This window comes from Humulus lupulus, chromosome 1 (genome assembly GCF_963169125.1).
Source record: "Humulus lupulus chromosome 1, drHumLupu1.1, whole genome shotgun sequence".
NCBI lineage: Eukaryota > Viridiplantae > Streptophyta > Magnoliopsida > Rosales > Cannabaceae > Humulus > Humulus lupulus.
In genome coordinates, this window is record NC_084793.1 from 251322612 (window position 1) to 251394700 (window position 72089).

The 72089-nt window shown below is 38.0% G+C and overlaps 1 protein-coding gene and 2 long non-coding RNA genes across 3 annotated transcripts; all 3 read right to left on the reverse strand.

Annotated features, from left to right (window-relative positions):
- Positions 1-29497: 29497 nt before the first annotated feature.
- LOC133831406 (uncharacterized) lies at positions 29498-30606 on the reverse strand. Its single transcript, XR_009892498.1, has 3 exons — positions 30531-30606; positions 30361-30436; positions 29498-29574 (listed from the first exon to the last, which is right to left on the reverse strand). It is a non-coding gene; the product is annotated as an uncharacterized LOC133831406 (long non-coding RNA).
- Positions 30607-32646: 2040 nt separating this feature from the next.
- Positions 32647-36476, reverse strand: LOC133832297 (phosphatidate cytidylyltransferase 1-like). Its single transcript, XM_062262663.1, has 8 exons — positions 36404-36476; positions 35445-35563; positions 35058-35190; positions 34613-34866; positions 34336-34487; positions 33936-34080; positions 33362-33518; positions 32647-32724 (listed from the first exon to the last, which is right to left on the reverse strand). Exons 3-8 carry the CDS (start codon positions 35127-35129, stop codon positions 32647-32649), a joined length of 858 nt encoding a protein of 285 aa, XP_062118647.1. The 5' UTR covers positions 35130-35190; positions 35445-35563; positions 36404-36476.
- A 3163-nt stretch (positions 36477-39639) lies between these two features.
- On the reverse strand, positions 39640-42039 carry LOC133805506 (uncharacterized). The gene is made up of 3 exons (XR_009878978.1): positions 41039-42039; positions 40377-40710; positions 39640-40285 (listed from the first exon to the last, which is right to left on the reverse strand). It is a non-coding gene; the product is annotated as an uncharacterized LOC133805506 (long non-coding RNA).
- Positions 42040-72089: the final 30050 nt, after the last annotated feature.

Genomic DNA, 72089 nt, shown 5'->3' on the forward strand with positions numbered 1-72089 from the left:
TTTTCCCACATTTTTCAAACACAAAAATTGGGCCATCATTATACTTATATTAATAGCCAAAATGAAAAAAAAAATAACTTAATAATGAAGCTTGATATGTTAATAATTGGATGGGCCTAACATGTTACTCTAAAAGCATGTATTATTAAATTATGCAAATACGCCACAATAATATACTATTTTGCAAAAATACCATAATTCATTAACATAGAATTCATGAGACAAAATTCAATATAATTAATTAAACAATTTACAAAATATTAAATTAACAAAAATAGAATTTATCAAACAAAATTCAATTTCAAATAATTAATTTAAACTAGGCTAGTAAGTTGTTAGGAATGAAAATACATTATATTTTAACCAAATTTAAAATATCAAATATCTTTTACCCAAATTTGAAATATCTAGAATTATCTCATAACTAATTTCAAATATTTTAAATAATAAATATCTTGAATAATCAGATAACTAATTTTTATATTTCATTTACAACAAATTAAAAAAATCTTAAAATATCCTGATTATCACATAACCAATTCAAAATATTTTAAAAAGCTAAAATATCTAAAATAATCTGATAATCAATTTTAAATATTTTAAACTAAACTGCACAAAATATCCAATTTTGAAAAATAAAAAAATAAAAAATTTCAAAAAAGTGCCGACACAGGTTCCGGTACCGATGTCGTACGGATCTGTATGGACGTCCGTACGGCTAGGTTCCGGCAGCAGCTTCATGCGTTCCCAGCACGGACACTGCCCAATTAGTCTAAAAAAATTTGAGAAAAAATCTGTGCAATTTTTTTAATCCCAAAACAATCCAAAAACTACCAAATTATTGCTGAATTTACATAACAAAGCATAACACATGCACCAATAACATGTACCATCCAATTAACACCATAACATATCAATCAATTTCATACATGTTCATTCATGAAAATAAACTACCCAGTTGTGGCTCCGAGGCCAATTGTAGGAAATACATATTGTGGGATCTTTACTTATTTTCATACAATTTACATATTATCAAACAAACATGCAAATTCCTAGAACATACCCGTATGAAATTGATACAAATACAAAGTAAAGTAAAACATACATTACGCAGCGTAACTGGATCATCTCCTTCCTTCAATTTCTCTAACCCTTGATTCCTTTCTGTAGCAGAGTATTATCAAGAGATTGAAGTAGGTCAACAACACAGTCTTCCTCAGTAAGCATTTGATCAACCTGGAACTAGTGTGGGTTGGTTCTCAACACATGAGATAGAGAAGAAGAAGAAAGTGAGTGGCCAAGAAAGGATTAGACTGTCTAGGTTTTCACTTACCCAATGAATCATGTGAGACTGTCTTATGAAAGATATCATATTCCATATATAGGCAACTTAATGGAGATTATTTAAATTAATATTAATTAAAATAATAAACAAAAAGATAAAAGCCTTTGGCTCCCACAAATGGACTTGGGCCCATTCTCTTTGTTTTGAATTTAAATCTCAATTAGGCCTAAATTCGAAACCTTTTATTTATTTATTTATTAAATTAATATTCAAATTAACTAATTATAATTTGAAACTTGAATTAATATTATTTATTTATATTGACACCAATTTATCAATACTAACAAATTTACCTAAAGGTTCTCTTTATCCTTTAAATCTCATATCTCTGTAAATTTTCTGAAATTGACCTAGTCAACTTTAAAAATCCTAATTGATAATTAAATCAATTAATTGACACATTCTAGATGATTTACTAAAAGGTGATGCGGGGACCATGGATCCATGAAATCAAGCTCCAACGAGTTACCGTGAATTTATTTACGAATAATTTCACTACCTTATTAATTCCTTGTGACTCCACTATAGACTCGGAATTAAACTCTTGAATTCATAGAACATATTTTCCATACCATAAATATGTTATCCATTGTTATAACCATTGCAGTCAGTCAATCCTTTATCGATGACTTACTAACGAGCTGGGTGCAAATTACCGTTTTACCCTTCATTAGTATTTTATCCTTAACTCCCACTAAGTTCCTTATAAATGATATTTCCATGAACTTAATCAAAGAAATAAGATCTCAATCATTTAACCTTTTGAACAAAGCAATTAAGGAAATCATCTTTACACTTCTCATATAGAAGTTATAGATTTCATATCTATGAATAATACGCCCACTCAATTACACTACTAAATCTCCAAGATGTAAGTATGAGCTAGACTGTAGGGTAAGCTGGTAATGAACAAGTAACAAGATTTAAATAATATAATTAGCAGAATATTATCACTCAGAATTATGATCGACTTAACCTATGGTCCATGTTGTGACATTGATTATATTCGATAACAACGATACTTATCAATCAAAAATCAATATCGATCCTAGTGTGATGTAACCAAATACATCCGATCTTATCTACTCGGTCAATGCCTTGGACAAGAAATCTCACCCCGAATGTGTAAGTAGATCATATCATAGATTACCAAATCAGTGAAAATCCAATGTACTGACTTAATCTTAAGACTCGTTCTTTTGATCATATAATTACAGCTATAATCCACTGTGACCTTGTCACTATAATAGTAACTATCCATTTGTTCAGGATTTTTTAAATGTTTGTATTATTTCAATATACATGTATTAAAACAAGCAAGCAACACGATTATCAAACTAAATGACTTCTACTACTTTTATTGACAATATAAATTTGTGTTACATGTCCGACATAGTTTTACAAGGGCATAAAACACAACAAGATCTGGCAAATGGACGCCAAGACAGCTTTTCTTAACGGGAAGCTTGACAAAGTCATTTATATGGATTAGCCAGAAGGATTTAAAGTAGTTGTAAAATAAGGAAAAGTTTGCAAGTTGAATAGGTCCATTTATGGACTTAAGCAAGCTTCTCATTCCTGGAACCTTAGGTTTGATGAGATAATCAAAACCTATAGCTTTGAACAAATATTAATGAGCCTTGTGTTGTAACGCCTTGGGTAGCCAAGACCGTTATACTATGTGTTTATAAAGGTGCAAGACCTGTCAATCAAGTCATTTAGTTGAAAAAAAGTGTCACTAAAACCATTATTGAACTAGGGTTAAAAGATTTTGGTCATAAAAGATACATCACCTTTAAATAAACATTTCATACATGGGATCTCAAAAGAAATAGTGTTGAAAGGACAGTTTACAAAATTTCAGTGTTATATACAACCACAAGCCACTCTACTGGCAGAATAAAACATTTAAGGCTCTCCCGTCCCTGTCCATTCCTCTGCCGTGGAAACCGAGCAGCTGACTATTTACATTCCATCTCTATGTACATTCCATCTCTAGAGCTCTCCGAATCAAGGTTGATCCAGCTTACCCTCGCCTTTACCTGCACCACGTAGCACCCGTGAGCCAAGGCCTAGCAAGAAAACCATAATATCATAGCATGAACAATAGTAATCACCAAATTATTCATTAAGCATAATCATACACTCAGCAGTCCATGGCATTCACATAATCAGTAAATCCACAATCTAATAATCAGATATTCAGCATGTCAAATTTATCAAATTAACATCAATAACCAAGTCATACAATAACCAGGGTTGATGCTTTTAGGTCGCACCCTCTGTTTACCCCCACTGACTCCGGTCCACTTAAACCGAGCTGAGTAAATATTAAGTTGTCCTCAGCTACCAGTGGCTGAGCCGCGTCCTGTGCGCCAATATTAATTCCGGCACTATTATGCCATTTATTTCATATTTACATGGCACAATACCATCAAACAATAATGCATACAAGTATAGGGAACCCTTAGTCCCATCATAGTCACACAACCAGGTGCAATTTTCTTACCTTTAATTCCAAGCGTTCTGATTATGAGAAACGACCATTGAGCACGATCCCTTTCCCGAGCCCTAGCGTACACCTAGTCACAACAAAGATAAGGGATTCCATCAATAATAATTAAATAAAGGTTCTGGGCCAAGTTTTAGCCTTCGAAAGATTGAATTCCACCAAACACAGTAGTGAAATCGATTCCGAGCACCCTAGGTTAAGTCCCCGCACCTAAAACCTCCTCAAAGTCAAAAATACCCTTAAGAGTCGTGACCCTATGTCCCCCATGTTGTAGCCCACCTCCTACTAGAGGCCCAGCCTCCCCAAACAGCACACATGGGTCGCGGCCCTACACTCCCCATGTCGCGGCCCGCCCTTCATTTCAGCTCCCATCTATTCAAGAGGGTCGCGGCACACCAAGAACAACGCCGTAGCTCGACCCCTTCGAACCCAGAAAATTACCATTTCTAGCTACTAAACCTCAATCAAGTCAACCCAAAATCATCCCAATGAGATAATTTAGTTATCACAATAGTTCTAACATGTTCCCAGCAGTAAAACCCAACAGAAAACTAAACTCAAAACTCCAATTCAATCTTCAATATCAAGAACCCAAGAACACTTAAAACCCAACCAAAAACTACAGCGTTAAATAGCGAAAATCATAATTCAATGCTTACCTCAACTTCTGTCTGAACCACCAAATTGCTACTGACTTAGTCCCCAAGATTCCAGCTCAAATCCTTGAGTTTCTAACCCAAATTCCCTTGGTTTCCATAAGATAGCTTGAGAGAGAGTTTGAGAAAGAGATGAGTGAGCTGAGAGAAAGGGAAGGGTTGGTTTAGGAGTTTCTATTTATTTTCTTAGTTTTGTCTTATCTAACTTAAGTTACTTAAGTTAATCCCAAGGCTCGGGGTACCAAAAACGTCCCCAATGGAAAAATAGTAAATTTCCCCAATATTCCCTCCTAAACTCCCTAACTTCAAATATATCTCCAATTATTTATTTTCACAACCCGATAACTCAAATAAATATCTAATACCCAAAATACCCCGAGTCAAGTATTGGGTCCCGTTGTGACTTTCCTACTAACAGGCTCCCTAGGACCGCCTCAAGCCGCATGCTTTAAATATATCCACATAATAATGTGGTCTTCACAATTATAACATATAATCATATTTATGCCCTCACCGGGCTAAAATTATAAATATGCCCCTTTAAGCTAAACAGTGCCTACATGCATACTAATACCCGTAAACATGCATTTCATATATCCACATAATCATATAAGCATGCTTATCACAGAATCATGCATTAAATAATTAAAATCACATATAAACCAACTATGCCCTCCAGGCACACTAATAAAGGCCCTTAAGCCTTATTAGTGATTTTTGGGTCATTGCATGTGTTAATCAACTAAGGGAAAATCAAATAATGGTATTTCTATTTCCGTATGTAGATGATATCTTACTCATTGGAAACAATGTTAAGAAGTTATCAAATGTGAAGAATTAGCTGAGAACTCAATTCTAGATGAGGGATTTAGGTGAAGAGAGTTATGTTGTAGGTATCCAGATCATTAGGGATAGAAAGAAAAAACTATTAGCTCTTTCTCAAGTAGCTTACATTGATAAAGTGCTTAAACATTTCTCAATGAGAAATTCCAAGAAAGGACGTCTACTGTCCCGCCATAGAATGTGTCTTTCAAAGAAGCAGTCTCCCATGACTCGTGAAGAGGAAGATGAAATGAGAAAAGTTCCTTATGCATCTGCAGTTAGAAGTCTGATGTATGCTATGTTGTGTACTAGACTAGATATCTGCTATGCAGTGGGAGTAATGAGCAAGTATCAGTCAAACCCAGGACCAGAACATTGGATAGCAGTTAAGCATATCTTGAAATATTTAAGACCGATAAGGGATTATATGTTAGACTACAAGGGTGGTGTTTTGAACCTTGTAGGCTACACCGATTCAAATTTCCAGACTGATGTCGATGACAAGAAGTCTACTTCTGGAATGGTTTTTACTCTTGGGAGTGGAGCTGTGATATGGAGAAGCGTAAAACAGTCTACACTCTCAGATTCCACCATTGAGGTTGAGTACATAGATGCATCTGAAGTAGCTAAGGAAATAGTCTGGCTAAAGAAGTTCTATTCAGACCTTGGTCTTATTCTAGTTATGGATAAACCGCTTGTGTTGTTTTGTGAAAACACAAGAGCGATAGCCAACTCGAAAGAACCTCGAAGTCACAAGAGGAGTAAGCATATAGAAAGGAAGTATAAAATAATTCGAGAATAAATGGCCAGGGAGATGTGAAGGTTATGAAGATTGTAACTGAAGACAATCTTACGGATCCGTTTACAATGACACTACCAGAAGCTACATTTGATAAGAATATCAAGGAAATGGGATTAGTAGAATTAAGGCATTAGTTTCAATTAGTGCAAGTGGGAGTTTGTTGGGGTTTTATGCCCTAATTAAAACTCAATTTCTTTGTATTCTCATTTTATTATCAATAAAAGAAAAGAAATCATTTTCGACATAGTCAACCACTTTGCTCGCATGTTTTATTTTCATGATTATTTGTTTAATATAAACCTCTATTAAATCTCGAGCATATAGTTGATCATATTTATAGTGACGTAATCACAGTGGAATATAAATATGATTATATGTTCAAAAATAAGTAAATCCTAAGATTAGTTAGTGCACAGGATTTACACTGACTTGCCAATCTACGATATGGTCTATTTACACATTGTAGTGTTATGTTCTTTCCAGAACATTAGCAAAGTAAATAAGATCGGATATATTTGTGTGATAGTCAGAATCTCATGATCCGCAGGGGGAAAGACTGAGTAAAAGTTGTGCAATCCCACATCGCCTGGGGAAGGTCAAGTGTGATGATTCTAAGACTGTGTAGGTATGGGACTACATAGTTGAAGATGACTTAAATGGATTGGTGGGTACTACCTATGCCAACAAGATGCATCTTCTTTACAGTAGCCCATCACTTGAGAACTCCAAAGTTAAGCGTGCTTGACTTGGAGTAGTCTCATGATGGGTGACCTCCTGGGAAGTTTTTCTAGGAAGCGTGCGAGTGAGGATAAAGCATGCTGGAAAGACTCATGTTGGTTTGTAGGGTCAGTCATCATTTCAGGAAGCAGCCATAGTGACGTGGGGCGTTACAAATTGTATAAGAGCCTTGACCCTGCTAGAAGTGTGACTGATGGGGACATTGGACCCCTAAGGGGGGGGGGGGGGGGGGGTGATTGTGATAGTCATAATCCCTTGATCCGTAGGGGGAAAGACTGGGTAAAAGTTGTGCGATCCCACATCTCTTGGGGAAGGTCAATTGTGATGATTCTAAGACTATGTAGGTATGGGACTACATAGTTGAAGATGGCTTAAATGGGTTGATGGGTACTACCTATGCCAACAAGATGCATCTTGTTTTCAGTAGTGTAATGACCCACTAATCTAGACTAATTGGACCATTATCGAAACTATACATAACAACTTACATTTTACGAAAATACCATAATTTATTGAGTAACTTGAAAATAAGAGTTATTTACAAAGAAACAGAATACTAAGAAGGATTTTGGGATCCCATTGTCTTTAAAACAAAATAAGATTTAAAATAAAAGACATTACATAATAATGCGGAAAATACATGTAAAACCATAAAAAACATAAAAGGAGACTACATCCTCGAATCGATAACGCTCGGCCCCTTGACTCCATTCATCATCGATACACATCCTCCCAAGCATCACGAATCTTACCGCCTCTAAGCTTATTTTCCTGCACATAAACAGAAAGGAGTGAGCCTAATGCCCAGCAAGGAAAAACCTAACACATAGTCATATACACAATTTCATAAGAAAACATAAAGACTTAACATAATACATATAACATACACTTATTATAATGGCCATTATTACTTGGGGTCCCATAGACTAAACAAGCATATGCCCATGGGGTTAATGGGGTCCTACTAGCTAAGTAGGTCATATGCCCATAACCCATTTGGGGTCTTGTTAGTCATATGGGTCATATGCCCAAGCCTACATACACATATACATATCATAACACTTTTAATAACATAAACATATAGATAACATAAGCACATAACATATTAATTCTAGCCTATTTTCCTTACCAAAGTTACCGGGATAAAATGGACTGAGTTAGGACTTTTGGAACACTCCTAAAACCATAAGAAAGAGTAATTCTAAAGAAAGGAGATGAAATGAAAGAGATGGAAAGACTAAACCATAGAAACATACTTACCGACTTATATGCTTAAAAGCTTGGATTCCCTAACCAAAATAAGAATAAGGTTAGGGGATTGAGTAGAAGGTTTTGAGAAAGGAAATAACATAAAAATACAGAAAAGAACTAGAGTCTTGGGTTTACCTCAAAGATTGCAAGACCAATCTAACATCCACCGAAATACTATAGCACTCACTTCCCAAAGTGTTTGATAAGCTTATGATGTTAAAGCTTATAGTTTTTCCCCAAACCAAGTGTTTACACTCTCACACTCACTTAACACTAGCAGCCTCTGAACTTAGAGCAAATGGTGAATAATGGCTGGGTACTAGGTCCTATTTATAGAGTTTGGGAATGAAAATATCTTGATTTTACTTGAATAAAAATAATGGCTTTTTAGGTGAGAATCATTTGAATAATCGTTCAGCAGAGGCTGAAGACTCGTTCAGAAGATGCTGGACTGTTGAAGGAGCTTGAATGGCTGAAGGGAAAAGAATTCAAATGTATTTGAATTCATGCTGGTGGAGGCGATATATCGCCCCCTATAGGCGATATATCGCCTGGACCTTTGTTCCCGAGGCGACCGTGCATCGATTCGTGTTTTCCGTATCTACGTGCTGCGACATATCGCCCCCTATAGCTGCGATATATCGGCATACGCTGAATATTTAAACACGAATTTACACATTTTTAGCTGAGTTTGAATGGAGTAAACAGCCTTGACTAAGCCCTCAACGTGCTCAAAGCTGCTGACTGACCCTATACATTCAAACTTTTACCCTTATTTAATTTAATCCTCAAAAATACTAAATCCTTAATTACCATTCAAAACATGTGCTTAAAATCCTATTGGTTGATGTCTAAACTTATAATATAATAATATATTCCTTAATATCAGACACATTAATCAAACCTTAGGTTATACTTAATATTCTTAAACTATAGGTTAAACTTAGAAAATCTATAAGTACTACTACGAGTGTCCAAATAACTCCCGGTCTGAACCAAAAATCCAAAGTAACAATGATAACACTAAACATACTATAATACTACTAAACAATTAGCTAAGTAAAGTTCTTGGACTCTACAATTCTCCCCTACTAAAAAGAATTTCGTCCTCGAAATTTACTTACCAAATAACTCCGGATACCGGCTCTGCATGTCCTCATCCAACTCCCACGTTGCCTCGCGTTCAGAACTATTGCTCCATAGGACTTTAACTATAGGAAAGCTCTTGGACCGTAACTGCTTCATCCCCCTATCTAGGATGCTAACCGGTCGTTCCTCGTAACTTAAGTCTTTCTGGAGTGCTATGGTATCGTACTTGAGGACGTGAGATGGGTCTGACACATACTTGCGTAACATCGAGATGTGGAAGACGTTGTGACTATCGGCTAGTGCTGGCGGTAGGGCTAGTCTATACGCAACTGGTCCCACTTTGTCCAATATCTCAAAAGGACCTAAGAATCGGGGACTGAGCTTGCCTTTCTTCCCGAACCGCTTGACACCCTTCATAGGAGATATCTTCAGGAAGACTTGATCTCCAACTTGGAACTCCACATCGCGTCTCTTGGTATCTGCATAGCTTTTCTGTCGGCTTTGAGCAGCAAGCATACGCTGTCTAATAAGCGTTACTGCTTCTTGAGCTTGCCTAACAGCTTCGGGCCCTAGAAGCTGCCTTTCTCCTACCTCGTCCCAGTGCAACGGTGATCGGCACCTTCTTCCATATAGCAACTCATAAGGTGCCATCTCGATCGTCGACTGGTAGCTATTGTTGTACGAGAACTCGATCAGCGGTAAGTACTTGTTCCACGATCCTCCGAAGTCAAGTACACATGCGCGTAGCATATCCTCTAAAATCTGAATCGTACGCTCTGACTGCCCATCTGTCTGAGGATGGAAAGCTGTACTAAGACTTAACTTAGTACCCATGGCTTGCTGTAAGCTTCTCCAAAATCTTGACGTAAACACTGATCCTCTATCTGATACTATCGTCTTGGGGATTCCATGCAATCGTACAATCTCTTGGATGTAGATGTCTGCATATTGGTCTGCCGTATAAGAAGTCTTAACAGGCAGAAAATGAGCCGGCTTGGTTAGTCTATCTATGACTATCCAAGCAGAATCATGCTGCTTATTTGTCTTTGGCAGACCCGTCACGAAGTCCATGGCTATATCGTCCCACTTCCACTCCGGTATGCTAAGCGGTTGCAATAATCCTGCAGGCCGCTGATGCTCCGCCTTCACTCGCTGGCATACCAGACACTTAGATACATATTCCGCTATGTCCTTCTTCATCCCTGGCCACCAATAGACTGCCTTGATGTCATGAGTCATCTTGGTAGACCCTGGATGAACCGAGTATGGGGTGTTGTGCGCTTCTTCTAGGATCGTCTTCTTAATACTTTGATCGTCTGGCACGCATACCCGATCCTTATATCTCAATAAACCTTGACTGGATATTGAGAAATCTGTAGTCTTGCCTTCTCTGACTGCATCCATGTGCGTTGCTAGTGAATCATCATGTCTCTGACCATTCCGTATGTCTTCTAGCATATTCGATTGGATAGACAAGTTAGCCAACTTGCCTACAACCACTTCTATTCCGGCACTGATAAGCTCCTGCTGTAGTGGCTTTTCTATTCCGGATAAGGCTGCTAAGTTCCCATAACTTTTTCGGCTAAGTGCATCGGCAACTACGTTTGCCTTCCCCGGGTGGTATAGGATTTCGCAGTCGTAATCCTTTACTAATTCCAACCACCGGCGCTGCCTCATGTTAAGCTCCTTCTGAGTAAAGAAGTATTTTAAACTTTTGTGGTCCGTATAAATCTCGCACCGTTCTCCGTAAAGATAATGGCGCCAGATTTTTAACGCAAAGACCACCGCTGCCAACTCCATATCGTGAGTTGGATAGCGTTGTTCATACTCCTTTAACTGACGTGACGCGTAGGCTATCACCTTGTCATTTTGCATCAGTACGCATCCCAATCCTAACTTTGATGCATCACAGTAGACAACGAACTTGTCGTTGGGTGTTGGGACACTAAGTACTGGTGTTGAGCAAAGCTTATCCTTAAGCAACTGGAAGCTTTCCTCACACTTATCATTCCAGTTAAACTTTTGTTGCTTCCGGGTCAGGTTGGTGAGTGGAGTGGCTATTTTAGAAAAGCCCTCTACAAACTTTCTATAGTAACCTGCTAGCCCTAAGAAGCTTCTTACTTCCGACGCGTTCTTTGGTCTAGGCCAATCTTTCACGGCCTCTACCTTCGATGGATCTACTGCAACTCCGTCTTTCGATATGATGTGCCCGAGGAACGCCACTTGTGAGAGCCAAAACTCGCATTTCTTGAACTTCGCGTAGAGTTGGTGCTCCTTCAATCGCGTCAAAATTATCCTCAAGTGTTCCTCGTGCTCCACTTCATCCTTGGAGTAAATTAAAATGTCGTCGATGAACACAACGACGAATTTATCCAAGTAGTCCTTGAAGACCCTATTCATTAAGTCCATAAACGCGGCTGGCGCGTTAGTAAGACCAAAAGACATAACCAAGAACTCGTAATGTCCATAACGAGTCCTAAAGGCTGTCTTAGGAATATCTTCCCCCTTTACCTTGAGCTGATGATACCCGGACCGTAAATCGATCTTAGAGAATACAGTCACGCCTCGGAGTTGATCAAACAAATCATCAATCCGAGGTAGCGGGTATTTGTTCTTAATCGTTACTTTATTCAGCTCATGGTAGTCTATGCACATGCGCATACTTCCGTCCTTCTTTTTCACGAATAGTACCGGAGCTCCCCATGGTGAATGGCTTGGCCTAATGAAACCCAAGTCTAGGAGTTCTTGTAGTTGCGTCTTTAACTCCTTGAGTTCTGTAGGTGCCATCCGGTATGGTGCCTTAGAGATAGGCTCGGTGCCCGGTACTAATTCTATCGTGAAGTCTATTTCTCTAGTTGGCGGCAATCCTGGCAAGTCATCGGGGAAAACTTCTGGAAATTCTTGTATGACTCGAACATCTCCAACTTTGAGTGATGTCTCCTTCTCCACATTCGTGATGTTGGCTAAGAATGCTTGACATCCTTTCTCCATCATTCTCTGAGCTTTGAGAGATGATAGTAACGGTGTGCGTAGTCCTGAAGCTTGTCCCATGAAGCACAGTTTCTGGCCGTCAGGAGTATCGAATGTCACCTTCTTGCGTCTGCAGTCGATCGTTGCGCCATGCCGTGCTAGCCAATCCATGCCTAGTATGACGTCGAAGTCTTTGATCACCAGCTCTATCAGGTCTCCTTCTAGTTCCTTGTCCTCAATCTTGATTGGTACGCCTCGTACAATTCGTGATGATAGAACTACTTTGCCCGAAGGCAACTCGGTTGCAAACCTAGTTCTAAATCTTTCACTAGGTTTGTCTAGTTTATCTATCATTCCTAACGAAATATACGAATGGGTGGCTCCCGAATCAAATAATACATGACATAATTTATTGAGGATGGAAACCTGACCTGTGACCACCTTGTTGCTAGCATCCGCCTCTCCTTGGGTTAAAGCAAAAACCCGAGCAGGAACCATCTTTTCGTCCTTCTTTCCTTCCGGCTTTTGCTGAGGACAGTCTCTTTTACGATGCCCTTCTTGACCACAGTTGAAACACTCCTTGGTGTTGGCACGGCATTCTCCGGGGTGCTTCTTCTGACATTTGGCACATGGCGGGTATTCCACGTAGCCCGACCTATTTCCCCCATTACTTGGTCGTGCCCTTTTATTGTTGTCGGCTTGCTTGTTGTCAGGATGCCTTCTCTTCTGTCCGTTACCGTTGTTGTTGGACTGACTGTTGCTGGACTGATTGTTGTTCCGACTGGCCTGAGGTTGGCTCTGCTGCCTAGGTTCCGGCTTGCTGGCTTCTTCTTTGCTCACGTTGGCTTGCAACCTTTCTACTTCAATTGCCGTCTCAAGAACGTCGGCATATGAAGTGTTTCCCGGGTTTGCTAGTTTAACCCCCATCTCGATCTTCGGGCGAAGTCCTCTAACAAACTTGTTCACCCTTAGATAGTCTGTTGGAACCAACTCTGCTGCGAACTTCGCTAAGCGATCGAACTGACGAGCATATTCCGCCACTGTTAAATTCCCTTGCTTCAGATTGGTGAACTCCTCAACTCTCGTAGCAAGCACTGCTGAATTGTAGTACTTCTTGTGGAAGAGCTCCACAAATCGGGTCCACGTCATGGTGGCAGCATCGTGGGATTGCTGGACCAAGTCCCACCATATCCTGGCATCTTTCTTGAGCAAAGATGAGACGCAGGATATGCGGTCTGCATTACTAAGGTTCATGTGGGCTAGGATCGGCTCCACATTCCTTAGCCATTCTTCTGCTTCAAAGGGGTCCGTAGTCCCTTCGAAGTTCGGAGCGTGCTGCTTGCGGAACCTTTCGTACACTGGCTCCATGTGCTGAACAGGATAAGGAGCGTAGTTCGTCATAGGCCATCCCCCATACGGACCAACTTGTTGGGGTGCTGGGGCCATTGGCTGTGGCTGCGGCTGCGGCTGTGGCGGAGGCTGAGGCTGAGATTGAGCCTGTTGGCGTTGTTGCTGCAGAAGTTCCTCGACTTGCTGTCGTAGTCTGGCAATCTCTGCAGTGTTGTCAGCTGGCTGTGCCGGTGCGTTGCGGCGAGCAGTAACACGTACTCTCCTTCGGCGAACGGTAGGGACCGCATTGGTCGCTGGAACATCGTTGGAAGCGTTCCCGTTGGTGCGAGCAGATCTTCGGAGAGACATCGTAGCAGAGTTCTAACAGTTAAAAGAAACATGTTAGAACTTTTTCCTAATAGGCTCTAAGGCAAAAACTTATTCTAAAACAAACATATCTCGGACCTATTTATTATGACTTTTTATGAAAAATTATATAGGTCTTTATTTATTATTAGAGTGGGTTTCTATACTTAGAAAAACAAGTCATATTTATTTTCTAAGTGTGTTTCTAATCATCCTATATGACTTAATTCTCAGGCTCGAAACTTATCTTTGTTCCAAAGTTAACCATATTGAGGGAGGGCTGGGATCAGTAAAATCGTTCCCACTACTAAGGCCCCCTAACTCTCAACAAGGAAACCAGGTTCATTGATTCGTATCCACCCTCACCGAACTCAGTCATTATTCATTTTATTTAGTATTTATTATGATTGTAAAAAAAATTTCAAACTCACATATGATATTCAAATAGCATGTTTATTCATTTGGAAAACAATTTCACTTATTACAATCATAACATAAAAGTAAATAAAACAAATAAAAACTACTAATCTAAAAATCGGGATCTTCTACATCCGATCCATCATCTAACATATCATCATCTATAGCCTCATAGTCATCATTATCATGAGCATCAAAATGCCCTCTAGGAAGGTTTGTGAGAATCCTATTCTTTTGCTCCTTGGTGAATTGAAATTCAAATTTTGCGGTGAACCTAACTAAGAGGAAATAGTATCTCATTGCTAATGGTGATTCATCCTCATCATTCATTTCTTCCCATATTTCTTCTAAGGCTGCTATTACAGGATGGAAATCTTTAAACAACCTAATCACTAATACATATTGTTCTGTTGATCTTAGCATTATTTGTTTAGCCTCTTGAAGGCCACCTATTGCTTGGTGAAACAAAAGCAACCTTCGTGTAATCCTTTCTAAGGCTCCTACGGTGTTTCTTGGCTCCCTTATTCTTTTTAAGGCCTTAATGGCTCGGATATCTTGGTAGGTTAAAGCTCCATTCATTTTTAACTGAAACATAAACACTAAAGTTGTTAGCTATACACATAGACAAAGTAACTTGTAACTTGTAACTTAAACACTTACTTGGCGGTCCGATTCGGAGCTTTGAGCATGTGTATCGAGGAGAACTTCATGCGAAGGAACCGTTTTCTCTGATACCAACTGTAATGACCCACTAATCTAGACTAATTGGACCATTATCGAAACTATACATAACAACTTACATTTTACGAAAATACCATAATTTATTGAGTAACTTGAAAATAAGAGTTATTTACAAAGAAACAGAATACTAAGAAGGATTTTGGGATCCCATTGTCTTTAAAACAAAATAAGATTTAAAATAAAAGACATTACATAATAATGCGGAAAATACATGTAAAACCATAAAAAAACATAAAAGGAGACTACATCCTCGAATCGATAACGCTCGGCCCCTTGACTCCATTCATCATCGATACACATCCTCCCAAGCATCACGAATCTTACCGCCTCTAAGCTTATTTTCCTGCACATAAACAGAAAGGAGTGAGCCTAATGCCCAGCAAGGAAAAACCTAACACATAGTCATATACACAATTTCATAAGAAAACATAAAGACTTAACATAATACATATAACATACACTTATTATAATGGCCATTATTACTTGGGGTCCCATAGACTAAACAAGCATATGCCCATGGGGTTAATGGGGTCCTACTAGCTAAGTAGGTCATATGCCCATAACCCATTTGGGGTCTTGTTAGTCATATGGGTCATATGCCCAAGCCTACATACACATATACATATCATAACACTTTTAATAACATAAACATATAGATAACATAAGCACATAACATATTAATTCTAGCCTATTTTCCTTACCAAAGTTACCGGGATAAAATGGACTGAGTTAGGACTTTTGGAACACTCCTAAAACCATAAGAAAGAGTAAGTCTAAAGAAAGGAGATGAAATGAAAGAGATGGAAAGACTAAACCATAGAAACATACTTACCGACTTATATGCTTAAAAGCTTGGATTCCCTAACCAAAATAAGAATAAGGTTAGGGGACTGAGTAGAAGGTTTTGAGAAAGGAAATAACATAAAAATACAGAAAAGAACTAGAGTCTTGGGTTTACCTCAAAGATTGCAAGACCAATCTAACATCCACCGAAATACTATAGCACTCACTTCCCAAAGTGTTTGATAAGCTTATGATGTTAAAGCTTATAGTTTTTCCCCAAACCAAGTGTTTACACTCTCACACTCACTTAACACTAGCAGCCTCTGAACTTAGAGCAAATGGTGAATAATGGCTGGGTACTAGGTCCTATTTATAGAGTTTGGGAATGAAAATATCTTGATTTTACTTGAATAAAAATAATGGCTTTTTAGGTGAGAATCATTTGAATAATCGTTCAGCAGAGGCTGAAGACTCGTTCAGAAGATGCTGGACTGTTGAAGGAGTTTGAATGGCTGAAGGGAAAAGAATTCAAATGTATTTGAATTCATGCTGGTGGAGGCGATATATCGCCCCCTATAGGCGATATATCGCCTGGACCTTTGTTCCCGAGGCGACCGTGCATCGATTCGTGTTTTCCGTATCTACGTGCTGCGACATATCGCCCCCTATAGCTGCGATATATCGGCATACGCTGAATATTTAAACACGAATTTACACATTTTTAGCTGAGTTTGAATGGAGTAAACAGCCTTGACTAAGCCCTCAACGTGCTCAAAGCTGCTGACTGACCCTATACATTCAAACTTTTACCCTTATTTAATTTAATCCTCAAAAATACTAAATCCTTAATTACCATTCAAAACATGTGCTTAAAATCCTATTGGTTGATGTCTAAACTTATAATATAATAATATATTCCTTAATATCAGACACATTAATCAAACCTTAGGTTATACTTAATATTCTTAAACTATAGGTTAAACTTAGAAAATCTATAAGTACTACTACGAGTGTCCAAATAACTCCCGGTCTGAACCAAAAATCCAAAGTAACAATGATAACACTAAACATACTATAATACTACTAAACAATTAGCTAAGTAAAGTTCTTGGACTCTACAAGTAGCCCATTACTTGAGAACTCCAAAGTTAAGCGTGATTAACCTGGAGTAGTCTCATGATAGGTGACCTCCTGGGAAGATTTCCTAGGAAGCGTGCGGTGAGGACAAAGCACGTTGGAAACACTCGTGTTGGTTTGTAGGTCCAGTCATCATTCCAGGAAGCAGCCATAATGACGTGGGGCGTTACAATTTGTTACATCGGACTGGATTGATATTGACTTTAGATAGAAAAGTACATGCACCATTATTATCTAATATAGTCATATCATAAAATTGACCATAGGTCAATTTAATCTCAATTATTAATGGTTAGTATTCTAACTGATTGTATTATTCAAATCCTTTGATTTATTCGTTACCAGCTTACCCTACGAACTAGCCCTGTATCAACCCAAAATCGCTAATAAGGCTTAAGGGCCTTGATTAGCATGCCGGGAGGGCATAATTGATTTATGTGTGATTTAAATGATTCAATGCATGATTATTTTATAAGCATGATTATATGGATATGTGAAATGCATGTTTATGAGTATTAGATATGCATGTGGACCTTGTTTAGCTTATAGGGGCATATTTTTAATTTTGGCCCGTTGAGGGCATAAATGTGATTATTTGTGGTGAATTGTTGAGACCACATTATTATGTGGATGTATTTGCAGCTTGTGGCTCGAGATGATCTTAGTGAGCGGTTTGGCGAAATAGTCACGACGGGGATTTATACCCGACTCAGGGGAGCCTGGGGGTATTTCTGGGAATTTGGGAAATATATTGGAGATTTTTAGACATTGGGGAAAAAATAATTGGTGATTAATTAGATGATTGGATTTAAGTTGTAAATATTAGGGACACTCGAGGAATTAGCGGGAATTGGGAACAAATGACCAAACTACCCTTAGATTGATTAAAAGACTTAGTTTTGATTGGGAGGGTAAAAGAGTCTTTTGGTTATTAGACGGATAACTAATATAATCTATTTTCCTTAGACTATAGTAGAAAGAAGTAGAAGCACTAAAGGAAAGAAAGAAAAATAGAGAACACTTAGCTCACCCTTTCCCCTTTCTCACGATTTCTTTCTCTCTCACTCTCCCTTGTGAATTTTGAAGCTAAGAACTTAATAGGAAGTCTAGGATAGTTTTTGGGGCTTTGATCCTTGGAGTAGCTAAGGAGTTTAGCTGAAATTAGCTTCCAAATTAAGGTAAGGTTTAAGGTTTTATCTGAGTTTGCTGAGCTTTGTTGAGAATGATTTCTGAGTTTAATTTTGGATGGAAGTTTAAGGATTTGAACATGGGAATTGGAGGAATCAAAGCTGGGAGGAACATTGAAGGCAACCTAGGGTTGGATTCATTAATCAGAGGTAACAATTTTTGACCTTGATTATCTGGTTTCTGGTTTTGATGGAGTTCTTGAGCTTCAGAGCTCAAGTTTGATTTTTGTGTTTGATGAAGTTGTTAGTCAAGGTTTCCTATTATGTGGGTGTTTTGGTTGAGATATAGTGAATTGTAGGTTCAATTTTGAGTTTAGTTGAGGTTTGGAGTGGATTTTTGGAGCTTTGGCTCTTGATAGTTCGATGGGAAAAACCCGGAATTTTGCATGTTCGGGTTGCAGCACTGTAGCGCTAGGTTGGGAGCGCTACAACGCTAGGCTATGTTCCTGGGGGGCTGGGTTTCTGACTATAGTGCTGTAGTACCCTCTTGTAGTGCTATAGCGCTACCCTGCCTCTAGAACTTGGTTTTTGGGTACTTTTTAGGTTTTTGCTTGGGGGCTCAGGGGACGGTTTCACCACCTCGTTTGGTGGAATTAGAGGTCCCGAGAGTGCAAGTTTGGTCCCAGGATTGTCCTTTAGAATTCAAACTTATCGAAGTACCATTTTATGGATTGTGACTAGGTGTACGCTAGGGCTTGGGACGGGATCATGCTTGAGGGTCATCTCTATTAACTAAAGCACTTGGAATTAAAGGTAGAAAACTGCACCCTTTTGTGTGGCTGTCATGGGACTAAGGGCTCCCTATATTTGAATACAATTGTTGTATGATTATGATATGCCATGAGAGCATGAAATAAACGTCCTAAGAGTGCCGGAACTAATATTTGTGCAGAGTATGCGGCTCGACCATTGGTAGCTGAGGATAGCTTAATAGTCACTAAGCTCGGCTTATGCGGGATGGAGTCAGTGGATTAAACACTGGGCTCAGCATAAGTGAGCCGGAGACAGTGGGTTAAATAGAGGGTGCAGCCTAAAGGCGTCGACCCTGAGTATTATATGATGAATATTGATATGTTATTATTATTGTCTATTTATTATAACTTGTTTGAATAATTGTTTGACCTCTCTGAGTAGATGACTGTTATGGCATGCTGAATATCTAGTTAACAGCTTTATGGATTATATGGTTGTTTGTATTGTTTATGCTCTGCATTATGGTTTTCTTGTTGGGCCTTGGCTCGCGGGTGCTACGTGGTGCAGGTAAAGGCAAGGGAAAGGTGGACCATTCCTGAGTTGGAGAGCTCTGAGGCAGAATGTACATAGTCAGTTGCTCGGCCGCCACGGCCGAGGGATGGTACAGGGACAGGAGAACCTAAAGTGCCTATTTTTCCATTAGAGTGGCTTTTGGTTGTACATGAACTTTGAAATTTTGTAAACTGTCCTTTAAACCTTGTTTTTGGGATCCCATGTATCAAACGTTTATTTAAATGAAATTTGTCTTTTATGACCAAAATTTTTTAACCCTAGTTCGATTATGGTTTTAGTATCACATTTTTAACTAAAAGAATTGATTAGCAAGTCTTGCACCTTTATAAATACACAGTGTAATGATCTTGGTTATCCAGGGCGTTACAAGCCCATACTTACATCTTGGGGACTTGACAGTATAATTGATTGGAAGTGTTAATTATAGATATGAGCATCTATAGCTTCTAGCAAGAAGTGAAATGATGATCACCTTATAGCTTGGCTCAACGAGTTAAATGATTGAGTACTCATTTTTGTGATTAAAGTTCACGAAATATCATTTACAAGGAACTTAGTGGTATTTAAGGATAAAATACAATGAGGGGTAAAATAGTAATTTGCACCTGACTCAATTGTAAATCATCTATAGAGGATTTAATGACAAATTATGGTTGTAACAATGGATAACATATTTACTTTAAGTGTAAAGCGTTCTATGAGTTCAAGAGTGCAATTCCAAGTTTTTAGTGGAGCCACGAGCAATTAATAAGGTAATGAAATTATTCGATAATAATTTTACGATAACTAAATGGAGCTTGAAGTCATGGGTCCTTACACATAGTGTTAGGATTGGTCAAAATTAAAAGCCTAATTTGTATTACACAAATTTGTGTAAAACCCTTATACGATTTCACATAATGGAGGTATGAAATTTGAATTTGAATTGTAGGCATTTAAAAACTATTTTTGGGGTCTAAAGTGGTACAGTGAGGTATCTAAGCATGCCCAAAAAGATTTGGAACATTTGGAGGTGTTTTGGGACACTCTTAAAGAGTTATACTAGGGCTTGATGCAGTATGTCACCACTTGGAATTTCAGGACCCAGATATCATAGCAGGTGATGTGTCACTTGTCTGGTCCGTACAAGGTCAATTTTTAAGCTCTACATGGTTATTTTAAAAAATTTAATCCTATTATTTTTACTTAATGACAATACCTATACTATAAATGATGGGAATTTATGGCTTAAAACTTTAAATCAATAATTAATAAATGGAATTAACTCAATAATTAAAAGCCTAGAGATTAATCAAGAATCATATTCAAAGTATGAAGGGAAATATTAAATATTTAAATATTAAAGAATAATCTATAAATTGACATAAAATGGAGAGTAAAACTACAACACCTAGATAGTTAGAATATACACAAAAAATACAAAATAATTATAACAAAAGAATTGACAAAGAGTAATGGGAAACTCAAAAACGAAAAACCAAATGCGCCTTTGTCGCAAAACAAAAATGTAGAACCAAAGGCTTATACACGATGAAGAGCACTATCCAAATTATTTATTCCAAGCCTTCCAAGAGTTGCTTGAAGTCTTTACAAAATTAAATGAGAATTGAGATTTAACAAAGACTTAAAACTCATGTCACTCTACCACAAGAGACATGTGTTACTGATTGCCCATGAGTGCCTGCACAACACATTGCCTCTCAGCAAGCAACGTGTCGCCTGTAGGCCTAGCCAGCTTGACAAAAAAATGACCTTAAACATCTACAAATGCTATCAAACTTTTTGGGCATGTTTAGAATCCTTATTGTATCACTTTAGATCTAAAATGATCGATTACAGATGCCTACAACAAAACTCATATTTTCGCTTCAACTTAAGTGAAAATTGTTAAGTGTTTTTCATCTCATTGTGTAAATAACTTAACTATTATATTTAACCAATCTCAACAATAAAAGGGGTCTTTTAGACTTTTGAGTTAGGATCAAACTTCTCAACCCCCTTTGTAACTTATACCTCTCTAACTTCTCTCTCAGCTCTCGGTTTTCTCCAAGATATTCATCAAGAAAGTGCTTGCCTTGAGAATTTCAAAGGCTTTATTCAATCTCAATTCCCTTTCCTCTTTGTAAAACCTCAAGCATCAATGTTGGGACAGATATAGAATTTGGACAATGATATTCCTCGTGTAGGAGTCTTTTCGTGTTTCTCCCTCAAGTTTGAAATTTCAATTGGTGCTCTTCTCAAGGGTTTAGTGTTCTGCGACATGTGCATGATTTGATTTTGTTTTTGTTTTTGGTTTGCATTTGGTTTTTCCTATCTTTTTTTGGGTTCTCTACATTAAATATATTTTTTACTCTAGAATCTATCTAATTAGGTGGTGTAAGTTCATTTTCCCCCAAAACATAGGAGTGAGGCTCCTCGGCATCTGTGCCAAGTCTTGTTCCCCTCATTTCTTTGGCTCTGTCTCCATCATCTGTCTAGGTAGAAACCCCAATTCTTTGTGTATTGGTGTACCAATAAAAGTTTCCTCAATTCCTAGTTTAGCATAATGAACCACTTGCATGGTCTATCATCCATATCCATATTCGTTTACAATTAAACAAAACTTTGACTTCCAAGAGGGAGAAGTAATTTTCTATCGATGATCCATATTACAGCCGTAGACCATACAATGGAACAATCCATTAGTCCTTAGCCATGGACCATAATGTAGCGACCCACCAACGAACGCACAATCACCTCCCTAACAGTAACATCATCCAACTCAAGAGCCATTGAAAAATCTTCAAATATTAAGTTTTGTACTTGACGCATCACCTCCTCCACTTCATCAGCTTGAGCTTGATACATTTTAGAGAGAGTATAGGGTTAAACCCTAGACCACACTAGAGCATGGGTGGTCTCATATGTGTGCCTTATTATGTTGTTCAATTCAACTTTCTAGGTTCATAATAGACACAAAACGTTCGAGGCATGACTCACATAAAATGGATAACTTTGAATAATGACCAACCTAGTCCTAGTGCGTTATAAGTCCAAGTCACGAGAAATGGATATAAGACATGTTTTCCATTCATCTCATATATATTAAGTATCTAGCTATAGGGTATGACCTTTTAGTCCGAATTGAGTGACAAATACAAATATTCCAAGCAAATAATACGTCAATATGTTTTCCAATAATGCAATGTTCATATATTCTCAAAAGTAATGTAATATTTGTTATGTCAGAGAGAAGAAGAGAAAGAAAAATAAAGCTTTTGTATTTCTCGAAACTAATCATAGAATTACATAGGAAGCGTTTAAATATAGGCTGAGATACAACTCATTACTGATAATTAGAGACAACTGAATTAAACTAATTAACTCATTAGTTATTAAACTCAAATACAATGTAACTAACTATAACAAAATGTGTAATGAAGGTTTAATAGGCCCCCTCAAGATGGAAAGATATGTTGATTACTCCCATCTTGGATATGAGTTCTCAGAAGGGAGCTAGAAAAAGGGATTTAGTGAGAACATCAGCTAAGCTATTTGATGAAGTAACATGTCTCATTTTGATGAGACCATCTTAAACTTTCTCACATATAATGTGGCAATCAATGGCTGCATGTTTGGTTCGTTCATGGAACACAAAGTTCTCTTAAATGTGTACAATTGCATTGTTGTGATAGAATATCACGGCTGGAGTAGTTTGAAGAATGCCAAAGTCCTTGAGAATAGTTGGACCAAAGTGATTTCGCAAGTAGCATTGACCATTGCTCGGTATTCTGCTTCAACTGATGATCTTGATACAGTAGGCTTTTTTGACTTGCAAGGAATGTACAATAGCCAGATATGGATCTTCTGGTTTCAAGAAATGTTCCCCAATCAGCATCAGCAAATGCTTTGATAGTAATTTCAGATTTGGAGGGCAAGAATAACCCTTGGCCGAGAGTTCCTTTAAGGTATCTCAATATTTTGTTGGCAACTTTCAAGATGAGGAAGTTGAGGTTGAGTGAGGTTGTAACACCCTAGTTTCCATGAGGTGTTAATGACTCATATAATAAATAAAGTTGAAATAAAACATCTTTCATTATAAAGGAATCAAACGTAAATGACAACGCAAATGTTTAAAAAGAAAAAAACTCCGGAGTTTCATAGTTACCGTTTAAATAAAACCAACATTTGACTCCATAACAAGACTTAAAACAACATTCGAACTCGTAATAAAGCAGGTCTTAAAACTGAACAGTATACATTAAATAAATTTTCAGGTAGGCCTGACCCCTAACGGTCGTGATATCCATGAGATGTACGTCATCCACCAAAACTCTCCAACTCATTGCCCTTCAATCCCTTCCTTGCCTTTACCTACAACACATAGTACCCGTGAGCCAATGCACAACAAGAAGAGTTGTGTAGGACACAACCCCCTTACACTCACACAAAAACATAAATAAATACTTCAAATAAAATACAACAATAAATAATTAAATCATAAACATTAACATTAAAAAACATGTAAAATCCAAAGTAAAAATAAACATAGTGCATTAAAGCAACTAATAACATAAGCATGCATTTTCCAACACATCATAAGCATGCAATTTATAACGTAGGCATTCATTTAAAAACATAAGCATGTCCAACAAAGTATCACACATACACGTACACACATAAGCAACACTGAATATAAACTACTTAAATCAGCAGCAATCCACACACTAACACGTTCCTTCAAGTATCCTTAGCGAGCCCCCAATCATACAACATCATATCCCATAATTAATAACATAACATTCTCAAAATAGATAACTTAACTTCCTAGGACCCAAATGACCTTAAAAATAGGTTTATGAAAGTCCCAAGACCTTACAATAGGATCCCCAAGACATTTGGACCAAAATTCCTCATTTTTGGAAACATATGCACCTCTTTGCAATAGGCGGGTCGACCGGTTCATAGGAGTTGGTCGACCAGTTTCTTCCAAAATTAAACCCCCTAAAAAATGCAGGTCGGTGGACCGGCTATTAGTAGCCAGTCGACCAGTTGAGAAAAATTAAACCTGCGACAAATCACAAATCGGCCGATCGATCCCTACCATCCAGTCGACTGGTTGAACCCAGACATGCCCAACTAACAAAAATTTGACCTTGAAACCCTACCAAATCAAACCTAACATGTTTCTAACATCATTAAATCAACTCTAAAAATGAAAACATTATAAAATCCCCATTTAACACAATTGATTAGCCTTTTTCACTTTCAAACCCTAGATCTACAATTAGACTTAAATAATAAGGTGTTAAAGACTTACCAAACAAGACCACAACCACAACCACAATCCTCATAATCCTTGTTTCTTAATGGTTACTCCTTGTCTGTCAACATTGATCAACGTTCTCCTTCAAATTCTTAAGCTTCCAAGATTTAGATCAAAGATGAGAGGTTCTTTGATATGTTAGCCTAAAGTATTCGTAAACTGCTCCGTCTGTCAATCGTACGAAGTATAAACGTAATTTCCTTTATTTATTTGATTTATTCTGATAATGAATTGTGTAAAAACCTAATTACATTACATTCTTCAACCTTTAATTTTTGAATGTGATTTCCTAATCCCATAATTGTCCTTTTACTTAAGCTAATTTTTTTTTCCTTAATTACACTTTCTACCATAAAAGCTCATATTTCTACTCTAACCCCCATATCTCAAGTATTATCACTTCTTGGCCCTTAACACTTGAAGAAGCATAATTTGTGGACTGACTAACAATTTCAAAAAAATAAATCATACATCATTATTCATGCATATTATAGTTCATATCATTAAACACATAAACACATATAAATTGCAAAAATACCCTGACCCAAGCCAAATTATCAAAATACCCCTTACTAATGAAAGTGAATATTATAGAGGTATTGGCTGAGTTTATTGATCGAGTGAGCTATGATTGGTCTTGTGCTTGTGAGATAAATCAGTTTTCCAATTTGGCTTCGATAGGAAGTCAGATTGGTGAGAAGATCCCCTTCTTCCATGCTTAGGTTGTTGTTAGGTTCCATAGGTGTAGGTGTAGATTTTGTTCCAAGATATCCTGTGTCGTCCAGAAGTTGAAGAGTGAAAGGCCTTTGTGAAACAGAAATGCCTTTGCCAGACCTACCAATTTCAAGGCCAAGAAAAAATATGAGATGACCAAGATCTTTTAGTTTGAATTGAGAATCTAACTTAAGTTTGAATTGAGTGATAACAATCTCACAATTACTAGCTATGACAATGTCATCAATGTAAATAAGTAAAGCAAAGAAAACACTTGATTTATTTTTTAGGAATAAAGAGTGATTCGAAGGAGATTGGTGAAAACCATCTTGGAGTAAAATGGTACTTATCTTGGATAAACATTGTTGAGATGCTTGCTTGAGGTCATACAAGCTTTTATTTAGTTTGCAAATTGCATTTGGTGGAAGAGGCCCTTATGGAGTATATTCTTTTGGCAGTTCCATGTATACATTTTCATGGAGGTCGCCATGTAAAAAATCATTGTTGATGTCCATCTGATGAAGGGTCCAGTTGTTGATAGCTGGAAGAGCTAACGGTTGCTTAAAAGTGTTAAATTTTGCAACAGGTGCATAACCTTTAGCAACCAATCTTGCTTTGCATCGTTCTATATCTCCATCAGGTTTATATTTTACCTTATATACCCATTTTCTATCAATAGTGTTGCAACCATTAGGTAATGAAATAATTGAACACATATTATTGGCCTCAAGAGCTTGGAGTTCTATTGTCATGGCTTGTTTCCATTCAACTATTTTATTATTACTGGAAAATGATGTGGGTTTTGCTATATTGTGAGCAGCAAGAATGGTAGCTCGAAAAGAATTAGATAACTTGTCATATGAAAGTGTATTTGCAAGGGGATGAGCTGTAGAATAATGAACTTTTTCTAAATCACAATGATAGTTAGTAAGATGAGATGGGGGATGAACAACTCTACCTTGTCTTGTTGTTTTGGGTCCTTTGTTACCGAGTGTAGAATCTATCTGTTGTTTTTTGAATGTATTGTCAATAGCTACTGGTATGTGTCAACTTTTGTTGAAGTTGGAGGAGCTGCAATATCATTAGATGTAGTACATGGAGATATGTTACATGAAAACAAAGAATCATTAACAGATTTGTGTAAATTTTGCAAAGGGAAAAGTTGTTCATGAAAAATAACATCTATGGAGTAAAGAACATGCTGGCTTTGGATATCAAGAAGGCAGTAAGCATTCATGTTCTCAGAATATCCTATAAAAATGCAAGCTTTTGATTGAGGAGAAAATTCATGCCTTTGACTTACAAGTTGAGGCATAAGCTAAACAACCAAAATTCCTTAAGCGACTATATTGTAGCTCATTGTTGTACAACATTTGATAAGATGTTTGGTCTTTAAGATTGTTGATGGTGTTCTATTTATTAGATACTCATCAATTTTTACCATATAAGCCCAATATTTTAGAGAAAGACTTTATTGAAACTCTAGAGCGTGAGCCACATTTAAGATGTGTTGGTGTTTCCTCTCAACAAAAAACTTTTGTTGCGTTGTTTCAACACATGAATTATAGTGTAAATCTCCTTTTGATGCAAAAAAAAGTCAAATTAAATTCTCTAGCATTGTCACTTGTAATAGCCTTAATATTTGATGCAAATTGAGTGTTGACATATGCAAAAAAGGTTGGAATCATAGTGCTTGCATCTGACTGCTTTTAACATATAAACCCAGGTATATCGAGTATGATCATTGATATCGCTTAATAACTCCTAAGCGGTCGCAGTAGTAATCGGACTATGTCGTATCCACATAGAGGTGAAATACAAGTAAAAAGAAAGATTAGTAAATCAGAAATAATAAACTTTGAAATAATATAACTTTGAAAAAGAATATAAACATTAAATAAACAAAATCAAGGAATTAGAATCAGAAAGAAAATATAGAAGACATAAGTTACATTGATGCAAATATATATATATTTTAATAAAATTGATTCATTATACACAACTATAATTCTACACCATTAATTATAGTTGGAAAATATATATAATAAAGCTCACCTTAAAATATGTTCTTTAATAAAATTATACTAACTTCTAATTTTAAAAACCTATCATATTATATACCTTAGAGTGACAAAATACCAATGGAAGAATGCAGTAAAAAGCATATAATATAACAAATATCCTAAATTAAATTAAAAGTATAAATTACATAAGAAGAGCATGACTAGACTTATGTAAAAGACACTAATAAGTTTAGAATAAAAATTAGAAGAAAATAAATTTAATTGTAACAAAGATATAGAAATGAAGAACAAAATAAAGAATCAATATATTAAAAATATAATGTAAGACATGAACTTCACTCTAGCCTTTCCACAAGAGAATTTAGCCTAAAATAGGCATTGTTTTCACTCAAAGTAATGTAAAAGAAATGAAAGAAAAATAAGAACAAAAATTCTTTTCTCTCTCGCTATACTCTCCACACTTAATTCCACAATCTGATACTTTTTTACTCCATTTGGTCCTCTATTTATAGTGAAAAAATAAACCAAAATATGTTAAAATCATGTACTAAAGTGTGGGAAAAATGGCTGCAAAATAGGTGCAAAGTGGGACAAGTGGGAGACAAGTGCAGCAGACGTTGGCCACGTGTCAAGCACCGATTAGCTCAGCTTGGAGTACGTCTGGCGCGTGGGAGACAGCACTCAGATCGTGGTAGCTGACTGGTCGGGTGCGTGGGAGACAGAGGCTAACGTGTGGGACAGGTGGCGGGCTCGGGTTGGACGGTACAACTAGAGGCGTATGGCTCGCGTCAGCCGTGTCAGGTCTGTCAGCGGCTTGGCTTCGGCGCGGCTAGGCTCAGCTTCGGCGGCGCGGCTGGAGGCTAGAAGGACACGTGGGCTGAGCTAAAACTTGGGTTTGGGCTCCATTTTGGGCCTAATCTTGTCAAAAATACCACTTTATCATCATTCTTTTCAATTATATTTCCTTCTTTCTTCTTTCTTTTTCTTTTTCTTTGTGTCAAAATACATTTTTTTTCCTAAAAATTAAATACAAATTAAATTAAAATTAATATTTTCAAATATAAAATATATAACAATAAATCCATGAAAATATTAATTAAAACTTAATTAATTTTAAACTTTACACTATAAGAAAAAACAGTATTTATAACACTTAAAAACTGTTAACCGGGATTATTGATAGCACTTCTGAAAATGCTAACATAGCCCATGTTATTAAAAGTCTAGTCTTTTCTATAACAGTTTTTGAATGTTATGTTCGGTGTTATCTTAAACTATTCAATAACACATTTTTAGGTGCTATAATATTCAAATAATAACATTTAGATAGAGTTTTTGGTTATAAATTTGAAGTTTAATCTTGTACTTTTTTCATAACACTTTTCAACTGTTACATTTGATTGTTTTGATAACATTTTTAGTTTGTTATATTATATAAACCATAACGATTTTTTACGCTTATAATATGTTTTTAAATCATAACATATAGTAATAAAATTTTAAATTTTATTTTGATAAGTATACTTATATGGTTTTTTTTTTAATTAAAAGATTTTCATTATTGTATTTTGATAAAAAAAAATTCAAAATTAATCATAAAATGTAATTCTCAATAGATTGATAAACCATAAGTATTACATTAAACAATAACTAATTCAAACCATGAATGTGTCTACTTCATGAGATCTTAGTTCTAACTTAAGTTTGAAAGCATAACATAATAAAGTTTTATAATCTTGAACAATTTTTACTTCAAAAATGAAAAATAGAAACATTACAAGATACACAAAAGTAAACCATGCGTGAAACTTGCTCCATCCTTCAATTCATCATCCTTTGTGCACTTGTCTTTGTTGTGAGTCCATTTGTTTAGCTACAACAAAATTTAAATAAGTAATGCTTCAACTTAAAGTTATAGTAAACTAAAAGAGTACATAAAAAAAGTTAATTATCTAATTATAACTTTATCTGCTGGCCATGCAATTATACTATAAGCAAAATCTGCTCTATAAAAAGATAATATTAGGGCCTTCTCACCTTAAAGAATGCAACCGTCCAACAACAACAGACTTCTCATGCCAAAAAAATGGTGTGGGTTTAACATGCTTCTTGAGGATAGACTGCATAAACATAATACCAAAAATCAGCTTGACCCAAATTATATATTTGTGTTTGTGTGTGTGTGTATTATATACATGCGTTTATAATCAAAACAAGAGAAACTGGGAGCATCAAATAAAGTAAGTTTTCTCATTGAAAAGTTTCCATCAACACTTTGTCTCAAATTAAAAGGTAGGTGTAAAAATCGGGTCATTTAAAAGTTAAAAGGTGCCATTGGTGCTCAAAACCAAATGTTTGTTTTCCAATCCAATCACACAATTTAATTGGAAAAGCTGAGATGCCAGGCATCATTAATGCCACACAAACAATTACTCTAGAGTCCAGACTAAAACTAACAAACAAGGTTAATAAACTGATTCATAAACACAAAAATAAATCATTGGTAATGAAAGTTACTACCACCAATTTTTTTTTTTTAACTAGGCTCTCCACCTAAAAAATTTGAACAAGAAACCATAGCAATTGCTATGTAGGTGCCCAGGAAAAATTTGAACAACAGATCTTGTTGGAGTAAATTACATGCCTCACCATTTGAGCTACCCCTCTTGAGTTACTACCACCAAATTAACTAGTTCAGATTAACATATTTTCAAAGGTTTCCTTACCAAAATTTATTTTCATTAGTTCCAATGAGAATTGTGTTGGAAGCACATGCTATAGAAGAAAGTTGTATATCCTGATCTAGTAAAATTCAGAACTCTTTTCAAGTCCCGCATAGAATTATGTTGCATTAAACTTCCAAGATTTAGAATATTAACTGCTATAAAAAATACAAACCATTGTACCTTATTTGGATAATGAACTCCACTTGGTGGTCTAGGAATGTGTACATGGAAGGCTGGACACTTGTAGAACACTGACCTAAATAAACAGAAACAAAGATTTATCAAATATGATAGCAAAGATTCTCATTTGTATACGTCCAGACGTGATGAGGAAGTAACATGCAACTTACAAGACTTTATTATCAGCAATCATATCCATGCCACTAATTGGTGAATCTATTTGTGCAGGCTGCACTGGTCTATTAGAAACAAAAATGTAACCATTCATCCCACCACTGCAAGATTACGAATATACAGCAAGGTTAGCACTAAAATTGTGAAAAGCTCGCACGAAAGAACGAATTCAAAATTGCTTGTCATCTTGTAAAAATGACTTCTGATTTAGAGAAAATATTTTTCATGTTCACAGAATATACTGGATGTCTATGTGGAAACCTCTACATTTTCACCAAATCTTGAAAATAAAAAAGGAACAACGGACAAAATACCTGGATTCTGGATCAATGTCTTGTTTGACTTGAGTATTGATCAAGTTCGGATGATCAATATTACTTCTATAGAAAGAAACTTATAGGAGAAATTCCTCAAATTTAACAATAAAAATCCAAAGATGTGAAAAAAAGGGCATGGCATAAAGCAAAACAAGAATTATTATAACAATGCATTAAGACATGTCTGGCTAATTGATATGAACGATCAACTTCCATATGTAGACAATGAGCACATGAAAATCAAATGAAAAAGATCCCAAACTAAAAAAAAAATTGTAAGAGCACCTACATGTAAATATACACAAAGCAATATCCTGATGTTAACACAAAATAAGTATTAGACTCTACTTACCGGTCGCTGGTAGTATTCTGCCTCCCTCAAAAGCTCGGCAAATTGAGAGTCTTTTAATGTAGGAACAACACCATCCCTTAACCAATTAAGTATGTGTCGGAAATGTTTTCCATCCCTATCAACAAATACAAATCCCTGCAAATAATAAATAAGTATAAGGACTGATGTGTTTCAAAATTAATTTGTAAGAACTAAATCTTCACCTATAACAAAGCATAAACTCTTTCATTGCTTTATCACTTCTTCTTTCTCTTATTTATCTTTAAATTTGGAAAAAAAAAAGTGAAAGAGAAAGACTAGATTATTATTAAGTATCATCAATAAAGATTACAGAGACTATAACCAGAAGCATCAAAGACAAACACAGATAGGCCCATAACAAAAGCAGAGACAAACCACATCAAAGCCTCACATTCAGTCGAAATATCCGGCTTAAAGTCAAACTAAGACAGAAGTTTATTCCGTCCCATAGATTTTCGAAGAAGCTTTCCTTATGTTGAAAATTCCTGTCATTTCTTTCCAGCCAAACCGCGCAATAACCATATCTTCACACCACAATTCCAAAATTTATTCTGCTTTTTATTGTATGCAATACTAAAATAATTCTAGAACCATAAAATCATATAATATTTTCTTGGAATAAACCATTCCATTCAAAATTCAGACAGAAACTTTAACCTCTTTAATATAGACTAAAATTTTAAATTGTCAACTTATGGGACACAGTCTATGTAGATATATGCATCTACACGCATAGCACAGACAGATGTATGAACATTTACAGATGATATAAAAGTACACATTTCTGTATGTATATGCTAATAGATAATCCCTCTCTAGCGCACACACAATCATATATCTACAAATATAAAATGAAATCTGAAGGAATAATATGTAAACTAAATACCATTTCAGGATCCTGACACACAGTATGCCAACCACTGAACATTGTAGCAAGCATTGAATAAGGCTCTCGTTGAGTCAAAGTATCAATAGTAGTGTAAAATTTCTTCCCCCCTGCAACCAATAATAAATTACATTCAGTCTACCATGCATAGATATGCACTCAATATATTAAGATCTATCTTTCAAAAATATATATATTAATTTTTTTTCTTTTTAAATAAAAGGTCAATTTGCATTCTATTTCAAGTAATAAATTGCAAATGACATTTTTATTTTGTTTTATCCATTTATGTGCAGAAAGAAAAGTTTTATGTATAATTCAGTGCTTCCAAACAAAGTAATATGACTGGCTTACTACTGATTAAGTATCTGAAACAAGTCAGAAGGCAAAAATAATAAATCCTATCTCTGGTATTGATTCATGAGCCAAACAGAAACCAATTTCCACATATCTACAAATTTTAACCGGAGTAAATAATCGGACTTTCCAAAATAAAAGTCACACAATTAAATATCATACACAAGTTTTACATCCACTTACTCAAGAATTATGTGGAGGTGACTCTTAGTCTTTAAGGATCCAAGATATTTCACAATATTTTTGTGGTTCAAATTCTGCAAAAGAGAATAAGGTTTATCAGTCTCTGACCATTCACCTTCTTCCAAGGATGCTAGTTGTAGGATTCAACTCAAGTGAAAGAACATAACAATGAAGTGATAGCTATCCATGGTGTTTAACTAAAATGGAAGTCCTCAGTTTATATCTCAAAAGTTTCATTGCTAAGCTGCAGGTTTTGGCATGCATCAACCAATCTTTCTTATTTGTGAGTTCAAAACTGCATAATTAATACACGCTACTTGAGTCATACAAGCAAGATAACAGGACTAGTGTATATATGGATACACGACTGTTATGTATTAGAGGACTTAGGAATTTAAGTACATAAAGAACAATTGAGTATAGTATTAGGTTAACAAAGTTCAGGTAAAACAGAATGTGATATGGCTGTGTGATAACAGTAGAAATTAGGGCCAGCAGATACTTATATCGAGCCCATTACCAACCAAACTATAGTGTGGATCTACACATAGACAATCCTTAACAAATAAGATGGTGACCGAGGCTGGACCACAACCATCACTTTATAACTGAGTATGAAACTAAATTTAACTTTGTAATGCTTCAGTTCCTAAATCTCAGGAATATGCACAAGAATGCTAAATGTGCATCGCATAGGAAAAATAAGCTTACCAAAAATGCAGATATGACAGTTGTAACAGAAGCATCAATGAATCCTTCCCAAGTTTTTTTTGGAGATAATTTGATCAATGGGGTTCTTCCAAAAAAGAACCCAAAGAAATATGCAGCAATGTCGTTGATAACTATAAGTGTTGCTGGAAGAAGAAACCTGCATGCATATTTGACGGTGCATCAAGAAAGAGAAACAAGATTTGGAAAAAAAATAAAAAAGAGTCTACATTGAAGATACATAAATATCAAATTTGGGGAATAACAATCTTACATAAATAAGCTCAGCATTTCCATAAAATATTAAGCACGTAATTTGTGAATACAAAATACAATATCAGGCAGGTCTGAGGAAAGAATTTATTACTTTTATAGCCTTCTAAAGATATTATACAAGACCCTTCACAGTTCTCATTTATAGAGGATATAAAAAAATGTAATAAGTACAACCATCATGTAATTTCTTGATCCAATAATAATAATAATAAGAAAGCTGCAAAAGGTCGAAGATGTGGAATTAAAGAAATATTTAGTAAGAAACTAAGCAACCTGAGATTTCCATAAAAAGTTGTTTTACCAGATAATTCCTTCGAAAATGTTGGCTACTGTGAAAGAGGACTGCGTAAACACAATAATCATGATCATGTGTGTCCATGCATACTGACCAAATTGATATTTGTACATCCTCTTCTTCTTCAATGTAATGATGAACCACACAAAACCTAAGCCAAAGCGCAAAATAAAGAAGAAATATATAAATATAAGCCAGTTAAACATAACCAAAAAAAGAACTAAAGCCAACGGAAAAATTAACCAAAAAGCAATGAGCAATAAGACAGGATTCTTGATTCAAAATTATATATAAAGCTAACTAAAAAGAAGCAAGTAAATGAAATGCTAAGTGATATTTAAACTAAAACATGGCTTTAAGATGAAATGTCTGATAGCAAAATCCAAATTGTCACCATACAACAAACCTGCGATATATAAGGTGTAGCAGATAACCATATGATACTTGATAAGGCTGCTAACAAACTGATGGAGAAAGTTGTCCAAAGTTATAGTATTAAAAAGTCGTTGACTGAGAATGCGACCATATACAAATAACATGGTAGTGAAGAAGAAGAGCCTGAGCATACAAGTCAACAATGAAAGAAAACAAAATACGTCATTAGTTATCATTATATAAGTTGACTGTTTCAATTGTAAAATCACACTTCAACTATTACCACGACAAGAAATTAGTAATCTGACCAATTTAACAGCCTAAATCCTGGGAGATGCCTCTCTTCATGGTCTCGCCTTAGTAGGTTGAACAGCTCTTTCGCCATAAAGATTTGGATAACAACTATCATAGCAGTAATACAGAGATGACCCATATATATAATGAATGCAAATCCCCCAATCATCCAAACAGAAGAGCATGCCCGTATCCACATAGACCTGTACTTGTTACTATCATCAACAAGTAAATTGCCTCCATTGGCTATACTAACATCTGGAACAACCTGAGAGGCCAACAGGATATCTCAAAAAAAAAATCCAAGGTTGAATATCAGCTATTATTAGAAAATTTTCAAATTTCAATTGTACCCATCATCCCATCTCTTATAACAAATCCAAAGCCCAATAAATACAACATCATTAATTTTAAATGTGAATGACAATGACCAAAACCTGATTTTATGATGTGACTAACCTCATTTGAACGTCTTCGATGTCGAACCCGACCAGTTGGTGTTAATGGGGTGCTAGTGTTATCCTTCTGCATGCTCTTTAGTTTGGATTTCACTCTTACAAAAAAGCATACATATAATGCACAAAAGCCCTACCTGAAAGATTCAGACCATATAGTAGGCAATTATAAGCAACCACCTATAACTCTTAGATTTTCAGCTAATATGTACACATAATTCTCCAAGATTCTGAAACTGGGATGTGCATGATTTCTATTCTTAGCTTTAAAAATAATCCAGGTTTCCCATCAGAAAGCTCCCCGAATAAATTTTAGATCCCTAAATAAAATAAACGATGAAAAATTGCATATTATACAAACTGCAATAGAGGTTTTATTGTTCTCACCAACAAGAAGAGGAATGAAGCTAAGAACCAAACAACTAAGAGCCCCAGACCACCACAACCAAAGATCAAAATGTCCACCAATAAATATACAACTGTGGTACGACCCCCCAACAGCTCCTTGAACTAAAAATTGGACAAGAGGATCAAGAATTTAAGCATTAAAGACATGGAAAGTAGAGCTAATAATTATAAGAGATACCATCTACGATGAACTTGGAAGCAATGACCCATAATTTTCAAATAGGACCAACAAACCAAAACTGGAAATGGAGGCATCGAACTAACAGAAAACAAAAAAGTCGTTAAATTTTAGCTAGAAGATCAGTATCCCACAAAATGTTCAAAACCATTATGAAAAGTTACCATGTGAACGTAAATTATAGTACTAGAAGTAGTAACCATTGCTAGAAATTAAGAAAAACAACAACCCATCTATTCAATGTCAAAAACAATATACACCAGTCTATATTTAGCCTAGTTCATCCATGTTAAATAACTCAAGCACCTTCACTCACCCTAGACAATGGAACTACTTATTTTGTAGAATAGAATCTATAGAAACAAACGTTTCGATATATTTATTACCTTTGAAGTGAAATTTTTTTAATAGTCAATAGAATACTCAACAGTCTAAACCGAAACATTTGGTAAAAATAAGAACAAACTTATTGAACTCGTCACTATATTTATATGAGCTGTTACAAAGACCCATGGTATTTTTTTTATTCTCTCTAGATTTTTTTTCATATTCATTCGTTACTCAACTAAAGCTTCCATTTTACGCATACAAATTCGCATTTAAATGCAGAATACTAATTCAATCATCATCACAATAATAGAAAAGTGCATATAAGAGGTGCAAACATATCTTAGATTCTTAGCTCAGAATCAATTTCGAATCAAATAGAAAACAAGTGGAAGAAACTAGAACAACATAAAGCAGAGGAGAGAGAGAAGACGAACAGAGGAGAGTTGAAAGATCAAAGTGAGGAAGCGGAGAGGAGCGCCGCCCAGCGGAAGTGAAACTAAGAGAAAGAATTAGAATGGCTGCCAACGTTTAGGTTCTGTTTCTGAATCTTAACATTTCAATGTTTGTCGTCTCACACTTTTTGTCGACTCTGGAGCGAGTCTTCGTGAGGCAGAGAAGAGTTGAGGGCGGAGAGACTTCGTGAGGGCGGTGAGGCAGAGATGAGTTGAGGGCTGAGAGACTTCGTGAGGGCGGTGAGGCAAAGATGAGTTGAGGACGGTGAGTCTTCGTGAGGGCGGAGAGGGCTTCGTGAGTGAGAGATGGAGGCTGAGAGAAAGGGTAACTTAGAGAAAGGCTGAGAGAAAGGGAATTTGGCAAAAATTCATTTTGCCGCCTGAGTTTTTAGTCATATGGCGCCAAAATCAGACCGCGTGTTTTTAATCCCACTATTCAGTTCCGTGTTTTTTAAATCCCCCCACTTAATAATAGCACTTCTAAATATATGCTATTCTTTAATGTAATATATACTCAATATTGTTGTAGTGTTAAGACTAATAAAATGATATTTTTGAACACTAATCAATCATCCACAATGGTCAAAAAATACTTGTACCCTTCAATGATTATCTGATGAAATGCACCCCAAATATCCAAATGAATTAAATCAAAGGTTGCTGTAGACATATTATTATTGGATGGAAAATACAGTCTTTTTTGTTTAGCAAAATGACATATAGAGCAATGAAAATTATGAGACTTTTGTGCTGAAAAATGTAAAATTTTATTCAAAGAATTTATGATTAACATTGAAGGATGGACAAGTCTATTGTGCCATTATGTTACATCATTACATGAATTAGAAAATGCAGAAACTAGAGGTGAAAAAGACTTTTGTTCGAGGTAGCATAGGTTGCAAATTTTATTAGCTATCCCAAGTCTCAAAGTCTTTGAAAGTCCATGTATTTCACAACCATCTGTAATACATATAATATAATTTGAGGTAGCTTTTAAGAAGGAATTCAGAGAAAAAATATTGAATTGAAAATTTGGAACATATAAAACATTATGTAAAATAATATTATCATTAACTATGATAGTTCTCGTTTTAACAATTTGTGCCTGTAAACTAGTAGGAAGAGTGACATATTTGGCAAATAATTCTCTGTTAAATGAATCAAAGCGCTTAATGTTTTGACAAACATGGTGTGCAGCATCACTGTCTACAATTCTTATATTGGATGAGTAAAGAGAAGTGTTATCAGAAAAGTTGGAAACAACAAGTGTAGTGTCGACAGGGGTTGTGTTGTTCTTATGTAAGAGCTGACTCATTAAGAGGAATCAATTTCTGACAATGACTAGAAAGACGAGTAAAAGAACTAGGTTCTTCATTGGAAGAGTTTTCTTGGGAGACAGAAGTCGTGTTAGCTCCAGGCTTGTTCTTGTCTTGAGTTTTCCTTTGATTTCAATATCTAGGGGGAAATTCATGAAGGAAGAAATGTTTATCGACCAAGTGATTGGGTTTGTGGAAGTTAGAGCAAGTAGGCCTAAGTTTCTTACTCTTGGGTGGTTGAGAAGGATTTGATGTACTGGGTTGAGCAACAACAATAATGAGATGTTGAACAATGCCAAAGGTTCTTTTGTTTTTCTTGTTGAACAATCATGTCAAACACTTTCAAAATTGATGGAAAGGATCAAAAAGAAGAATTTGGGTATGCAACTAAAAGAAAGACTCGTTCAGACCGGTCAAGAATTGCAAGACAGATTTTTCATTATAATGGTCAATTAATTGTTGCATAACTCCACATTTGCAGTTAGGGCATGGTCGAAAATCCCTAATCTGGTCCCAAAGGGATTTTTGTTTGGTAAAATAGGTGCTCATATCTTCATCTCATAGTTGCATTGTTTAAAGATGAGTGTAGAGTCGAAAAAACACGAGGCCCATTTCCGTGATTGAATTTGTCATGGAGTTCTTGCCAAATCTCCACCTCACAGTGAGTGATACTTTTTCGTGATTGATGCTTGCAGAGTGACAGAATTATAAATCCATTCAATAACCATGTGATTGCATCGGCTCCAAGAAAAGAAGAGGTTCGTCAGCTGCAGGCCAGGGCAGAGAGCCTTCGATGAAGGAGAGCTTGTTCTTGGCACCCAAGGAGATAATGGTGCCTCGTTTCCTAGATTGAAAGTTGGAGCTGTGTAGAATGGTTGAAACAATGACAACACCTAGGTTTTCATTTGAGCTCAGAAAATAGGGATTCGAATTCTCCTCACGTGCTTGACGATCTGGAGTATGAAGGGAAGAGAATTAATCGATTTGCAGTAGAGCCATTTTCACTATTTGTAGAGTGTCTTTGTTAGTCGTATCGTTGCCATTGTTTGGTTCCGTATAGCTCGGAATGGGGCCATTGTTGGGATGGGTGGAGTTCCGATTTGTGCCATTGTTGGGTTGAGTAGAACTCGGATTGATGCCATTATTGAGCTAGGTAGGAACCGAATTGAGCCCATTGTTGAGTTGAGTAGAAAGACGTGTTCTAGGGAAAGCCATAGCATTCTTGGAAGATTAGATGTTGTAAATCTCTAATACCATATTAGTTGTTATGCTAGAGAGAAGAAAAGAAGAAAGAAAAAAAATAAAGCTTTTGTATTTCTCAATACTAATCATAGCATTACAGAGGAAGCCTTTATATATAGGTTGAGATACCAGTCATTACCGGTAATTAGTTACAACTGAATTAAACTAATTAACTCATTAGTTATTATACTGAAATACAATGTAACTAACTATAAACGAATGTGTAATGGAGGTTTAATATAATGAGTACTCTTATTAGGAAAACATTCACGGATTAGCATTAATTAATCTTGAAAATTGGAGTGCCCTGTGACGAGAATGATGGATTCTTTTAGTAAAATTTTTGTTTTTAAATTTTTTAAACTCAAAAATAAAAATATTTTTTTGTTTTATATTTTTTTATTTTTGATTTTTATAGAATAAAAATGATTTTGGTAACTATTTTTGTTTTCTGTTTTTTTAAAATAAAAATAAAAATGTGTTTAGTAATTTTTATTTTTATTTTTTGTTTAAAAAATAAAAAACATGTTCGATAAACATTTTTTTTTTAAATTTTATTTTTTATTTTCATTTTCTAAACTAAAAAATAAAAATATCTTTTGTGACAACTATTTATTATTTTAAAATAAAAAATAAGAAAATTGTAGTAAAAAAATATCATATTAATAATATCAAAGTAATCTCAAATTTCGAAATTTAATATCTATCCATGAGATAATACAAAATCAATAAAGTCTACATAGTAAAATAAAAACGTATGAACTGATAATTGTCTAAACTTAAAGTAAAGTATTAAATGAGTCATAACAATCAACTAATGTATTTACTCAATCTCACTATCGTCGACTAGCTCTCCATATATGATCAGCAATTCATCACGAACATGAGCCATTTCACGTATATGAGTTCTAGAAATACTGAACTCTACATTATTAGTCAAAGTTCCATCCGTGCTTTGTAAAGTAGTGGCCTATACTTCATAATTTCCTTCACCTCCATCAAAATATACATCGGCTTCTGCATTTGTCTTTATAAAATTGTGAATCCCACAACAAGCAATGACAATATACTTTTGTATTCTTAGATCATATGGAGGCATTTGCTTTAGGATTGGAAAGCGAGCCTTCAACACGCCTTCAACACCGCTCAATGACATTTCTCAAGGAAGAGTGTCGATAATTGAAAAGCTTTTTTTTTCCTATGGGATTAAGATCTGTGTGCTAGCCCAAATGATACCTTTCCCCTCGATATGGCGAAAGAAAATCAGGCATGTTTGTATAGCCAGAATCAATAAGATAATATTTTCCTGATCCAATGATAATTCATGCTAGTTTTTACTCATAGATATTTAATATAAAAGAATGTCAATCAACATAATAAGTTTGATAAATACTTACCTTGGGGCGGCATTGGAAATCCATAATCTGAGTTTGTAGCACATTCTAGAAGAATCTGTGCATCATTAGCTGATGGCATCTTCATTTGCATCTCCAAGAGCTGTTTCTTTCAAGTACTTGTCTGAAAACTGAACTCTCTTTTCATTTTCTTGCTCTTCTACAAGCATGCTTCCATACTCAAAAAGCTTTTCAGGAGTCATCTTTGGCTGTTCAAATGATGGGGGTCCTTCTTTTGAGTTTACAAGTGTCTTTCCGATGTTCTCCACACCAATTCGAGAGATCCATTCCCTCACTTTATCATCATAAAATTTGTCTCTTAGGGCACCAAAGTTGTCTGTAGACACAATAGCACAAATAATTTATGCTCACTATTACTGACATGTATAACAACTCTGGCTCACATTATAATTCAGGAGTGTAATGCTAGAAGTTTGGACTTGTAACTTCTTATTAAGGTACTATGTTAGATTATCACTCACCCCAAAAATCTTAAGATGTAAGAAATGAACAACAATCAATTTTACATTCCAGTACATTACTAAGTTGAGGTCAAGGGATCAAACTACAACAATAATACATCAAGTTGACTTTTGATTCACAAAGATTAGATTACCATGAAAATGTTGTTAAATTAATTCATGAGAGTAGTTGTTGATTGTAACCTGTGTTGTTCCTCCAAGCCTACCAACTCCTGTGTGAAGATTGTTAATGAACATAACACATTTTCCCTTTCCTGATTATGCCTGCCGTCTCACGGTGCCTTTAAAATATCATCATTTGCTATATAAAAAATACCAAATCTAATACAAAGAACATTTCAGGTCTATACAGAACCAACTTTATTAATCCTAGCTTAACTATAAATATATATATAGAGAAAGAGAGAGAGATAGTAAACTCACTTGTTATGTGTAGAAATAAACATGTTCTTGAAAATCAAACACCAATTGAATAAATATTTATATATATATATACGTATATGTCGCTCTTTAAGGCATTCTCTCAAACATGTTATGGGCATTAGAAATGTAAAGTGAGAAAATTCAATAAAGTAAAGCCAACGACCATTTCACAGATCTTTACATTATTCAAATGAGAAAACAAGCATAACATATACCACACAAATATATTGGAAAACCAAATATCTAGTGAAAACTTTCTCAAACGAGTCCCTAGCTTCACTGAAATTATGTTAAAAAACGTCATATTCCATTTTTTTAGAGGAATGGGATTTTAAAGAAGGGACATTAGTTGCATTTACTTTTGTCAATTTTCTCAACTATGACGCAATATTAAAGAGAGAGACGCATTAAAAAAGATGCTTTACCTGGAAGAGAAACTTCATAGATGCTTCCAAGAGAAAGATTCAAAAGTGAAAGCTACTACTGTTTGGGAGGGAAGTGATTCTTCAATGGTTCCTCTGACTCACATTTCGAACGTGTCTAAGCTACAAAACTACATTTAAATATATATATATATAGGGAGATGATTTTATATACTTACACAAATATCATTTTCTCGATAATCACATAGAAAATAAGCGCTAAGAACAAGAGGTTATCATCATTGGAGACGACATGACCAACACTACTGCTTCCGGGAGAGGGCTGGGCTTGGAGAGTGGAAGAAATCGCCATTGTTGTGCTGCGTGAGGAAGATGAGAGAGAAATGAAAAAGTGATTTAAAAAAAAAGTAAAAGCAACAAAATTCAGTTTTCAAAATTTCATAAATTTTAATTAAAATTTTATAAAATAAAAAGTAAAAATATACTTACCGGACATATTTTCCCACTTTATTTTCATATTTTTAATTAATTAAACAGAAAATTGATTAAAAAATAATTACTGAACATGCCCGATATAAAGTACATTTTTTTCTTTCTTTCAAATTTTTGAAAGGGTAATATAAAGTAATTACTTTAGAGTACCGGTCACCAATAACTATTTTTTCTTAAAATTATTTTTATATTTTTATTTTAAACTTCAATAATATCTAAAAAAAAAATATTCAAAATTGATCTTTAAAAATACATATTACAAATATTTAACTAAATATACTTTTAAAATCAATTAAAAAATATGGTAGATAAATATTATTCATTAATATAATATAAATTCAAATATTATAAATTAATTATATTAATGTAAATTAAAATATTATAAAATATTATTTCTGTTATAATAATATATAATACATAAGCCTAATTTTCATAAAATTTTGGTAAAATTAATTAATATTATAAAATTTCATTATTATAATAATTTTTGATATAAAACTACATATTTAATAATTATATTAATATAAATTCAAATGTTATAATGTATCATTATTATGATAATATATATGGCATGGAAATCAATCTCTAATTTTCCTCATTTGTGACAAATCTAGGAATAACTCCCATCAGCTTGACCCGTAATCTAGGATTGTCCAACTTGTACAGATTATAAAAATAGGCAACTGTTTCATTCTGAATGTTTTGCTGCCCATAACCTGTTGAGTCATCATCAAGCCTCAATTGTGATAAATGATTTCTACTTTTTCGGTTAAGGGTTTGGAGATGGAAAACTTTATATTTCGATTCCCTTCCTTAAGCCAATCAACCCGAGACTTTTGCCTCTAAAGAATTTCTTTTGGGAGTAGGCATTCATTATAGTATTTTCGCACTTCAGCCTCTTCTTTGAGTTTCGCTAGATTGGGCCTGGATGGATTATCAATTTCAACCTATCAAGCCTGTAATCTTGTAAAATCTTTCTTTATCAATATTAAGAAATTTCCTAGGTTCCATCTTCTTAATTCTGGAGTTGTCCTGTCCAGATTTGGGAAAAGTCTCGAGCTAGAAGGCATCGGGGAATGATTGTTCCAAGCTTTTCTAACCACATCCACAAGAGTGCCTTAACCAAAATTCATGGAACCAGAAAGGGAGCCTTCGAGGACTAGGGTCTGGGTTAGTCGAGATAAGTAAAGGATTTGGATCTGATTTTGCTCTAGCGAGATGATTCACTGTAGTCTCACTAAAACTCTCCATTTTCCATTAGCAAGAGGGTTGGTGTGGCCGCTCTAAAACAAAAAAAAAATTGTCTAAGTAAAGTTTGAACCAGAGAAACCGAGGTCAAAGAAGTTGCATTGGGCCATAGTCTCCTTTTTCTCATTTGAAGGAAGCGAGGGAAAAGTACGCGAACTGCCGCACTTTTCAGGATTATACCTGGTTTAACGACAACTACCCAATATTCAGGAGATCCTTTTCCTGAACCCATACGAGTTTCTGTAGGTCTTATTGTAACTAGTTTCGTGTCATTGCTCGTCGCTCTGCCCAGAGCGAGCTACGGATCTATACCAATCCCGTTACGCCATAATTCATTGAGGTTGATCTCGAAGTTTCGGTCTATCCTTTTATTAAATATTTTATCATTTATTTTTAAAAAGAAAACACGTAACTTAATCTAACTTATATAAATAAATTTTTGGCGACGTTTTTCGTCAAACAAAATTAAAAAGAGATTTTAAGCACTTATGAATAATAAGGAAGAAAAGAAAGAACGTAGATTTTTTACATGGTTTAGTAGTCAAATCTACCTAGTCCACGAGTCACTTTTATTAAGATAGTCTGCATTAAATTTGAAAGCAATTTCATAGAGCTTGAGTACAGAATTTGTGCGTCCCGCTAAATGACTACAATCCATGATATTTATAGACCTGGTTTAAAAAATTTCTCTTCCCTTAGGTTAAGGGAAGTTACATAATATCTAATTTGAATTCAAAATACAAAGGAATTAATAAAAAAAATACTATTTGATATCTGAAATATTAAATATTCCTTAAAAGTAGGATTGGTTATATACGACTATAACAAACTCCATAAATATAAGGAATTATAACTTCCTACTCAGCTAATCTAGTTCCCCTTTGCGCCTACACTATGATTCGAGCTCGCCACTTCATGATAATCCACCTCCTTGCAAATCAAGCCTTTGTGACTAACCTTTGGAATGAATCCCTTTCTTTGAGCTCACATCGCATGCTCGCACTGTGCCAGTGACATGGCATTTAGGTGAGTGGTTACTAGTGCAAACAATCAATCATACTACTTATTTTTTACATATTCGATCTCCACTCTTGCGAGCTTACATTTTGAGTCTAATAATTACATCTTGAAATTTGGGGTGTAAAAGGTTGCCCCCTTAAAAGTATCTTTTTGAGCCTAGCGAGAAGAAAACTTTTGAACTTCTCTTTTGAGAAACATGCCCACCTACCACACTCGAATAGGTATACATGTCATCACGGGAATGGTCATTAATAGTTCTCAAGTACTAACTTTCTACCCACATCCTTTCAAGTCCCCAATTACCGCCACTTCTCGAGATTAAATGAGGGCACTCGGATCAAACACCAATTTGATTTTAAAGGCCCAAATCCATTTACCAATTTCCTATTCCCTTGCCTATATAAACCCTTCTTTTACCTCTCCCTTTTTTTACTTTCATTTTCACAAAAAAGTAAAAACAGAGCTTCGCATGTTCTCAAAAGGGAAAAAACTATGTCATTTTTGCACCATCCATTCTACAAAGTCCTCCTTGTTTTTGATATTTTATTCGGCACTCTCTTCATTCCCTCGTTCAACTCTGTGTAAGCTTTTCCATTATTTCTTCTTTATGTCGTTTATTCAATCCCATGCATTTAAGTTTTTTTTTATTTCTTCCTATGTTCTTGAAGATTTGTTAAAAAAAAAGGGGTTTAATCTATCTGAATGGGTTATTTGTGAAGAAAAATAGGTTTTTCAATGAATAAAATGTCATTTTTTGGGTTGTAGAGTGATAAGCTATAGATTCAATGTAGTACAAGTGTTGACGGTGAGAACTCATCAACTAAGTTAAGTTGGAAAAAAATGCAAAGTAAAGATTGTCAATAGAAAAGCCTTAGAAATTTAAGTATTAACTTAAGAACAATTGCAGAACAACAATGGAGAAATCATTTTTCATTCACAATGATGCCCTTGCTACAGTAAATTTCCCAACCCTTTTTTAGGTGGAGTTAGAGTTCATTTTATAGTAGGCTCTAATGGCCTTGGGTACATGGTGGTCCAGGGAACCAGATGGTACACAAGTACACTAACATGAGAGTGGTTCCAGGGGTAGTGGTGTTGGCTCTGGTACATGGTCAGAGTTCGTGGGAGCACCTCAGCTTGCGTACCCGGTCACGACTCCACTACTTGTCTTGTACGGGTGTTAGAGACGTGGTGGTGGTGTAGCCACTCCTCGTACTATTCCTAACCGCCACTATTTGTCGGGTAAAGGTGTCAGGCCTGTCCCATGATCCCTGTAGGCGTGTACGTGCCCCTTTAGAGGTACCTTGTTCATATTCTTTTTGTCTCTTGTGGGCCACCTTGAACCCTGACATTATCCACGCGTGGCCTTACATCTAAAGGTTGTTGGGCCTCGCGCGGTCGTCGCTGAGTGCAAGGCGGGGCGAAAACGGGTCCGCGCCTGGGCACGGGCCTTGCTTGCGAGGCGCTGGGACGCTGGGCCTCGCGTGGCCGAGGCTGAGCACGAGACGGGTCTCGCATGGCCGAGGGTGGCCTCGCGTGACCGAAACGTGACGCCGAGATGAGTCTTGCATGGCCGAGGGTGGCCTCGCGTGGGCGAGGCGTGACGCCGAGACGGGTCTTGCATGGCCGAGGGTGGCCTCGCGTGGGTGAGGTGCGATGCCGAGAAGGGCCTTGCACGGGCGAGGCGCGACGCTGAGACGGGCCTCGCGTGGCCGAGGGTGGCCAAGCGTGGGCGAGGCGCGTCGCCGAGACGGGCCGTGCATGGCTGAGGGTGGCTTCGCGTGGGCGAGGTGCGATGCCGAGAAGGGCCTCGCGTGGGCGAGACGCGACGTTGAGATGGGCCTCGCGTGGCCGAGGGTGGCCTCACGTGGGCGAGGCACGACGCCGAGACGGGTCGTGCATGGCCAAGGGTGGCCTTGCGTGGGCGAGGTGCGATGCTGAGAAGGGCCTCGCGTGGGCGTGCTGAGAGTGAAGCGGGGCCTCACGCCTGGAGATGGCCGAGCGATGTAGGGCCTCGCGCCTAGGCGCGTCTTGGATCTTTTGTGGGCGCGGAATATTAAGCATCCACACTTGCCCCCGAGTCTAGGAGAGGACCTTTAGGTGCTCTTGTAGACTATTCCCGTTGACTCTTATAAATAGGCCCTCATGCAAGGCTTATTATTTTGTAGTGCACCAAATTTTTTTTTTTAGATTATTTAAATTTTGTGATTTATTTGATTTAAATGTTAAGTGTGATGAATTGTTTTATTTAAGTGTTGTGATTTTATTTGGTTGATTATTTATTTTATTTGATTGTTTATTATTTTATTTAATTGTTAGAATTGTTTGGTTAATTAATTTAATAAGTGAATAATTGTGTAACATGTTATTTTACTATTAGTGTTACATTTTAATTAAGTGTGACAATTGAGGTAATTATGTGAGCTATGGTGGAATGCACTAAGGTGCATGATAGATAGTAATGCACCCTAGTGATTTAGTGTGTGCTAGTGCATGGTAGCATGGTACACATGTGTAGATTTTCTACACACTTTATATTTCCTTATTTTAGATTTTATTTGAGTTCATTTATAAAAAAAAAAAGAAAAGAAAAGGGAAATAGGGTGTTTGGGCGTGTAAACCTAGTGGGAAAGGAATTATTTCTTTTAAGTAATAAAAATCAAAAATTGAAGACAATAGTTATTTTGGGGATAGGCATGTGATCATTTTTATTCCTTTATATCTATTATTATAAAAGAAAATACAGATAAATTAAGAGAAAATAAAATGGAAAAAGGAAACTTACCATTTTGTGTTGGTGAGGCTTTATGAGAGAATAATGATAAAGGGGAAAGGAAAGAGGAGAAGAGTCATTTGCTCTTGTGGCTGCCGTGACCTAGAGAGAGAGAGAGAGAGTGGCGTGTAGAGAGAGAGAGAGAGAGAGGAAGAAAGAAAGAAAGAAAGAAAGAAGGAGAAGGTGAAGAGGAACCCATCTTAGAGTATGTGTTCTCTTGTTTTTCTTGTTTGTATAATCTCTTTTTATTGATAATATGTTATTGACTTGTTTTATTGTTGTGTGTGTTTGGGTTCTTTCTTCTCCTCATGGTGGTTTTCCAATAAAAACCCTAGGCTTGAACAAGGGTGTGGAGTTTGGGTATTGATCTTATTGTGTTCTTGATTTTACAATCAAGAGAGGTAATGGTCTTTTCTTAGCCTTTATATTGGTTTTGGTGGGTTGTCTATGAGGTTTTGATGATGATGTTAATGGTTGATTTTGGTAGGATTGGTGAATATGATTTGTATATTTTGAGAGTATGATTTGTTTTAAAAGGGTTGTGATGTTGATTTTGCTATGCATAAAAAAAAAAATTGGTGATAATCTATGAATGCATGCATGGAGATTTCGGCCTAGGCATACCTAAGTATGTTCTTGATGTTTTGTGTGATGTTGTGTGATTTTCAATATATTAGATCCATGTTTTAGGACCTATGTATTATGGGTAAGTTGATAATTGGCAATCTTGATATTTGGATCCATGAAATTTTGATAGGATGTATGTTATATTGAGAATGAATAAATTATAAGATGCATGAAAATAATGATAGAAACATGTTAGGATAATATAAGGCATATGTGAATATGGTGCTTATAAATTACTATATGTTATTGTTATTGATAGTGTTTTGTTGGTTTTCATGGAATAGCAAAAAAAATGGTTTTAAAAGAATTCATGTGAATATGTTGGTGATATTAGAAACATGCATATAATAAGAGTATGATGAGGTTTTGGACATGTATGATTTTATGTAATTTTTGGGATAAAAGTTGAGTTTCATGAGGAATTAAGCTTGCTGTTTTTTTTGTAAATAATTGGGAAAAAGTTGATAAAAAGATGATTTACATGCATAAGTAATGTTCTTGATGTTATGTTAATTTTATGAAATTAAAAAGGGGATTTTAAGTCCCATTAAAATGATATTTTACTCAATTATTTACCTACAGAATTTTTATTGAATTTTAGAAAATATGAGCTTTTTAAATTGATTATGGTGATTTTTAATGATAAAAATAGTTGCTGGAATTTTTGTAAGAAAATATAAAGTGAGTTTCACTAAAATGAATTGGATAAGTTTTTGGATTAAATTATTTTTCCTAAGTTATGGTAATATTGAAAAATGGTATTTTTAATGGTATAAATGCATATTTTGATAAGTTATGGTTTTCCTTTATTTTGATTGAGAAAAATATTTAGATTCTAGTTATTTGTGATTTTTAAAGAAAATAAATGGTGGCTGAAAGTTTGTTTTAAAAGGGTTAAAAAATTTTATTTAAATTGTCACATATGGATTTTTGTTACATAAAACTAAGTCTTAAATAATTTAAATAAAAATATATTTTCCACACTTAAAAATATATTTTTCTCACCTCATTTATGTAACATAATGATAAAATTTATTTTTCTAAAGAAACATATTAAAAATAGGTATTTTAATTAAATCCAAGCTTTTTGGTTAATTCTTTGTAATTTGAGATTTATTAATGAAGATGTCACATATTTTATTTTTGAGCTAAGATAAAATAATTTTATAAAATAAAATAAAGTTTTGAGAAATTTAATCAACTTGGAAATTTTAAGAAAAATAAAGCATGCAATATGTCTATTGATTTTAAAACAATAAAAGTAAGAAATGTAGAATTATCGTTTTTGAAAACGTCTTTATTACGCAATGTTCCCACGTATGCATGTTACATGCAAATCCACTTTTACGTCCAAAATTATGTTTAATAATCAACTATGTGGTTGTTATAAAACGATCATGCATGTAAAATGGGTAAAACGAGCATTATTCTTTTTGGCGATAATTGCATGTTTAGTGTAACTGTTATCATGAGTGCATGGCCCATGCACACATGAGTTGTATGGAAGGGAAAAATAGTAATTTTATGAACCTAAGAAATGTTATTTTGATTATGATATAGGCTCGTTGAAAGATTGTGAAATTCTTAGCTTGGACCTGAGGTAAGGAAGTTAGATAGATTCTATGATTTTATGCTATGAATGGTAAGACTGTTGTATGAATAAATTGTTATGAATTATGAATGCCATAATGTGATGATATGTTGAATGTGATATGTGTATGGATGTTAGATACATCAAACCAGTTACGATGTCAGATACATCAAACAGATTACGATGTTAGATACATCAAGCAGATTACGATGTCAGATACATCGAACGAGTTCCTAAGGACATTGAGACGTAACTCCTAGGGCGGATGCGCCGAGGTTATTCAAGGACCAGTGATCTCCTGTTTACCTCATAGGGTGACATGGACAACTAGCGTTCCATGCTCATCATGTATGCTGTATGTTTGTGATATGATGATATGTCACGATTATGTTATGATACGATGATATGTTACGATTATGTTATGATATGATGATATGTTACGATTATATTATGATATGCTGATATGTTACGATTATGATATGATATACCATGATGTTTTAGATGAACGTTAGTGTTTGTATTTGTTGTATTCTTACTTGCTTATTTGTTTGTACTTCCTTACTGGGCTTTTAGCTCACCCCCTTACTTTCCTTCCAGGTAGCAAATAGGATTTCTCTATGGCACGCGTGGTGACGTGAGGAGTTCTTTCATCATGGGGTGTATGGCGTGGGGTAATCCTATGGAAGAAAAAACGATCAACGTAGAACGCCATTTTAAATTATGTTTTGTTTTTAAGAGACTTTCCTAAACTATCAGTGGGACTCAGTTATTTAATTTTTGGTTTCTTTGAACTTTGCATAAAAACCTATGTTTTATTTTAAAACTTGTGGCGCCAACTTGCATGGTTTTAAATAAGTCCCCCTGAGACTTTGATAATGAATGTTATTCTTTTATAAACTATGTTATGCGAATGTTTTGTAAGTATTAGTTTAGGGCGTTCTCTACATATTTACACCTTACTTCATTGGCTTAGTGGTTTTGAGAATCCTTCCTCTTTCAAGAGGTAAGAGGTTCAATCCCCCACACCCTCATTTTTGCCATAGTTTTCTTTATTTTATTTTTCCATTTCATTTTTTTTTTAACATATGAGCTAATTTCGTGGGGTATCTATTTGGAGGCTAACACATTCTTTTGGTCTATTTTTGCAGACGCGTAAATTCAACCATTTGGTGCTTTTGGCCCTCGACCTCCTTTCGACCTCAACAATGCTCCATCTTATCTGCTTGAGGTATATTTCCTTTTTCCCTCACGTTCATTGGGTCCAAATTGGCATTACTCGGGATGGGGTACCTTGGCCTGAGCTTGTAGTGAGTTTGACCATATGCATGCCCCTCTTTTTTATACCCTGTAGTGGGCCATTTAGGACGTTTGCATCTAGAGATATTAAGCCTATTCCTTTGTGTTTTGTAGCCATCCCCTCATTTATACGTGAAACCCTTTTTGCTTTCAGGACGAGGTCTCATGGCCAGTGACGGCCCGTCCGACATACCTCCGGGGGTTGAATTTATTGACCTCTCCTCAGACTCAGAGTCCCCTGAGGAAAACCCCTACCAGGACTATGACTCCTTAAGGCAGGCCCGTATCTGTCATCTCGAGTACATGGCTGAACTTAGGCGTAAAATTTGGGTGGTGGAGAGCGAAATTGACTCCGTGTCGAGAGGAGACGGAGCACCTTTCCCCCCAGACCTTAGTGACCATGTAGCGAGCCTTAGGATGACCCTTTTAGAATTGCAGAGGGAGTTGAAGTTTATGGAGGGACACCTTCCGCCTGAGCCCTCCAGCCCATCCTCGCCTGATGACGGCCATGGGGCTGCCTCCGCTTCTCCTCAGCCCCTAGTCTCGGTTTTTCCTAGCTCAGCACTTCCGCAGTCGCTCTCTCGATGGAAGACTCTTGCTATGAAGAAAAAATGGAGGGTCAAGTGTTCTGTCTCTTCCTCACCTTTTTCTTTTGATTTTGCAGATATGCCGAGGGCACGACGACAGGTATCTATCCCTGAACAGGACGACACTCCTTTACGGGCGTCCGAGCTGGTGTCGCATGTGTCAGAGAATAAATTGAAAGAAATTATGAAGCACTATCGTGTTCCCCCAGAATACGCCTTATACGCTCCTCTGGAGACATGCCGGGCTGACCGCCCTAGGGCTGGCCTCGTGGCTTTGAGCAAGCACATTTTGAAGGCGGGTGGCACCATCCCCTTCCACCCGTTTTTCATAGCGGTCCTCAACTATTTTGACCTGGCCCCCCTTCAGCTGTCACCCAACAGTTGGTTGACCTTGAGCTGCCTTTTTGTGGTGTTCAAGGAACTAGCTAAACGTGCTCCTGCGGCGCAAGAGGTGCACTTCCTATACAACCTCATGGCCTCTCCCAAGTCCAAGGGCTTCTACTATTTGCAAAAGGCCAACAACGAGCTCCCCTTGATAGAGGGCTCAGTGTCCAATACGGGGTCTTGGAAACAAGAATTTTTCTTCGTAGAGGGCCCTCTCTCTGTCCGTGAGCACTTTCGCGCCACCCCCAGTAAGTACCCTGGTCCTCCTTTTCTTTTTGTCAGAACTTACTATTTTGTACTTATGTTTGCATTAACAATGGCGTGGATCATGCAGAGCAATTTGTTGTTCCCGCAGTCGTTGGGTCAGAGGCGGACACCATGAAGGACCTCATTAATGCTGACCCCGCCATGAAGAAGGCAGCATTCTTATTCACCATGGAAAATCTCAACCTCCACCAATTGTCCCCGGTTTCGGACCCCAAGTTCCTGTGGTCGATTTCTGGGTCAAAGAAGACAATGGCTGCGCCGGCTGAGCCTTTCCCAGATGAAGGTGAGGCTGAGGAGGAGTCGGGGGAAGCCCCCCTTGAACTCGGGGGACCTCACCAGCGATCCTTGTCCCCCGGGGGATGCCCCCCTTATGACTCCTATGACCAGGACATGGCCTTCCCATCTCGAGACCAGCATGTCGCACCGGGGTGTTATGTTTGCCCTGACCTTGAGGGCTACGACGCCTTCCCTCAGGCTCCTCTCGACCCTAGACCATCGGGGTCTTACTACGCCGACCTTCCAAGGCCTCCCTCTGATCTACCAGAGCCTCAGTTTTCCACTTTCACCACGTCCCCTCCCGCTTCGGCGAGCAGGTCGTCTGTCCTCATCCAGCCAGGCGCCCCTGGTGCGGATGGGGAGCCCTGGTGACTCGGATGGCAACGTCTTATGGGCAGCGATACACCTAACTTTCCTCGAGCCTCCCCGTATCTGACTGGAATGGCCTTGGGAATGTGGCTCAGTCGGACCTTGGGGAAAACCTAAGGCGCGCCATGACTTGGGTGAGTTCCCGCACCTCGCGTTGGCCCTATTATGTATAGGTGTTTATGCATATATTTTTTGTTTTTGTCACTTATTGTTGTTGTTGTTAACTTTCTTGTGTAGGCCTATACTGTGGCTCTGCGGTTTTCCGACTCGGCTGGCAATCTTTCTGCGTCGTGCACCAAGAGGGACTGTCTTGCAGCATGGGCTCAGGAGCTTGAGAGAGAGCTTAATGAAACCAAGGATAAGTTGTCAAGGGTTCGGACCAAATTTTCCAACTCGTTACTAAAGAGGAAGAAAGTGGTTGCCAAGGCCAAGGAGCTACAGGGCCAAGTTACCAGCTTGGAGAGCGAACTCCAGGGGGCCAAGACCATCGCGGCCGCGTCGCAGCAGAGAGTTACTCAATTGGAGGATGAAGTCGAGGCTATCAGGGCCGAACTCCAGGTTGCTAGGGCTGATGTCGCCACATTGCAGGAGAGAAATGCTTCGTTGGAGGCGGAGAAGACTGCCATTGAGCACAGGTCCATAGACCGTGCCCTTTACAACGTGTGGAGGCAGGATCCCAATTTTGATTTCTCTTCTTTGGGTGAGCACGCCGTTGCTCGAGCGGCCATGTGGAGTGCCTGCGGTAGGAGGCCCTGAAGTATTTATTTCATAACTTTTGTCAGCTAGCCCACCATGGGTGTACGTTCTTTTTTTTTTTTGTATTTTGAGCCTTTGTAATATGATTATCATTACTACTTTTCTTTTGTAACTCTTGTACTGTCTTCAAAACTTTCTTTTTCAATGTATGTATATATGTGTTGCTATTTATCTCTTATTCTACTGCATTTGAGGTCCTTTTGAGCCTGTATGATGGAGTTTGGTTGGTTCCCCTCTTTTGTTTACCAGGCTGGAGGTCCTTTGGAGCCCATGTGAAAGGGTTCACTGGGACCTCTTTTGGTGCCTCTTGATTACTTTTATAAGGATGTTTTGACCCCTTGGGTTCTAGCTATCCTTTTATATATTCTTGCACGCGCTTATTATTTTTTTGCGAGAAGCGTCCTTCTCGTCGTTATTCATAGTACTATTTTTGCAAGGGTCTCTTTTAGGACCCTTTTTGGCTAGACGGCTTGGTGGCCGTTCTAGACTTATTATTGTCGTTACCATATTTTTTTTGTAAGTCCCTATGGCCTCCTTGATGTTCGCAAGGGTAGCTAATCCTTGTGATCCCAGAGGATGCCTTGTAAGGACTTCGCTTAAGGCCCTGATATAGGGGGTCCCTCTAGGATCCCCCGTTAAAGGGTCCTTTTTAGGGTTATGGTCCCTTTTGGGTCCTCCTGATGGAGGGCCCTTTTAAGGATCCTTCTGGTGCATAGGGTCCTCCTGATAGGGGGTCATTTTTAGGATCCTCTTGGTAGAGGGTCCCTTTTAGGAGCCTCCTTTTTAGGAGGGCAAGGGGTCCTTTTTAGGATCCTCCATTAGAGGGTCCTTTTTAGGAGCCCTTTTTAGGTTCCCCTTTCTAGCTGCATGTTTTTGCCTCTTGTCCTGCCCCCCAAGTGTTTGGTGAAATTTATTTCTGCAGGCACTTTGGCTGATGCCCGCGTAGCGAAGAAAAGTAACACATGAAGTTGCAAACAGTTTCATTCATAGAATTCTGGCTACAGCGATACATATAAGATTCTTATAGGAAATAAAAAAAACTCACACCTACTCAGGAGGTTATCTAAGTAACCTCTTTGATTTTTCTCTACCATACTAAGACAACATGCAACACTTCTGAGAACCTATCCTTTTAGCACTGGGCGTGGGCGCCTTACTAGTAGTACTTCCTAAGGTGCTCCGCGTTCCATGCTCGTGGTATGATGGTTTCGTCCATGCGCGCCAGCTTATAAGTGTTTGGAGGTATGCACTGAGCAACCTGGTAGGGCCCCTCCCAATTCGCCCCAAGCACTCCTGCCCCTGGGTCTCGCGTGTTGGGGAGCGCCTTCCTTAGCACCAGGTCGCCAACTCTGAAAGTTCTCTCTTGCACCCTCAAGTTGTAGTACCTTGCTGCGCGCTGTTGGTATACCACCACCCTCATTTGTGCTTTTTCCCTTCTCTCTTCTAGCATGTCCAAGCTCTCAGCCAGAGCTACGCGGTTGGCCTCGTCTCCATACGCCTGTACCCTGAAGGAACTCACTTGCATCTCCACTGGGAGGACAGCCTCGCACCCATATGCTAAGGAGAATGGGGACTCTCCAGTGGTCGTGCGAGGGGTGGTTCTGTATGCCCATAGCACATTCGGTAGCTCTTCCACCCAGGCTCCTTTCATCTTTTCTAACTTGGTTTTCAGGTTCTTTTTAAGAACCCTGTTAATGGCCTCCACTTGCCCATTGGCCTGTGGGTGTACTACTGCTGAAAAACTTCTCTTTATCCCCCTTTCCCTACAATATTCCTCAAAGGCCCCCCCCTCAAACTGGGTACCGTTGTCAGAAATGATTTTGTAGGGCACTCCGTATCTGCAGACAATGAATTTGTTGATGAATGAGATGATGTGCTTGGCAGTTATCTTCACGAGTGGCTCTGCTTCAACCCACTTGGTGAAATAGTCCACAGCTACCACTGCGTACTTCGCCCCTCCCCTACCCGCAGGAAGGGCGCCGATCAAGTCTATCCCCCAGAGAGCGAAGGGCCAGGGGCTGGTCAGGCTAATTAACTCATTTGGGGGCCTCCAAGTGTAGTTAGCGTGTTTCTGGCATTTGTCGCATTTCTTGGCAAAGTCGCTTGCATCTTTTTCCATTGAAGGCCAGTAGTACCCTTGTCTTATGGCCTTCCTAGCCGTTGACGGTCCGCTCTCATGGTTACCACACTCTCCTTCATGTATCTCATGTAGTACCTTTAATGCCTCCTCCTTCTCTACACATCGCAGAAGTGGCATTGAGAACCCTCTCTTGTATAGAACCCCATCTATCAAGGTGTATCTAGCTGCCTTATACACCAACCTCTGGGCCTCTTTCTTGTCCACAGGGAAGGTTCCTTCCTCCAAGTATCTTTTAATCGGCTCCGCCCACGACTCCTTTGGGATACTAATCATATGTACGTCCGCGCTTACGATGCTGGGTTTGGGTAAGTACTCCATGGGTATCGACTCCAGGATATCCCCATCCTTGGTGGAAGCCAGCTTCGCGAGTGCATCAGCATGGGAATTCCTTTCTCTGGGGATATGCTCTATGCTATAAGCTGCTAACCGTCCCAGATAACTTTTCACCCTCTCCAAGTAGGCTGCCATCTTGGGTCCTCTCACTTGATATTCCCCCTTCACTTGGTACACCACCAACTGAGAGTCGCTAAAAATACGAAGGCGCGTCACTTTTAGCTCCTGGGCTAAACGCAGGCCAGCCAGGAGCGCCTCGTACTCTGCCTCGTTATTAGAGGCCTCGAACCCAAACCGGATAGCACAATACATCTTGTGTCCCTCGGGTCCTGTCATCATGATACCGGCTCTAGATCCTCCTTCATTGGATGCCCCGTCCACATGTAGACTACATTCCTCAAGATTGCCTCGTTCTTCCTCTATGTCAGGCTGCTCCCTTTCTTCACTTCTTCCTCCATTCGGCTGACAGGTGAACTCTACTATAAAGTCTGCCAGCACCTGTCCATTGATGGAAGCTCTTGGGGTATACACGATATCGAATTGACTCAACTCGATCGACCATTTCATCAGCCTCCCTGAGGTCTCAGGTTTATGTAGGATCTGCCTTAAAGAACTATTCGTGAGAACTTCAATTGCATGCGCATGGAAGTAGGGCCTCAACTTCCTCAAGGCCACAACCAATGGATAGGCCAACTTTTCAATCTCTGGGTACCGGTTCTCCGCGTCCACCAAATTCTTGGTGATATAGTACACGGGCTGTTGCTGTTTCTTCTCCCCTTTAACCAAGGCTGCGCTTATGGCATGTTCCGACACTGCCAAGTAGAGGTATAGCTTCTCGCCTTTCTTAGGTTTTGCCAACAGGGGTGGCTTCCCCAAGTGCTCCTTCAGCTTGATAAATGCCTCTTCACATTCCTCATCCCAAGCAAACTTTTTGCTTCCTTTGAGGATGTTAAAGAAGGGGAGGCACTTATCGGTTGACCTCGAAATAAATCTATTAAGGGCCGCCACCCTTCCCGTTAAGCATTGCACTTCCTTCTTGTTCTTAGGCGGGCTCATCCCTATCAGGGCCTTTATCTTGTCGGGATTGGCCTCGATGCCTCTGGAATTGACCATGAAGCCCAAGAATTTTCCTGAGGATACACCGAAGGTGCACTTGACAGGATTCAACTTCATTCGGTACTTCCTAAGTGTGTCAAACATCTCACCAAGGTCCTTGCTGAGCTCTGTTGCATTCTTGGTCTTTACTAACATATCATCAACATACACCTCCATGTTCCTTCCTATCTGGTTAGCGAACATCTTATTGACCAACCTTTGATAGGTGGCACCCGCGTTCTTCAACCCGAAGGGCATCACCTTGTAACAGTAGAGCCATTTATCCGTGATGAATGGTGTATGCTCTTCATCTGCTGGGTTCATTGGAATCTGGTTGTACCCCGAGTAGGCGTCCATGAAACTCAGTAATTCATGTCCTGCCGTCGCATCTACTAACTGATCTATCCTTGGGAGCGGGAAGCTGTCCTTAGGACAAGCTTTATTCAGGTTTGAGAAATCGACGCAGGACCTCCATTTCCCATTTGGTTTTGGGACTAGTACTGGATTCGACACCCACACAGGGTAGAAAGACTCACGGATAAACCCATTGGCCTTCAGCTTGTCGACCTCTTCCTTTAAGGCCGCGTACCTTTCTGGGTCTAGCGCCCGCCTCTTCTGCCTAACGGGCCTCGCTTCATGGGAGATATTCAAATGGTGGCACATAACACTGGGTTCTATACCCACCATATCTTCATGACTCCATGCGAATACATCCAGATTATCCTTCAAAAACCTTATCAACTCCTTCTTCACGTCATTCTACAGGCTTCTTCCTACCTTCAGTTTTCTCAACGGTTCTTCCACTACTATAACCTCCTCTACTTCCTCCACTGGTTTTGCTCTTGACTCCTCCACGACCCGAGGTTCCAGCTCCTGCGGACCCCCCGCAGGCACACGTAGCACCTCATGTATCACCATGGCCATTGGTTCCCGCAGTTTCGCAGGCGCACGGAGTGAGGTGTTGTAGCACTCCCTTGCTTCTTTTTGTTCTCCCTTCATACTAGCAACCCCTCCTGGAGTTGGGAACTTGACAACCAGGTGATATATAGAAGTTATGGCTTTCAATTCTCTTAGGGATGGTCTCCCCAATACAGCATTGAAAGCTGACGCACAATCTACTACGACAAAGTTAGTCATGACTGTAGTCTTCCAGGGTTGCTCCCCCATGGTGAGTGCCAATTCGATCATCCCTAGGGGTTGCACTGAGTCCCCCGTGAATCCGTATAGGGAAGATTGGCAGGGCTTTAGATGATGAATGCCCAGTCCCATCTTTTCCAAGGTGGGGCGATACAGGATGTCCACTGAGCTCCCATTATCCACTAGGACCCGATGCACACGCATATTTGCCAACTGAACTGTCAACACCAGCGGGTCGTTGGGGGGAAAATGTACCCCCCGCGCATCCTCCTCAGTGAATGTGATCGAGTCGTTTTCCCCCTTGAACCTTTATGGGGGTCATTGTTCCAAACTCATGACGCAGGGTGGTGGACTTCATCAGGCCTCTCTTGCATATCTATCTCGCCCCTTCCAAGAGTCCCCCCCAAATCTTGGACCTCCGAAAATGGTTCGGACCTCTCCCTATATTTCTGGGGCTCGCCCCTGTGTCTGGGTTGTCGCAGGCTCGTCCTCGGGCTTCGGCCTTTCCCTCCTGACGTAACGGTATAGATGCCCCCTGCGGATGAGCTCCTCAATTTCCTCCTTCAAGTGGATACACTCAGTCGTGGTGTGCCCGATATTCTTGTGGTACTGGCAGTATCTATTGGGATCCCTTTTGGACCGGTAATTTCTCATTGGTGGGGGCCTCTTGAAGGGAACTTGGTCCTCATTGGTGAGGTAAATATGCTCCCTGGTATCTGTAAGGTTCGTATAGTAAGTGTAAGCCGCTTGCCTATGATCACTCCCCCGTTTGGTCTTTCTCTGCTGATCATCTCTTGACCCATCATACGCCCTTTTCTTCTTTGCTACATTCGACCCGTCGTTAGCTGGGGGCTTCGTGTTGGACCCCTCCTTTCCTGCCTTTAGGTTTGCGTGGCCATCCTCCACACGAATGTATTTCTGCGCCCTCTCGTAGAAGTCCTCTAAGTCGATGACTTCCCTCTTCAGCATGTTGTCCCACAACTTGCTTCCCGAGCACACCCCGGCTGTAATGGCCATTTTTAACTCTCGGTGGGTTAGGCTCCCCACTTTCGTGGCCTCCATATTGAACCTGTGAATGTAGCTCTTTAGGCTCTCATTTTCCCCTTGCTTCACGTTGGCCAGGCTGGTGCCTGGCATCGTGTAGTCCCGCACGGCGTGGTGCTGTTGGAGGAATTCATCAGAAAACTGCTGCCAAGACCTGATGGACCCCGGCCTTAATCTTTTGAACCATTTGTAGGCGGGTCCTTTCAATGTGACGGCGAAGCAGTGGCATCTGGCTCCACTACCAATTCCTCTCAGTTTCATCAGGTCGTTGAATGCGTCCAGGTGGTACTTTGGATCCGTGCTTCCTTCGTAGGGGGTCATATTGGGTTCCTTAAAATTGGCAGGGAGTCGGATGGCCTGAATCTCCCTCACGAAGGCCGACTCATGGTCGAACTCTTCCTCAAAAGCCTGACCACCTGAGGCGGTGACGATCATGCTCCGCAGGCTCCTCATCTCCGTGTCCAGGTCCTGCCTCCTCTTGCTTAGAGAGTCCCTCAAAGCGGATGGGTTAAGATCCGCCTTTCCTTGCCCTCTCGAGGTGCCATCGAGGGTGTGGTCCCTTTACCCGCCCTCTTTTTATTGAGCTCCTCCCGTAAATCGGAGGGTGCTCTTTTAGAGGTGACTTCGTCCTCGTTGCGAGGGGCAGCGTTGTTCCTTGGCTCTGGTTTCTGGGCCTGCTTCGGTGGTTCAGGATGTTCGCGTTACTTCGCTCGGGGGGTGTTGCTGGTGGAGTGTCGGGTCCTCCCATCATCGACTGGTACAGTGGTCTCCACCCCCCTCCTAACCTTTCTCTTTTCTCTTGGGCAAAGTCACGCTCGACTTACCCTGCAATAGGCCATTCAGCACCTCTTGCATGTTCTCCAGGGTGGTCTCCAACCGTTGGTTCTTATGGTGGAGCTCACGTATCTCTTCTTCATAGAATCAAGATTTCGAACTCGAGCTCACGGAATGGACCCGGGGATGCTTATCATGTCTACGCGTCGAGGGGCCCGGGTCTTGCCGGCCGGAGTTCGGTACTTGTGGCGGTTTAGGGAGCGAGAATTCATTGGCATTCCCTGGTGGTGCCCTTGGAGGACTCCCTCCGGGCAGGACGGCCGGTGACAAGGCCTCTCTATCACCCTCAGGAACCTCAGGGTCCCTTGGAGGCTCCACATATCTGGGTGGAGGGGGATCCTTCATGGAGGCCTTCAGCTAGACTCCATTAAGGTGGACCTCCACCTCTCGTGGCTCCCTAAGTCGCTTCGAACGTCTTGGCATTTCTTCTCACTAGAAGTAATGGTAGAACAGTAGCTTGGAACTTAAGTTCCCACAGACGGCGCCAAACTGTTGACAGTGAGAACTCGTCAACTAAGTTAAGTTGGAAAAAATTGCAAAGTAAAGATTGTTAATAGAAAAGCCTTAGAAATTTAAGTATTAACTTAAGAACAATTGCAGAACAACAATGGAGAAATCAATTTTCATTCACAATGATGCCCTTGCTACAGTAAATTTTCCAACCCTTTTTTAGGTAGAGTTAGAGTTCATTTTATAGTAAGCTCTAATGGCCTTGGGTACATGGTGGTCCAGGGGACCAGATGGTACACGAGTACACTAACATGAGAGTGGTTCCAGGGGTAGTGGTGTCGGCTCTGGTACATGGTCAGAGTTCGTGGGAGCACCTCAGCTTGCGTACCCAGTCACGACTCCACTACTTGTCTTGTACGGGTGTCAAAGACATGGTGGTGGTGTAGCCACTCCTCGTACTATTCCTAACAACCACTATTTTTTGGGTACAGGTGTCAGGCCTGTCCCATGATCCCTGTAGGCGTGTACGTACCCCTTTAGAGGTACCTTGTTCATATTATTTTTGTCTCTTGTGGGCCACCTTGAACCCTGACATTATCCACGCGTGGCCTTACATCTAAAGGTTGCTGGGCCTCGCGCGGTCGTCGCTGAGTGCAAGGCGGGGTGACGATGGGTCCGCACCTAGACATGGGCCTTGCTTGCGAGGCGTTGGGACGCTGGGCCTCGCGTGGCCGAGGCTGAGCACGAGACGGGTCTCGCATGGCCGAGGGTGGCCTCGCGTGGACGAAACGCGACATCGAGATGGGTCTTGCATGGCCGAGGGTGGCCTCGCGTGGGCGAGGCGCGACGCCGAGATGGGTCTTGCATGGCCGAGGGTGGCCTCGCGTGGGCGAGGTACGACGCCAAGAAGGGCCTCATGCGGGCGAGGCGCGACGCTGAGACGGGCCTCGCGTGGCCGAGGGTGGCCTTGCGTGGCCGAGGCACGACGCCGAGATAGGTCGTGCATGGCCGAGGGTGTCCTCGCATGGGCGAGGTGCGACACCGAGAAGGGCCTCGCGCGGGTGAGGCACGATGCTGAGACGGGCCTCGCGTTGCCGAGGGTGGCCTCACGTGGGCGAGGCGCGACGCCGAGACGGGTCGTGCATGGCCGAGGGTGGCCTTGCGTGGGTGAGGTACGACGCCGAGAAGGGCCTCGAATGGCCGAGGGTGGCCTCGCGTGGGCGTGCGGAGAGTGAAACGGGTCCTCACGCCTGGACATGGCCGAGCGAGGCAGGGCCTCGCGCCTAGGCGCGTCTTGGATCTTTTGTGGGCACGGAATATTGAGCATCCACAACAAGGAATAAGGTTTTTAGAATAAGGTTTAAATGCACACAAACCAATGGTAACCACTTTCTGGGTAACTACTCATTTTTTCCTAGAAAATCAGGATAGTCCAAATTGGAAATTATTCACCCACTATATGTGAGTGTAATCTCGATACTTCGAGCCTGATTCTGCCCGAATTACTCGAAACTATTCTCTCGTTATTTCGAGCTTACTCAAGCTGGAATTTTTAGTGATGGGCCCACACCCTTTTCTTTATAATCTTATAAGAATTGGTGGGGGCCTGACCTTACCATTCCTTTTAAACCCTCCTTACACCGAATTGAATCTCTCTTCTCACGAAACCAAAGACTAATATAGGAAAATGAAGAGCGACTTGAACGTGAAGACATCAGTGCCAACTTTCGACGTCAAGTCACCAAGGTCAAAGTAGGTAAAAGGAAGAGCTTGCACTTAGTTGTTGCTGACGACCCTGATTCTGAGATTCATCCTATGCATTTGGACCCCAAACTCAGAGTAACTATTGCCTTCCACCCTAACAAACTCTCCTTGAAGACTATGGAGAGTTCTTCGAGCCAACCCCTAAAATCTTCAGCCCCTCAAATATGCTCTCTCCCCGCATCTGAAAGTGAATTTTTTCAAGGCCAACCATTATAAGAGCTCGGTTAAATCCTTATGATAGGTTTTGGACATCCTATCTTGTCATGACCTGAAATTGTCTACTAAAGTAGTATGTCGATCTCCAAAGCCTGAGGAAAGGAGTAGCTATGCTTCGAGAGAAGAAAACCTGGAAAGAATATACAAGGTCGCGAACTGAAGTCATGAGCATATGTCAGCTGGGGCTCTTTTTCCCCTTAAGAATTACTTTAAACAGTGAATTACTTTAAACAGTTTACCGATTGGATCGGTATGTTCCCATTCCAGCTCAAGTTCAACTCATGTAGAGTTCTAGCAACACTGTAGAGTCCAAGAACTTTACTTAGATAGTTAGATAGTAGTATTATAGTATTTATAGCATTATCTTTGTAACTGTGGATTTTTGGTTCAGACCGGGATTTATTTGGACACTCATAGTAGTACTTGTAGATTTTCTAAGTTTAACGTATAGTTTAAGAATATTAATTTTAACCTAAGGTTTGATTAATATGACTGATATTAAGGATAATATTTATTATATTATAAGGTTTAGATAAGAACCAATAGGATTTAAGCACATGTTATGTATGGGTGATTAAGGATTAAGTATTTTGAGGATTAAATTTAATAAGGGTAAAGTTTGAATGCTCTAAGGTCAGTCAGCAGCTTTGAATACGTTAGAGGGCTTAGTCAAGGCTGTTTACTCCATTCAAACTTATCTAAAAATGTGTAATTTCGTGTTTAAATAATCAGCGTGTGCCGATATATCGCAGCACGTAGATACGGAAAACACGAAACGATGCACGACTGCCTCGGGCATACTAGCCCAGGCGATATATCGCCTACAGGGGGCGATATATCGCCCCTCTCAGCTTATTTTGAAAGTTTTTGAATTCTTTTTCCATTCAGCCATTCAACCTCTTAATAAGTCCAGCACCTTTTTGAACGAGTCTTCAGCCTTTGCTGAACAACAATTCAAATTATTTTCACCTAAAAAGCTATTATTTTTATTCAAGTAAAATTAAGATCCTTTCATTCCTAAACACTATAAATAGGACCTAGTACCCAGCCATTATTCACCTTTTACTCTAAGTTCAGAGGCTGCAAGATTGCTAGGAGAGTGTGAGAGTTAAACACTTGGGTGGGGAAATCATAAGCTTGATCATCATAAGCTTATCAAACACTTTGGGAAGTAAGGTTTCATAGTATTTCGGTTCGAGGTTTAGATTGGTCTACAAGTCTTCAAGGTATTTCTACACCTTAGTTCATTGGTATTATTTTATTTTAAGTTCTCATAGTCTTCTACTCAGCCTCTAACCTTAATCTTTATTTTGGTTAGGAAATCTAAGTTCTTGAGCAAAAAGATTTTGATAAGTATGTTTCTCCAAGGTTTAGTCCTTCCATTCCTTCCATTTCTTTTTCTTCAAATCTACTCACCCTGTTATATATGGTTTTAGGAGTGTTCCAAAAGTCCCAACTCTGTCCTCATATCTCGGTAACTTTGGTAAGGAAAATATGATAGAATCTATATGTTATATGCTTATGTTATCTTATGTTTTATGTTATTAAATGTGTTATGATATGTATGTATGTATGTAGGCTTGGGCATATGACCCATATGACTAACGAGACCCCAAACAGATTATGGGCATATGACCTACTTAGCCAGTAGGACCCCACTAATCTAATGGGCATATGACTTGTTTAGTCTATGGGACCCCAAGTAATAATGGCCATTATAGTATGTGTATGATAAAGTGTTATGTTATGTTTTTATGTTTCTTATGGAATTTATGTATATGAACTATGTGGTAGATTTTCCTTGCTGGGTATTAGGCTCATTCCTTTTTGTTTATATGTGCAGGAAAATAGCTATAGTGGCGGTAAGGTTCGTGGATGCTTGGGGAATGTGTATCGGTGGTGAATGGATTCAAGGAGTCGAGTGTTCGATTTTCGAGGATGTAGTCTTGTTTTATGGTTTTACATGTATTTTTCCGCATTTTCTATGTAACTCCTTTTTATTTTAAATTATGTTTTGTTTTTAAAGACAATGGGATCCCATATCCTACTTGGTATTTTATGTAAGTTACTCTTATTTCTACAAGTTTTCTAATAAAGTTATGGTATTTTCGCAATGTAAGTTTTATTAAGGATTTGTATGTATAGTTTCGTTAATGGTCCAAAAGTTGAGAGTAGTTGGGTCATTACAAACACTGAGGTCGCTTTATAATGAAATAAAGTGGGAAGGTCCCTCGGTATATGGGATATTATATCTCTTTTGTCTTGAAAGCAACCCCACATGGGCCAAAGGTTGGGATGAATTTTATTATCTATCAAGCTAGCCTAGAGAGAAGAGACTGTTCGAGGACATCCCCAAGCATCCTCCCAACTTCAAAACAACATTCTTCTGGACAAATGGTCTCGAGCAGTTCTGATTTTATTCGTTACAACGAATTCGTAAGTTCCTTTCCTTAGCATTTTTAATACTCAGTTTTTTATCATCTTTGAGCTCGAATGCTTATCCACATTATTGTGCAGCCAACTTTGACCTCCTGATGCCATCCAAGCATATGGTGGATCATTGAGCAAAAATCGTGAAGCTTCCATTGACAAGCGGTCCCTCCATTACCTACTTCACAAGGAAAAGCTCTGTCTGTGCGGTCTCCTTGGTGAAGGCGAGTCCATAGATGACACTAGGACATGTAAATATGTGAGATGGGTATACATCCATGTCCCTACTCCTTCCCAACCACTTCCGAGGAAGAAAAAAGTGGGTTTGAGCTTGAGACCCTCCACTCTCACCCCTGACGAGCCCTCTTGCTCAGGGAACGAAGCTCATAATGATGCCTCATTGGGCTCGTCTGATGGAGGTAAAGTTATCCTCGATATGTCCGATTGGTCTCCCACTCTTTTTGAACGAGAATCGAATGTCTTAGTTTCTTTTAAGAACCCCGAGAATAACTTTATGACCTGGCCAGGGGTAGATTATATAGTCCATAGGGATGATAGTTGGTCTGTCAAACCCCAAAGAATGTATAGTATTAAAGAAGTATGGGAAGGCATAGGATTACAATATGACTCGAATTATTTGTGAGATCTTTCAGAGTTATCTCCCACATTTTGAGGTGAAGAATCAAGCCCATCTTAGGAACCAACTCAAGTGATTGATATATCATCAGATGACTTAGAAATTTCATGGTCTTCCATTTAGGTTTCCCTACTTATAGTGCACTTTTGCTTCAACTAGTTGTGAAAGAAACTCGCGTACTTTCTCTATTCTCGCACGTGAGATGGATTTAGATATGGAAAACCTTCTCAACAAACCCCCCTCATCAAATGGTTTGAAACAAGGTTGTGTCTCCTCCTAGAACAACAAGCCACTAAGGTGGCCAAGACTGCATTTGTAGTCTCGAGAACTTTGCCTGCTTCCTCAAGTCCTGCCATTGTGTCCTCGACTGAGACTCTTCCACCGATCCTTTTGACCCAGAATGCTCCTGCTCTTGGAAAAGCCCTTTTATCAGACAAAGGGAAAAAGACTTTCGACACCTCGAAGACCTGACACTCGAATGCTCCCAATGATGTTCGCAAGTTCACTATCTCAATTCACGAAAGAGAGTTCGTGGTTGACAACAAGGCTGGTGTCTTGGGAGTCAAGCTCAAGTAAGAATTCCTCACCCGTGTGGGGCGAGCTTGCAATAACCTTCACGGACTCCACTGGGAATTCTTGAAGGGAAAAAAAGCTACCTCCCTCTTTGACAATGGTGGAGATTTGATAGCCTCGGTAAGTGTTTTTTTCAATTCAAAATTTTACTTGAATTCAATTTTCCTTATTTTATATTTTAACACTGTTTTGATGCAGGATCTTCTTAACTGCCGCCTTCAGTACTAAGTGCTTACAACGGAGGTGGCCACCAATCACAAGCTCACTTGTGATGCCAAGAATGCCCAATCCCAAGCTGAGGACGCTCTTAAGGAGATGAAGGGCAAGTTGCTGACAGTGGAGTCCGAGCTTGATAGGGTAAAGAAAGAGCTTGAGGCCAAGGTCTCGGAACTGTCCTCCAAAGCAGCTGAGCTCGAAAGAGTGCAAAATTAAATGTCAAGCTCAAAGAGGAGAAGAAATCCACCTATGAGATAATGGAGAGCGAAAAGGCTCGACTCTTGGAGGAGTTCACTACTAAGAAGGATGAGGTCATCGACATGGAAATGTAACGTATATGGTCCATAAATCCTGACCTCGGCACCAGGTTTTTGGCAGACAAAGAGGAAGAATTCCTGGAGAGGTGGTAGACTTGCCTAGGAAGAAAAAGGTCGTTATTGCCGCGAAGGAGGTGAGGGCAAAGGAAGTAGCAGGCAATGTGGATACCAAGGCCACCCAGCCATAATTACTTTTATTGTTAAGGGCCTTGACCCAAATTTTTGTATGTAAATATTTAAGGCCCCTGTGCCCAAGACAATTTATAGCTCGTATGGTTGAGTTATATCATGATTTGTAGTTATTTTTCTAACTTTTTTTTTTACTTTCTTTATTAAGAAAATTTATGCACATATCTACTTTAATTTGCTTAGTATAGAAATATTTAGAGCTTTCCTTATATTTGGATTTTTTTATACTTGTTTATACATACAAGTAAATTTAGAGCTTACATCGAACCTCGATATTATGTGTTGTTTGTTCTTTTCTCTTGGTTCGATCTCATTTTTGACGAGGTTGAATACTACTTATACTGAATATTTTTATTTATTTTTTAAATATTCAATGATTTGTAGTTTTATTTGTCTAGTTATTTCTTGCTTATTATCAATTTCTTTTCCTCATCCATGATCATGGTTTTGAGGTTTAAATCATGTGTTGCAAGACATTTTCTAACTTGAAATGCATTGGTTGGTTAATCTGGACTTATATATGATCATGTTCGTGCTTGGTTAATTATCCATGCACTTGTTAATTAATTTTATTTTTTTCAATATTTTTTCGAGCCTATGGTATCATTTGCATACCATATATGCCCCCTTCATATCCTATCATTGTGAAATCTTATGTTGTTTTAACACTGAGACAAAGCAAAAAATAAAAAATAAAAATAACCAAAATTAAAATGAACAGTACTTTATTGATAGTACTGAAAAGTAAATACAAGCTTGGTTACAATCAAATAAACATTTTCCAAAATTTATTAATAATATGCTTGTAGATGTTCAACATTCTAAGGTCGTAGGACTAATTCTCTATTTAATCGAGCTAGTTATAGACTCCAGGTCGAATGATGGCAACATTATTGGCTCTTATCAGTGTTTTAAATGTGCTCAACTGGCTACCAGGGTTGGTATTCTCATCATATGGTGCCACATGGGGTGTTTTGAACCCATGTGGGAATGGTGTGATCGAAATATAAGGAGCAAATGGTTCAAGTTCATCATCCGAGTCATACGCTTTTTCCCTATCTTTTTCCTGTCGAAGGAGCCTAACTGTTCCTCGAGTTGATTTACCCTTTCCTGAATCGGATCTATCAGGGGCGGAGCCTACACTACTGGGAGCTGATTATTGTTAAGAGGAACTCCAGCTCCTTGTTGTAGTATCGAGTTATAGTTAATCCCGTAAACAGGTTGTAAGGGCTCCATTTGGCCATTAAAGTGTGACCTTAAGTCCGGGTTTGGCTAGTTGTATATCCCCCGATTCTGGTTTAGGTGGTCTCGTAGATCCAGAACATTATTAGGACAACTTTCATAATATTTTGGTTCATTGTTGTAGACACTCGCCGACCTACTATGATCCTGACAATCTTCGAGGAAATTGATTGTCCTTTGCTGCTACTGTTGAGCATGGTTTTGAAGGTGGATTATCCACATGTACCCTAATCCTAGTGGCACATGATCTCGACATGTGACTCCCTGATTGTTGAAATTGCCTTGGCTGTCTATGCCCTTGATTTTCCCCCATTGGGACCTCATAATCATCCCTTTGATCGGGCCTAGCCTAAGGGTTCCTATCTCGGCTAGCAGTCCTTAGACTTTGGGTAAGTGTTTGAGGTGCCCCCTTAGCAGTTTGAGGTCCACTAGGAGCAAGTTGTGGTATGTCTCAAACTAGTGAGGGATATATAATTGGAAAGGGAGGATGTCTAATCAGAGATGGTGGCGACCTCTCATTATTTCATGCTGGCCTTGTAGGTTCTGGGTTATTATTTTGTGCCGCTTGTGGGGCAGCTTGGTTATTCCTAGTATCAGCATGAATTTTTCTAGTCGGGTTGGGGAGTGATGGGTTTCGAGATGAAACCCTTGTCTGGTTAACTCCAACGTTTTCCCTAGCTCTTCCTGTTTGATTTTGTTGGGCTCTGTGTTCAGCCATTTTAGCCGTCGTACTTCCCCGATGACGCCCCTAGTCCTTTCTTGGGGTGCTTGGGCATCAGTTGCCTGTCTCGCCATCTCCTCATTTAACCGAGTAGTCTCAACTAACCTTTCTTGCAGCCTTTGATTTTCCATTTGTACCATCGACATGCATCTTTTAGGATTATAATAATCCTTGTTTGGTTGTTTAGAATTGTGACCAGGGTCACGCGGTTGACCATGGTCCTGCAGTGTTGATGACGTACTCCCTTCATCTAGGGTTTGATCATTGACAGGCTGCTTGCAAGGTCGTCGAGGGTGTTCTCCTCTGGGATTCTAGGCAGTGGTCTCCCACTTCCAGATCCAGGGACATTTCTAGTGAATGTAACCATTATAGTAATGAATAGAAGGATTGAAAGAATGTTTAATGCTCTCAATGAAAGCACCAAACTGTTGATGAGATTTTTCATCAACCAACATGAAATAAGAGCAATTAAGCACTTATGAATAATAAGGAAGAAAAGAAAGAACATAGATTTTTTACATGGTTCAGTAGTTAAATCTACCTACTCCAAGAGTCATTTTTATTAAGATAGTCTGCGTTAAAGCTTGAAAGCAATTACATAGAACTTCAATACAGAATTTGTGCATCCCCCTAAATGAGTACAACCTAGGCTATTTATAGACCTGATTTACAAAATATCTCTTCCCTTAATTTTAGATAAGTTACATAATATCTAATTTGAATTCAAAATACAAAAGAATTAATAAAAATACTATTTGATATCTAAAATATAAAATATTCCTTAAAAGTATGGTTATATACAACTATAACCAATTCCATAAATATAGGGAATTATAACTGCCTACTCAACTAATCTAGCACGCCTTCGAGCCTACACCATGATTTGAGCTCACCACTTCATGATGATCCACCTCCTTGATAATCAAGCCTCTGTGACTAACTTTCGGAATGAATCCCTTTGTTTGAGCTCACATCGTATGCTCGTACTGTGCCAGTGACGTGGAATTTAGGTGAGTGGTTACTAGTGCAAGCAATCATACTACTTGGTTTTTACATATTCGATCTCCACTCTTGCGAGTCTACATTTCGAGTCTGATAATTACATCTCGAAATTTGGGGTGTAACATATATATATATATATATATTTTCATATTAAATAAGTACAAATATTATAAATACATTATATATAAGTGTCATGTGTGTACAAATAAAATGATTGTGTAACTATATAATAAATTATAATAACATTCTTTTATATCAAGAATAAATAATCTTATTCTTCAATCATTAAGGTGTGCTTTGATTACTATCATAAATGTTTTGTACCTTGAATATGGTAGTTTGTGATATAAATACATATATATATATTAAAATAAATTATAAACAATGTTTCAGTTTAATTTTATTTTAATATATTTATGTCATTCTTTTTTATATAATATTGTTTATTCTTTTAAAATTTATATGGCAATCATAAAAACATAAAAAAAAAAATTAATAAATTTTCTAAATAAAACTAAACAAACATGTGTTGCACGTTGCTTGCACCTAGTATAATTAAAATAGATATGTTTTAGTGATATTAAAAATAAATTTTATCAATGTATGTTTTTATAATAATTTGTAAAATAATAGTAATATTTTGATATTAACTAAATTAGAAGGGAGTGAACTGATGCTGAAAAAAAGTTTTTTGTGATAATTGTTAAATTCAACATTAGATATGCTTCATAAAACTTTATCTCAAAATTAATTGATGATCAATGAAGTAATTATGATCTTATAAGTGGATTGATATCCTTATGTCTATTTGATACTACACACTCTTTAAGGTGAACATGTACTAAGGACCAATTTGATGCAGTTGTGTTGTGGGGAAAAATAGTTGTGGCTGTGTTGTGGAGAAAAACAGTTATAGATGTGTTGTGGGGCAAAGTTGCTGAGTTTTTGGTAAATTATAGATTTTAAAGTGGTGTGAGTTGGTAAATTACAGATTTTAAAGTGGAGTATATGATCTTATAATATACACATATTATTGTGGATATATATATATTATAACTAATCGATATACCTATGATTCGAATTAGATTGATCATGGTATTATAATCTAGTTTATGATGTAATCACAAATATCTAAAGCTTAAGTTATCTCAAAACTCTCATTTTTTGTCTTTAATTATTTGTTTTCTTCCTAAAACATGAAATTTATATTTTTTTTAGAAATTATAATTTAAAAATACTATGAGATACAAAAATAATATTATAGTTTATAATAAACTCTATAATAAAGTGGTTTGTTAATTTAAAATTACTAAAATAAAATAATGTCTAATAAATATAAATTATAAAATATTTTTTGTAAAAAAATATTAAGAATTAAATATTATTTATTTTATTATAATATAAATTTATCTTAAATATTTTTATTTTGAGTAATATATAATAAAAAATGTTTATTGTAAAGTGTTTATTTCTTAATTTTTTTTTTTTTAGAAATAGCTAAAAGTTGGGTATTACTAGCTTTAGCTTCTACTTGTATATTTTGCATAAATTATTCAATAAGATCATAATGAGAGATGTAAATATTCTACTATATTTGACACAAAAAATCAATATGTGGTATATTTAACACAAATTTTAACACTATACTCCAATGCACAATTTTAAAAGCCGCCAATGCAAAAATAAATATTTCATTAATGCTTATTTGATATTTATTCAAAATATACAAAAAGCAAACATTTTTCTTTATATTTTATTATTGATAGTTAGAGATAATAATAAAATAATAAGGTAAAAATGTAAAGAACGCCCTAAACTAATACTTACAAAACATTTGCATAACATAGTTTATAAAAGAATAACATTCATTATCAAAGTCTCAGGGGGACTTATTTAAAACCATGCAAGTTGGCGCCACAAGTTTTAAAATAAAACATAGGTTTTTATGCAAAGTTCAAAGAAACCAAAAATTAAATAACTAAGTCCCACTGATAGTTTTGGAAAGTCTCTTAAAAACAAAACATAATTTAAAATGGCGTTCTACGTTGATCGTTTTTTCGTCCATAGGATTACCCCACGCCATACACCCCATGATGAAAGAACTCCTCACGTCACCACGCGTGCCATAGAGAAATCCTATTTGCTACCTGGAAGGAAAGTAAGGGGGTGAGCTAAAAGCCCAGTAAGGAAGTACAAACAAATAAGCAAGTAAGAATACAACAAATACAAACACTAACGTTCATCTAAAACATCATGGTATATCATAACATAATCGTAACATATCATCATATCATAATATAATCGTAACATATCATCATATCATAACATAATCGTAACATATCATCGTATCATAACATAATCGTGACATATCATCATATCACAAACATACAGCATACATGATG

Coding starts and splice junctions, on each gene's coding strand:
- LOC133832297 (XM_062262663.1), bottom strand. CDS start 35,129: ATGCAGAAGGATAACACTAGCACCCCATTAACACCAACTGGTCGGGTT. Junction 34,867..35,057: donor ATCGAAGACGTTCAAATGAG/GTTAGTCACATC, acceptor TTGGCCTCTCAG/GTTGTTCCAGATGTTAGTAT. Junction 34,488..34,612: donor GGATTTAGGCTGTTAAATTG/GTCAGATTACTA, acceptor TTGTATGCTCAG/GCTCTTCTTCTTCACTACCA.